Source organism: Homarus americanus, unplaced genomic scaffold (assembly GCF_018991925.1).
Source record: "Homarus americanus isolate GMGI-L3 unplaced genomic scaffold, GMGI_Hamer_2.0 scaffold1024, whole genome shotgun sequence".
NCBI classification, from domain to species: Eukaryota; Metazoa; Arthropoda; class Malacostraca; order Decapoda; family Nephropidae; genus Homarus; species Homarus americanus.
The window spans coordinates 6049375-6121463 of record NW_024715228.1 but is presented as its reverse complement, the minus strand read 5'-3'; the positions used below and the strand labels follow the sequence as shown (position 1 = coordinate 6121463).

At 44.8% G+C, this 72089-nt stretch overlaps 1 protein-coding gene across 1 annotated transcript; it reads right to left on the bottom strand.

Annotated features, from left to right (window-relative positions):
* Positions 1–26108: 26108 nt before the first annotated feature.
* On the bottom strand, positions 26109–41852 carry LOC121856348 (Krueppel-like factor 3). Its single transcript, XM_042351853.1, has 5 exons — positions 41724–41852; positions 41301–41493; positions 31407–31512; positions 28354–28709; positions 26109–28002 (listed from the first exon to the last, which is right to left on the bottom strand). The coding sequence occupies exons 1-5, from the start codon at positions 41748–41750 to the stop codon at positions 27830–27832; spliced, it is 855 nt and encodes a 284-aa protein (XP_042207787.1). The 5' UTR covers positions 41751–41852; the 3' UTR covers positions 26109–27829.
* Positions 41853–72089: the final 30237 nt, after the last annotated feature.

Genomic DNA, 72089 nt, shown 5'->3' with positions numbered 1-72089 from the left:
ATTATGTCACAAGTTCTCTGCATTTTAAGTGAGCTAAAATCACCTTAGGCATTCCATTGGTGGACCACAGCAGTGAGGTCACCACTAGTAGCCTACGTCAATGGTGGAGGAGACCACAAGAGCAATGACGTCATTGGTGAGACAGAAGCTCTTCAATTTATTGTACACCTCACAGTCAGTCCTTCCCTCACTCCTACACCTCACAGTGAGTCTTTCCCTCACTCCTACACATCACAGCGAGTCTTCCCTCACTCCTACACCTCACAGTGAGTCCTTACCTCACCCCTATACCTCACAGTGAGTCCTTCCCTCTTTCCTACATATCACAGTGAGTCCTTCCCTCACTCCTACACATCACAGCAAGTCCTTCCCTCACTCCTACACATCACAGCGAGTTCTTCCCTCACTCCTACACCTCACAGTGAGTCCTTCCCTCACTCCTACACATCACAGTGAGTTCTTCCCACACTCCTACACATCACAGTGAGTCCTTCCCACACTTCTACACATAGCAGCGAGGCCTTCCCTCACTCCTACACATCACAGTGAGTCCTTCCCACACTTCTACACATAACAGCGAAACCTTCCCTCACTCCTACGCATCACAGTAAGTCCTTCCCACACTCCTACACATAGCAGTGAGTCCTTCCCTCACTCCTACACATCATAGTGAGTCCTTTCCAGACTCCCACAAATCACAGTGAGTCCTTCTCAAAGTCCTATACATCACAATGAATCCTTCCCTCATACTACACAACGCTGCATGTCTTTCCTTCACTCCTACAGAACACAGTAAGTCATTTCCTCAATCCTACACAACACCTTGCACCCTACCCTCACTCCTACACACAACAAGTCCTTCCCTTATCCTACACAACATTGCATGTCCTTCCCTCACTCCTATAAAACACTGCAAATATTCCTCTCACTGCTTAGGTCAGTAAGTCCTCCTCTCACTCCTTAGTAGGTCAGTAGTCCTCCTCTCACTTCTTAGTAGGTGAGTAAGTCTTCCTCTCACTTCTTAGTAGGTGAGTAAGTCTTCCTCTCACTCCTTAGTAGGTCCGTAAATCCTCCTCTCACTCCTTAGTAGGTCAGTAAATCCAACTCTCACTAATTAGCAGGTCAGTAAGTCCTCCTCTCGTTCACTAGGAGGTCAGCAAGTCTTTCCCTCATTTACGAACATCACTACATGTCCTTCCCTAGGTCCTACACAACACTACAAGTCCTTCCCTCAATACTACACAATACTGCATGTCTTTCCCTCAGTCCTACAGTAATCAGTAGATAAACTTTCAATACACCGTTATAATCTATTTTAGCATTTATAAAGACTTGTCGAACCAACAGCAAATATTATACAATACAACTCCCTGTCATGTCGGGTAGACTGACCTATTTATGATATATTCATCTTTTTTCTATACACAGACATTAGGAGCATCAATTAACCCCCTCAGTCACTAGAACAGTAGCTCTCCAAGAGCCTCACACATCTCCAACTTGATATTCACAAGATAGCCACAAACAGCCTTTGGTAGTATCAGACTACCCCGAACAACCTTACATAGTCCTTAAATCCATTATACAACCACCTATGATCATCAGTGATGATTCAGCACACAGCCCTAATTAGCCAAACAGTCCGTGGCGGCGGCATATAAGCCCTGGGGGCCTCACATAGCCCCTAGGAGTGACATACTGCCTCAGAACATTTACAACATAATGTATACATATTTTTTTTTTTTTTTTTTACAATTTCAAAAGCTTGCCCACAAGAAATGCTCATTTGTTACAAGTTAGCTGCAAAGCTGTAATAATTACTTAATTTTACAGTAAAATCTGAAACTAACATCTTGTATTTCACTGCCAGGAAGAATAAAATATTTTGTTTTGCAAATGAAGACGAAACTAAAGTCCAAAATAATAAAGTTGAGCAAAATACTTCCTGACTGTCTAGTTACAAATAAACATAAAATATTACAACAGTGTATTGGAAATAATAAGCTTCGAAACGCCACAAGTCTATATGGCCACTCCTATACAAGTCCTTCCCTCACTCATACACAACACTACAAGTCATTCTCTCACTAATACACATTACAAGTCCTTCCCTCACTCCTACACCACACTACAAGTCCTTCCCTCACTCATACACCACACTACAAGTCCTTCTCTCGCCCCTAGACAATTCTGCAAGTCCTTCCCTCACTCCTACACAACACTGCAAGTCCTTCTCTCACTCCTACACAACACCACAAGTCCTTCTCTCGCCCCTACACAACACTACAAGTCCTTCCCTCACTCCTACACCACACTACAAGTCCTTCCCTCACTCATACACCACACTACAAGTCCTTCTCTCGCCCCTAGACAATTCTGCAAGTCCTTCCCTCACTCCTACACAACACTGCAAGTCCTTCTCTCACTCCTACACAACACCACAAGTCCTTCTCTCGCCCCTACACAACACTACAAGTCCTTCCCTCACTCATACACCACACTACAAGTCCTTATCTCACACCTACACCACACTACAAGTCTTTCCCTCTCTCCAACCACACTACAAGTCCTTCTCTCACTCCTACACAACATTGCAGGAGTTTCCCTCACTCCTTCACAACCCTGTAAGTCCTTCCCTCACTCATACATAACACTACAAGTCCTGCCCTCACTCCTACACAACACTGCAAGTCATTCCCTCACTCATACGCAACACTACAAACCCTTCACTCACTCCTACACCACACAACAAGTCCTTCCCTCACTGATACAAAACACTACAAGTCCTTCCCTCACTCCTACCCCACACTACAAGTCCTTCTCTCACTCATACACAACACTGCAAATTCTTCCCTAACTCCTACACAATACTACAAGTCCTTCCCTCACACCTACACCACAAGTCCTTCCCTCACTACTACACCACACTACAAGTTCTTCCCTCACTCTTACACCACACTACAAGTAGTTCTCTCACTCCTACACCACAAGTCCTTCCCTCACTCCTACAGCACACTACAAGCCCTTCCCTCACTAATACACAACACTACAAGTCCTTCTATCACTCATACACAACACTACAAGCCTCCCTTACTCCTACACCACACTACAAGTCCTTCCCTTACTCATACACAACACTAAAAGTCCTTCCGTCACTCCTACACAGCCCTGCAAGTCCTTCCCTCACTCCTACACAACCCTGCAAGTCCTTCCCTCATCTACACAACCCTGGAAGTCCTTCCCTCACTCCTACACAACCCTACATGTCCTTCCTTAACTCCTACACAACCCTGCAAGTCCTTCCCTCACTCCTACACAACCTTGCATGTCATTCCCTCACTCCTACACAACCCTGCAAGTCCTTCCCTCACTCCTACACAAACCTGCATGTCCTTCCTTAACTCCTAACCAACCCTGCAAGTCCTTCTTTCACTCCTACACAACCTTGTATGTCCTTACTTAACTCCTAACCAACCCTGCAAGTCCTTCTCTCAGTCCTATACACTGCAAGGTCTTCCCTCACTCCTACACAATACTAGAAGCCCTTCCCTCACTCCAACATAATAGTGCAAGTCCTTCCCTCACTCCTACACAATAATAGAAGCGCTTCCCTCACTCCTACACAATACTACAAAACCTTCTTTCACTCCTACACAATACTAGAAGTCCTTCCCTCACTCCTATACAAACCTACAAGTCCTTCTTTCACTCCTACAAAACACTGCAAGTCCTTCCCTCACTCCTACACAATACTAGAAGTCCTTTCCTCACTCCTGCACAACCCTGCAAGTCCTTCCCTCACTCCTACATAACACTTCATGTCCTTCCCTCACTCTTACACAACACCGCATACCCTTTCCTCACTCCTCCACAGCACCGCATATCCTTCCCTCACTCCTACATAATATTGCTTGTTCTTTCCTCACTCCTACAGTGCTACATTATCTCTACAGTAGTCAGTAGATAAGATTTCAACACACTGTTATAATCTGTTTTAATATTTATGTGGACGTATTTAACCAACACTTACATATATATACAATACAACTTCCTGTTATGTTTGGTAGACTGAGTTATTTAGAGAATGTTCGTCCGTTACTGTACTCCTGATCGTTTCCCTTGTCCATCTTGATGTTGCCTCGCCATCTGTACACCAAGTTAGGGTCCTCTTCCTCCCTGGAGTAGAATTTTCTGTTAATACCTGTGAAATTAAAATTTTATTAACCAAAAATAGTTTTTTTTGTATATATTGCAGGGCGACAAGAATTAAAATCACTCTTTCTTCATACTGTTATACCAGCACTCCTCTTTATCAAGAATTTACCACTAGCCAAGTCACAATTCACACGAGTGGTCACAACAACAAGCAGGGTAAACACTATAATGACTCTTATATTATCTCCACCAGGTTCTCAATAATAACCCTCAGATTAACTCAAAATATAGGTATCATGTTGAAGATGAACCATGAAATGCATAACTTAGCATTATAAAGTTAAGAGACCACAAACAAAGGTCAAGTAAAAGAACAATTTAAGTATATTACAGATGCCCACAGCCCAAATTATCCCAAACCTCAGCCTCAACATACACTAGAAAAGTACAAAAGTATACACCAATTGTACCACACCTCCACCACACACTATCACCAGCCAGGCTACGTCTACCTCCCTGCACTTTCCGTGACCCCCACAATGTGGATACCATGCCGCCATTTACCATATTATTTTACCTAACAAATGCACAACGTTAAACTGATTTACTTATTACATACTTTTTATAAATTAATCTATATAACATACAAGACAATGCTTACATACAAGAACATATATAAAATATAGTCCTACCTACTGAAGAAGCAGTGGAATTACCTCTCAATCAAATATATTCAGTGCCTTATAAAACTCCCTCCCCAAAGATAAAACACTTGTGTTTTATTTTCAGTTTGGTGAATGACAGAGCATTTGCTACGGAATTCTCTAACTCCTACACAACAAACCAAGTCCATCCCTCACTCCTACACAATACTACAAGTTCCTCCCTCACACCCACACAACATACCAAGTCCATCCCTCACTCCTACACAATGCTGGAAGTCCTTCCCTCACTCCCACACAACATACCAAGTCCATCCCTCACTCCTACACAATACTACAAGTCCATCCCTAACTCCTACACAATACTACAAGTCCTTCCCTCACTCCTGCACAATACGACAAGTCCTTCGCTCACTCTTAAACAATACTACAAGTCCTTCACTCACTCCTATACAAAATTTCAAGTCCTTCCCTCACTCCTACACATTACTGCAAGTCCTTCCCTCACTCCTACACAATACTACAAGTCCTTCCCTCACTTCTACACAGCTCAACAAGTCCATCCCTCACTTCTACACAACATACCAAGTCCATCCCTCACTCCTACACAACATAGCAAGTCCATCCCTTACTCCTAAACAACATACCAAGTCCTTCCCTCACTCCTACACAAAACTGTAAGTCCTTCCCTCACTCCTACACAAAACTACAAGTCCTTCCCTCACTCCTACACAATACTACAAGTCCTTCCCTCACTCCTACACAATACTACAAGTCCTTCACTCACTCCTACACAGTTCAACAAGTCCATTCCTCACTCCTACACAACATTCCAAGTCCTTCCCTCACTCCTACACAACATACCAAGTCCATCCCTCACTTCTACACAACATACCAAGTCCATAACTCACTCCTACAGAACATAGCAAGTCCATCCCCTCACTCCTACACAACATACCAAGTCGATTCCTCACTCCTACACAATACTACAAGTACATCCCTCACTCCAACACAATACTACAAGTCCTTCCCTCACTCCTACAAAACAGACCAAGTCCTTCCCACATTCCTACACAACATTCCAAGTTCATCCCTCACTCCTACACAACACACCAAGTCGAACCTTCACTCCTACACAACATACCAAGTCAATCCCTCACTCCTACACAATACTACAGGTCCTTCCCTCACTCCTACACAAAACTTCAAGTCTTTCCCTTAATCCTACACCACACTGCAAGTCCTTCCCTCACTCCTACACAATACTACAAGTCCTTCGATCACTCCTACACAATACTACAAGTCCTTCCCTCACTCCTACACAAAACTACTAGTCCTTCCCTCACTCCTACACAATACTACAAGTCCTTCGCTCACTCCTACACAAAACTACAAGTCCTTCCCTCACTCCTACACAAAACTTCAAGTCCTTCCCTTAATACTACACCACACTGCAAGTCCTTCCCTCACTCCTACACCACACTGCAAGTCCTTCCCTCACTCCTACCTGTCCTTCCCTCACTCCTACAGTCCTTCGCTCACTACACAAAACTACAAGTCCTTCCCTCACTCCTACACAAAACTTCAAGTCCTTCCCTTAATACTACACCACACTGCAAGTCCTTCCCTCACTCCTACACCACACTGCAAGTCCTTCCCTCACTCCTACACAATACTACAAGTCCTTCCCTCACTCCTACACAATACTACAAGTCCTTCCCTCACACGTACACAAAACTAAAAGTCCTTCCCTCACTCCTACACAAGACTGCAAGTCCTTCCCTCACTCCTAAATAAAACTACAGGTCCTTCCCTCACTGATACAAAACACTACAAGTCCTTCTCTCACTCATACACAACACTGTAAATTCTTCCCTAACTCGTACACAATACTACAAGTCCTTCCCTCACACCTACACCACAAGTCCTTCCCTCACTCCTACACAATACTACAAGTCCTTCCCTCACTCCTACACCACACTACAAGTACTTCCCTCACTAATACACAACACTACAAGTCATTCTATAACTCATACACAACACCACAAGTCCTTCCCTTACTCCTACACCACACTACAAGTTCTTCCCTCAACTACACAACCCTGCAAGTCCTTCCCTCACACCTACACAACCCTGCATGTCCTTCTATCACTCATACACAACACTACAAGTCCTTCCCTTACTCCTACACCACACTACAAGTCCTTCCCTTACTCATACACAACACTACAAGTCTTTCCGTCACTCCTACACAACCCTGGATGTCCTTCCCTCACTCCTACACAACCCTGCAAGTCCTTCCCTCATCTACACAATCCTGCTAGTCCTTCCCTCACTCCTACTCAACCCTGCATGTCCTTCCTTAACTCCTACACAACCATGCAAGTCCTTCCCTCAGTCCTACGCAACCTTGCATGTCATTCCCTCACTCCTACACAAACCCTGCAAGTCCTTCCCTCACTCCTACACAAACCTGCATGTCCTTCCTTAATTTCTAACCAACCCTGCAAGTCCTTCTCTCACTCCTATACACTGTAAGGTCTTCCCTCACTCCTACACAATACTAGAAATCCTTCCCTCATTTCTACACAACACTGCAAGAACTTCCCTCACTCTACACAACCCTGCAAGTCCTTTCCTCACTCCTATATACTGCAAGTCCTTCCCTCACTGCTACACAATCCTGCAAGTCTTTCCCTCCCTCCTACACAAATCTGCTAGTCCATCCTTCACTTCTACAAAAACCTGCAAGTTACTTCCATTACTCCTACAGAAACCTGCTAGTTACTTCCCTTATTCCTACAGAAACCTGCTAGTCTTACCTTCACTCCTACACAACCCTGCATGTCGTTCCCTCACTCCTACACAATAATAGAAGCAGTTCCCTTACTCCTACACAATACTACAAAACCTTCTTTCCCTCCTACACAATACTAGAAGTCCTTCCCTCTCTCCTACACAAATCTGCAAGTCCTTCTTTCACTCCTACACAACATTGCAAGTCCTTCCCTCACTCCTACACAATACTAGAAGTTCTTCCCTCACTTCTACACAAACCTGCACGTCCTTCCCTCACTCCTACATAAAGCTACAAGTCCTTCACTCACTCCTACAAAACATACCAAGTCCTTCCCACATTCCTACACAACATACCAAGTTCATCCCTCACTCCTACACAACATACCAAGTCCATCTCTCACTCCTACACAATACTACAAATCCTTCCCTCACTCCTACACAAAACTACATGTCCTTCCCTCACTCCTACATAAAACTACAGGTCCTTCCCTCACTCCTACACAATACTACAAGTCCTTCGCTCACTCCTACACAATACTACAATTCCTTCCCTCACTCCTACACAAAACTACAAGTCCTTCCCTCACTCCTACACAATACTGCAAGTCCTTCCCTCACTCCTACACAATACTACAAGTCCTTGCCTCACTCCACAATACTACAAATAGTTCCCTCACTCCTACACAATACTACAAGCCCTTCCCTCACTCCTACACCACACAACAAGTCCTTCCCTCACTGATACAAAATACTACAAGTCCTTCCCTCACACCTACACAAAACTACAAGTCCTTCCCTCACTCCTACACCAAACTACATGTCCTTCCCTCACTCCTACATAAAACTACAGGTCCTTCCCTCACTCATACGCAACACTGCAAATTCTTCCCTAACACATACACAATACTACAAGTCCTTCCCTCACACCTACACCACAAGTCCTTCCCTCACTCCTACACCACACTACAAGTTCTTCCCTCACTCTTACACCACACTACAAGTAGTTCTCTCACTCCTACACCACAAGTCCTTCCCTCACTCCTACACCACACTACAAGTACTTCCCTCACTAATACACAACACTACAAGTCCTTCCCTTACTCCTACACCACACTACAAGTCTTTCCCTTACTCATACACAACACTACAAGTCTTTCCGTCACTCCTACACAACCCTGCAAGTCCTTCCCTCACTCCTACACAACCCTGCAAGTCCTTCCCTCAACTACACAACCCTGCAAGTCCTTCCCTCACTCCTACGCAACCTTGCATGTCATTCCCTCACTCCTACACAACCCTGCAAGTCCTTCCCTCACTCCTACACAAACCTGCAAGTCCTTCCCTCACTCCTACACAAACCTGCTAGTCTTACCTTCACTCCTACACAACCCTGCAAGTCGTTCCCTCACTCCTACACAATACTAGAAGCCCTTCCCTCCTTCCTACACAATAATAGAAGCAATTCCCTCACTCCTACACAATACTACAAAACCTTCTTTCACTCCTACACAATACTAGAAGTCCCTCCCTCACTCCTACACAAACCTGCAAGTCCTTCTTTCACTCCTACACAACACTGCAAGTCCTTCCCTCACTCCTACACAATATTAGAAGTTCTTCTCTCACTTCTACACAAACCTGCACATCCTTTCCTTACTCCTACACATCAATTCATGTCTTTTCCTCACTCCTACACAACACCACATGTCCTTCCCTCACTCCTACATAATCCTGCAATTCTTTCCCTCACTCCTACACAAACCTGCTAGTCCTTCCTTCACTTCTACACAAACCTGCAAGTCCTTCCCTCACTCCTACATAACACTTCATGTCCTTCCCTCACTCTTACACAACATCGCATACCCTTTCCTCACTCCTCCACAGCACCGCATATCCTTCCCTCACTCTTACATAATATTGCTTGTTCTTTCCTCACTCTTACAGTGCTACAGTATCTCTACAGTAGTCAGCAGATAAGATTTCAACACACTGTTATAATCTGTTTTAACATTTATGTGGACGTATTTAACCAACACTTACATATATACAATACAACTTACTGTCATGTTTGGTAGACTGAGTTATTTAGAGAATGTTCGTCCTTTACTGTACTCTTGATCGTTTCTCTTGTCCATCTTGATGTTGCCTCGTCATCTGTACACCAAGTTAGGGTCCTCATCCTCCCTGGAGTAGAATTTTCTGTTAATACCTGTAAAATTAAAATTTTATTAACCAAAAATAGTTTTTTTTGTATATATTGCAGGGCGACAAGAATTAAAATCACTCTTTCTTCATACTGTTATGCCAGCACTCCTCTTTATCAAGAATTTGCCACTAGTCAAGTCACAAGTCACACGAGTGGTCACAACAACAAGCAGGGTAAACACTATAATGATTATTATATTATGTCCACCAGATTCTCAATAATAACCCTCAGATTAACTCAAAATATAGGTATCATGTTGAAGATGAATCATGAAATGCATAACTTAGCATTATAAAGTTAAGAGACCACAAACAAAGGTCAAGTAAAAGAACAATTTAATTAAAGTACAGATGACCACAGCCCAAATTATCCCGAACCTCAGCCTCAACATACACTAGAAAAGTACAAAAGTATACACCAATTGTACCACACCTCCACCACACACTATCACCAGCCAGGCTACGTCTACCTCCCTGCACTTTCCGTGACACCCACAATGTGGATACCATGCCGCCATTTACCATATTATTTTACCTAACAAATGCACAACGTTAAGCTGATTTACTTACTACATAATTTTTATAAATTAATCTATATAACATACTAGACAATGTTTACATACAGGAACATATATAAAATATAGTCCTACCTACTGAAGAAGCAGTGTAATTACCTCTCAATCAAATATATTCAGTGCCTTATAAAACTCCCTCCCCAAAGATAAAACACTTGTGTTTTATTTTCAGTTTGGTGAATGACAGAGCATTTGCTACGAAATTCTCTAACTCCTACACAACAAACCAAGTCCATCCCTCACTCCTACACAATACTACAAGTTCCTCCCTCACACCCACACAACATACCAAGTCCATCCCTCACTCCTACACAATACTACAAGTTCCTCCCTCACACCCACACAACATACCAAGTCCATCCCTCACTCCTACACAATACTGGAAGTCCTTCCCTCACTCCCACACAACATACCAAGTCCATCCCTCACTCTTACACAATACTAAAAGTCCATCCCTAACTCCTACACAATACTACAAGTCCTTTTCTCACTCCTACACAACTTACTAAGTACATCCCTCATTCCCACAGTCTGGTGAATGACAGAGCATTTGCTACGAAATTCTCTCACTCATACACAACATACAAAGCCCATCCTTCACTCCTACACAATACTGCAAGTCCTTCCCTCACTCCCACACAACATACCAAGTCCATCACTCACTCCTAAATAAATACTACAAGTCCATCCCTAACTCCTACACAATACTACAAGCCCTTCTCTCACTCCTACACAATACTACAAGTCCTTCCCTCACTCCTACTTAAACCTACAAGTCATTCCCTCACTCCTACACAAAACTACAAGTCCTTCCCTCAATCCAACACAATACTACAAGTCCTTCCCCCACTCCTACACAATACTACAAGTCCTTCCCTCACTCCTCCACAAAACTACAAGTCCTTCCCTCACTCCTACTTAAACCTGCAAGTCCTTCCCTCACTCCTACACAATACTACAAGTCCTTCCCTCAATCCAACACAATACTACAAGTCCTTCCCTCACTGCTCCACAAAACTACAAGTCTTTCCCTCACTCCTACACAATACTGCTAGTCCTTCCCTCACTCCTACACAAAACTACAAGTCCTTCCCTCACTCTTACACAAAACTACAAGTCCTTCCCTCACTCCTACACAATACTGCAAGTCCTTCCCTCACTCCTACACAATGCTACAAGTCTTTCTCTTACTCCGACACCGCACTGCAAGTCCTTCCCTCACTCCTACAAAATACTACAAGTCCTTCCCTCACTCCTACACAAAACTACAAGTCCTTCCCTCACTCCTACACAACACTGCAAGTTCTTCCCTCACTCCTACACAATACTACAAGTCCTTCCCTCACTCCTACACAGTTCAACAAGTCCATCCCTCACTCCTACACAACATACCAAGTCCTTCCCTCACTCCTACACAAAACTACAAGTCCATCCCTCTCTTCTACACAACATACCAAGTCCATCCCTCACTCCTACACAACATAGCAAGTCCATTCCTCACTCCTACACAATACTACAAGTCCTTCCCTCACTCCTACACAAAACTACAAGTCCTTCCCTCACTCCTACACAACACTGCAAGTCCTTCCCTCATTCCTACACAATACTACAAGCCCTTCCCTCACTCCTACACCACACTGCAAGTCCTTCCCTCACTCCTACACAATACTACAAGTCGTTCCCTCACTCCTACACAATACTACAAGTCCTTCCCTCACTCCTACACAAAACTACAAGTCCTTTCCTCACTCGTACACAATACTGCAAGTCCTTCCCTCACTCCTACACAATACTACAAGTCTTTCCCTTACTCATACACCACACTGCAAGTCCTTCTCTCAATCCGACACAATAATACAAGTCCTTCCCCCACTCCTACACAAAACTTCAAGTCCTTCCCTTACTCTTACACCACACAACAAGTCCTTCCCTCACTCCTACCCCACACTACAAGTACTTCCCTAACTCCTACACCACACAGCAAGTCCTTCCCTCACTCCTACACCACACTACAAGTTCTTCCCTCACTAATACACAACACTACAAGTCCTTCTATCACTCATACACAACACTACAAGTCCTTTCCTTACTGCTACACCACACTTCAAGTCCTTCCCTCACTCCTACACCACACTACAAGTCCTTCTATCACTCATACACAACACTACAAGTCCTTCCCTTACTCATACACAACACTACAAGTCCTTCCCTCAACTACACAACCCTGCAAATCCTTCCCTCACTCCTACACAACCCTGCAAGTCCTTCCCTCACACTTACACAAACCTGCATGTCCTTCCTTAACTCCTAACCAATCCTGCAAGTCATTCTTTCACTCCTACACAACCCTGCAAGTCCTTCCCTCACTCCTACACAACCTTGCATGTCATTCCCTCACTCTTACACAACCCTGCAAGTCCTTCCTTAGCTCCTACACAAACCTGCATGTCCTTCCTTAACTCCTAACCAAACCTTCATGTCCTTCTTTCACTCCTACACAACCCTGCAAGTCCTTCCTCACTCCTACACAACCTTGCGTGTCATTCCCTCACTCCTACACAACCCTGTAAGTCCTTCCCTCACTCCTACACAATAATACAAGTCCTTCCCCCACTCCTACACAATACTACAAGTCCTTCCCTCACTCCTCCACAAAACTACAAGTCCTTCCCTCACTCCTACACAATACTGCTAGTCCTTTCCTCACTCCTACACAAAACTACAAGTCCTTCCCTCACTCCTACACAAAACTACAAGTCCTTCCCTCACTCCTACACAATACTACAAGTCTTTCTCTTATTCCTACACCACACTGCAAGTCCTTCTCTCACTCCTACAAAATACTACAAGTCCTTCCCTCATTCCTACACAAAACTACAAGTCCTTTCCTCACTCCTACACAATACTGCAAGTCCTTCCCTCACTCCTACACAATACTACAAGCCCTTCCCTCACTCCTACACAAAACTACAAGTCTTTCTCTCACTCCTACACAATACTACAAGTCGTTCCAGCACTCTTACACAATACGACAAGTCCTTCCCTCACTCCTACACAAAACTACAAGCCCTTCCCTCATTCCTACACAAAACTACAAATCCTTCCCTCACTGCTACACTAAACTTCAAGTCCTTCCCTTGCTCCTACACCACACTGCAAATCCTTCCCTCACTCATATGCAACACTACAAATCCTTCCCTCATTTCTACACCACACAACAAGTCCTTTCCTCACTGATACAAAATACTACAAGTCCTTCCCTCACTCCTGCCCCACACTACAAGTCCTTCTCTCACTCATACACAACAATGCAAATGCTTCCCTAACTCCTCCACAATACTACAAGTCCTTCCCTCACACCTACACCACAAGTCCTTCCCTCACTCCTACACCACACTACAAGTTCTTCCCTCACTCTTACACCACACTACAAGTAGTTCTCTCACTCCTACACCCCAAGTCCTTCCCTCACACTTACACCACACTACAAGTCCTTCCCTCACTCCTACACCACACTACAAGTCCTTCCCTCACTAATACACAACACTACAAGTCCTTCTACCACTCATACACAACACTACAAGTCCTTCCCTTCCTCCAACACAAAACTACAAGTCCTTCCCTCACTCCTACACATTACTGCAAGTCCCTCCCTCACTCCTACACAACATACCAAGTCCTTTCATCACTTCTACACAACATATCAAGTCCATCCCTCACTCCTACACAACATACTAAGTCCATCCCTCACTCCTGCACAAAATACCAAGTCCTTCCCTCACTCCTACACAACATACCAAGTCCATCCCTCACTCCTACACAACATACTAAGTCCATCCCTCACTCCTACACCATATACCAAGTCCATCCCTCACTGCTACACGATACTACAAGTCCATCCCTCACTCCTACACATTTTTACAAGTCCTTCCCTCCCTCCTACAAAACATACCAAGTCAGTCCCTCACTCTTACACAACATACCAAGTCCCTCCCTTACTCCCACACAACATACCAAGTCCTTCCCTCACTCCTACACAACATACCAAGTCCATCCCTCACTTCTAAACAACACACCAAATCCTTCCCTCACTCCTACACAACATACCAACTCCATCCCTCACTCCTAAACAACACACCAAATCCTTCCCTCACTCCTTACACAACATACCAAGTCCATCACTCACTCCTAAACAACATACCAAGTCCTTCCCTGACTCCTACACAATACTGCAAGTCCTTCCCTCACTCCTACACAATACTACAATTCCTTCCCTCACTCCAACACAAAACTACAAGTCCATCCCTCACTCCTACACATTTCTACAAGTCCCTCCCCCACTCCTACAAAACGTACCAAGTCCCTCCCTCACTCTTACACAACATACCAAGTGGTTCCCTCACTCCTACACAACATACCAAGTCCTTCCCTAACTCCTACACAACATACCAAGTCCTTCCCTGCAGAGTTAATCACCATCTATTAAGTCTCTGATTCTTGTTTTTCACTCGGCTTCTGAACTGTAATAAATTATGGTCACTGTAAACTACAATTCTCTGGTAGGTGTTGCCAAGATATATGTTAAACTTTTCCAGTGCCATAAGCAGAGCCACAGCTTCTTTCTCTGTAGTAGAGTAATTCCATTGCACCAGCCCCAACATCACTGGTAAAACATAAATTTTACTTACGAACCATTCAATATCCCGTCTCTGCCTCAATCCATCTGGCAGTCAAACCCGAGGCCTCCATCATCCACAACAGGTACTTTGCCAGTGAGCCACCATACTGTGTTGAATAGTATATACACCAGTGTCAACATTAGATTGGGTCAAAAAGGGAATACATATTTTAAATTGCAATTTAAAATTTGTAATAGTCTAGAAAAGTTGCTCCTATATAAAGTTTATCAAACTCCAACATATGGTATTAGTCTTGTATTATTACAGTAAAAGATGGCACCAATTTGCAGCCCTTAATTAATACTAAGTAGATCTATCCATACTATTAATACTGAAATGTGCTCCTTAACTTGGGTTACTTGATCAACAAACACCTTTCCCTCAATACCACTATTTTGTTCTTTTTTCCATCAGTATATAATACAGTTATCTCTTATTTTTCCTCTTCAGCGTACAACAGTTTACATTACCCATCATCATCTCTGACGTTTGTCTCGAGATGGTGGTTACTGCCCACCATCCGTGCCTCGACACTCGCCTATCTTATTTTTATAAGTCGCGCATTTTCATCTATATGAAGACGCCAATTCATGATATAAGTGTTCACAAATTATGTTTGATGTATATTGTTCACTTCTTTGATAACTGCCCTGTTCACACGGCATGAGAGATGAAGCGCTGGTCAGATGAAAGGTCGAATGAAATTGACCTTTTGGACTGGCCATCTAAATCTCCACGTCCATATTCAATAAGTTTCTTTCAGTTAAACAATACAACTTTTCCTTTACCCAATAGAATAATAATTTTGTATTTTAGTGAAGCATTTAATATCACAAATATAATATTGTATAGGGCCATTGCTTGTGTTAAGAGATTACCATGACTGTTTGTGAGTGCTACCCAGACCTCAACCCTATAGAGACCATTTGGACCCAGATAGTGAACGCGTGGGAACCTGAAGACAAACTAAACACTGGTCCCGACTCCTCCTACACACCCAGGACGAGTGTGAGCAGTTTGTGAGGAACCAACCACCTATATAACCTTGTGTCTCAGTCCCAAGAAGGCTCCAGGGGGCTATATAAAAGGGAGGCCATTGGACAGGCTATTGATATTCTGTATGACCTGTGTTGGTAAATATTAAAAGTAAATGTGATTTCCACCCTCGTATTTTTCTATATTTATCCTCATAGCTACGTTATTATAAATGTCTAATTACTGGTGATTAAAACCTGAACACCAACTTAAAAAAATTATAAATATAGAAATGGATGGTACATTATAATAATGTATTAGCTCGTCAGACAGACCGTAATACTTATATTAATGTGGGCTACAAACATTATGCTTATATAATTACATTACCCACGGTTAAAATACAAAACGCCTGGGCAATATTTCTATAATGTGGGTTAGTTTTTATAAGACACAACTGAAGTGATTGTGATTGTGGCGATAGTGTAGTGATTTTGGAGATGATGAAGATTGTGGTGATGGTGAAATGGTGATGGTGGTGAAGCGATTGTGGCGAAGTAATTTTGGTGATGGTTAAGTAATTGTGGTGATGAAGTGATTGTGGTGATGGTGAAGTGATTGTGGCATAATGATTATGATGAAGTGATTGTGGTGAAGTACTTCAGTATTTAAGTGGGTGAAAGGAGTCAATGGAGGAGATATAGATAGAGTTCTTAAAATATCCGAGCAGGATAGGACTCGAAGCAACGGAATTAAATTGGATAAGTTTAGGAGGAGATGGGAAGGAACTGGTTCACAAATAGGGTGGTGGACGAGTGGAACAAGCTTAGCAACTTTGTAGTAAGTGTTGGAACACTGGAAAGTTTTAAAAGAAGGCTAGATAGATTCACGGATGATAGAGAGTGGTAGTAACTCTCGACAGGAGCTGCCATGCACAGGCCAACCGGCCTATTGCAGACTCCTTATTTTCTTATGGTGCCAAACAAAGATCTTTATTTGGTATATTACGATAAATTTACTTTTATGAGAAAATCTACAAAATGGCGTAAACGAACCGAAATAACCACTAATTTGTACCCACTGACACTGCTGGTAGTCAAGGCGGGCGAGGGAGAGGGCTCAGGGGTGGTAATGTATGGCGTTTGTGGTAATGTGTGTGGTGTGTGTGTGTGGTGATGATGATGATGATGATGATGATGATGATGATGATGATGATGATAAATAATGAATGATGACGATAATGATGGCGTATATGTGACGACGATAATGAATGATTATAAATAATGAATGATGATAATGATGGTGATGATGATGATTGATGCTGCTGAATGATCCCCAGTTATTATAAGACAATTCATCATCACTACACACACACTTGGTTTGATTTACAGGGGTGAGTTTAGGTTAGGTTTTACTTCACCCCACATTATGGCTTCGTCCCCGTGCAATAATAACCTACCTCAGATTTCCTCATTTACTATTTATGAATGTTCAGTCATACTAATTCCCTCAGTGGCAAACCTCTGGATGAAAGGCTAAATATAAAATGATAATACACGCGTAGTTGCTAGTGGCGTGGTTGCTAGTGGCCTAGTTACCAGGGGCGTATCCAAGGCTGAGTATTTTTGTTTACCATATATAAGAACACCTGATATCGGGACACAAACCATCTGGGTAGTTAGTTTATCCAATGTTGGTGCAGGCGAAAACCGGAAATCGTGCTACGTCAGAAATACATTTAAACCAGAGGCGATTCGAACCCTGGACTTGTAAGACAGAAATACGCACATTGCGATATACAACCCAAGATCCAAGTGAACCCCTGCTGTTGGTTCGTCTCCTTGTCCCTGTCTGGATTTTCAACCTGAAGTGATTGCCCTCGGTGGACCGCTCCCGAAATCCCACGTGAACCCTGTTATTCTCTGCAAATACCACCTTTCCAGGATCGCCCACTGGTCCCCAGGTAGGGTCGTCCTCTACACTGATGGTTCTGTTGACCCCGCTACAGGTCGGGCCGGGGCTGGTGTCTACATCTCCCGTCCTGATGCCCCTGAGCCTATCAAACTGTCTCTCAGAGTTTCTGACGGGGCATCCTCCACTCAGGCGGAACTAATAGCCCTCCTTGCTGCCCTTCTCGCTGAGGAAGAAGCACATGGTTTCTGCCCCTTGCTTGTCTGCTGCGATTCCAGGTCTGCTCTCGACGGGATTGCATTTGGATCAGGGGAAAATAAGGACCTCATCCTCCGAATACGAGGGTTAACATCCACACTTCAGGATGCAGGCCGTCCTGTGACATTCCTATGGATACCTAGTCATGTCGCTATCTTGGGGAATGAGGCAGCAGATGGCCTTGCCAAGACTGACTGCAACAAGGCCACACCTGACTACGTTGTTCCTCGAGCACTTTTACAGCTTAGGACCCAAATTCGCCGCAAACAGAGAGAAGCTCGGGAAGCAGCCATCCCCCTGGACTCCCCGCCCACCTGGTACGATGTCCTCCGTAAACGTCTATGGGAAAGGGTCGCGGAAAAGGGACGTGATTGCTGCCCGTATCATCATTGGGTATGACTTTGCTTGGGAGATTGGTGTCCCCGCATCCCCTGAGCAACGCTCTTGTGCATTATGCAGAAGACCCGACAGCCGCACCCTTGTCCACTACCTCCAAAGACGTCCCCACACACAACGCTTCCGTGACGCCTACTTTACCACCACTCCACGACCCCCTGACGGAGACACGATGATCCTCCCCATACTGGCCAGATGTTATGTAAATAACATTGATTATGTGTTAAAGGAATATCCTTCCTTCCTTAGGCTTTGGTAAGCCCCTTTATAATATTTATACTGTATATACTTGTGACACTTGCCAGATGCTTCTGGTGTTATTGTACAGGGGTACCTAGTGACGGCACTAGGATCCCGCTTCCTCTATCAAGGAATAAACAATTGAAATTGAATTGAATTGATCCAAGTGATGTGCTAGGTATTTACACTATCAAGGGCAAATAATTATATTGGAGATGTTGGTTAGTGATCCCATTACATAATTTACTTCAGCAATAGCAGCATATGGGCCCCGGTGACGATACCTACCACTCTTACCCTAACAAAAACCTCAACTGAACAAGGTGTTTAACATGACATAGCCAGGCCGATAACCCTCATGTATGTATGTATGTATGATTTTTACTCAATAAATTCATACAAAATTAAGGTCCCAGTACAGGTGGATAAGTACCCCGCACTGCAACAACAATGTACCGATACTAATTCTAGGATTTTATTCATATATCCACATATTAGCTTAGGTTAATAGCCATCTTAATAGCAGTATTATATGTCTATCCACATGCTAACTTTAGTTAATAGCCATCTTAATAGCAGTATTATCTGTCTATACCACATGCTAACTTTGGTTAATAGCCATCTTAATAGCAGTGTTATCTGTCTATCCACATACTAGCTTAGGTTAATGGCCATCTTAATAGCAGTATTTTCTGTCCGAGCCACGGCATCCACAACTCCTGTACACACGGCGGAAAGCTACACTACCGCCTCCTCCTCCGTGGACCCCACAGTACAACACAACTTGTTATCACCTTACCTTCACTCAACTGCTAATAACCACAACGTAGAGTCCTGGAAGTCCTCACGACGCCACAAACACGAGGTAATCCACAAACAGCAAACGTAAAACATGGGAATAGCGATCAAATACTGTATGACCACACACACACATGTTACCACCACTACTGCCGTACCTCTAATGATCACTGGCGAGTGGCGAACCCGAGGTGCTTCGATTCATTAATTCATTGGTTCGCTTTACTGATTCATATGAAAATAGTCGACTGGACGGCGGAAAGAACACCATACACGATTGGTCCGTCATCTATAATCTCATTAATTTTCTTAAATCAATTCTATCCATCATTTGCTAAAATAAAACTGATAATTATTAACGAAAGATAGTCATGAGTTTCGAAGCTTCGTCAATGATCCGCTCTTACGTCACTAAACTAGTCCACAACCAACCAAGGAGTTGGCTTCCACGGTTAGCATAAGCGTAATACTTCCATTACTATTTTTATTATTATTACTGTTATAATCATTAATACTATTATTATTATTATTATAAATATTATTATTATTATTATAATTATTATTATTATTATTATTATTATTATTATTATTATTATTATTATTATTATTATTATTATTATTATTATTATTATTATTATTATTATTACATTTTTCGCTCTCCAGGTCCAGATGTGGGTCAGTGACCTGTACCCGGGTGGGCAAAATAAGGATGGGTACTGGCACCAACTCTCTTTTCCATTTTATTGGCTGCCTTCCTTACTCGTGCCAGTGCCAATTTAACCGGCATGATGGACACCCAGTACTGGAAGAAGGGACTTTCCATCATAAGACGACTCCAGGCAGGAACAAAGGTGTTTGTTGCTTCCGTTACTGAACGTCAGTATGCAGACGACCTCACCCTCGTCGCTCACACTGAACGCGACCTACAGGAGATCCTGAACACCTTCGCAAATGCGTATGCACACATCAGCCTTGAGGTGAGTGTATGTAAGACTTAGATTCTCTTTCAGCCTGCCCCTGGTTCAACCACTCCTCCACCATCCATCCAGGTTAACAGTACTACCTTCTCTAATGTTACCCATTTTCAGCATCTCGGCTCCCACCTGTCCATCACTGCAGACATCGATGAAGAGATTCAACATTGGATCAGATGCTCATCTCAAGCTTTTGGCAGACTCCGTACCCGTATATTCAGCTGTAGGGAGCTGAAACTACAACACTGCACGTATATCGAGCAGTGGTCCTCCCCACCCTACTATATGGCAGTGAGACATGGGTCACATACAGGAGGCTCCTCAAACGCAAAATTGAAAACTTTCACCAACGTAGTCTACGTTCCATCCTCCGAGTTCGCTGGGAAGACAAGAGAACAAATGCCAGTATTCTCGGTGCCTTACAGTGATCTAACGAATGATAAACGTAACCCTGGTGGGCGGTTGAAAATGTATAAGGATAGTCTTTAGACAAACCAGAAAAAGTGCCAAATCGACTCCCTCACCTGGGAGACGATTACTCCATAACGTAACACTAGGAGGAGCACCACATAAAAAAGTGTCAATACTTTCGAGTTAGCCAGACTGCATACTGAGGCAGACAAGCGCCAGCGCCGGAAAGACGCTGATGCCGCCCCTCCACAGGTGCAACATCTGTGGACGGCCCTGCCGGTCCTGTTTAGGCCTTTCGAGTCACCTCAGAGCTCACTAACGAAGGTGACATACCTAGTAACTCAAATCATTGTATCATAGCTAGATGATCGTCATATTCGACTCGGAGTGACAGCAAAGTAGTAGTAGTAGTAGTGATGTGTGTGCGCGTGGGTGCGTGCGTGTGTACGTGTGTACGTGTGTGGGTGCGTGTGCGTGTGACGGTTATTGGTGAGGTGGTTTAACTAACATCTACAATCAATTTCATATAACAATTTTTTTCTAACATATTTTCTATAAATTTATTTGTGTTTACTTTTATTTTCATTATTTTGTTTTTACTATTAAGAAGGAGATGAAGTCTATACAGAGTATTTACTAATTGCTAAAACGTGTCGTAGTCCTTCTCTGTGAAGTGACAGTCACCTGAGCCAGTCCCTGTCCCGGTAACCAGGATAAACTGCTCGAGCAAACCTGGGAGTCCTCTTGTTCAGTTTTCAAATTCATCACACAGTCCTATAGATGACACTTCTCACAGCCCGAGTTAAAGAAACAAGAAAAAAAAAACACGGCGCCTAATTTAGTTGCCGGGAGTCTTCCGACAGGTGGACCTGATCACGCCTGGCTACTTTGTGTGTTACAGGGAATTTGTGTAACTAGTGATTTTGCGTAATCCCTAAAATTCATGGGGATTTCAGAAAATCTCTGGTTTGAAGGGCGGGGGATTTCAGGTAATCCCTAGATATTTTAGGGATTACGTGAAATCACTGGTTACACAAAATCCCCATATAACGTGCAAGTCACGAACGTGAGAGCATTTAAAAATTCATACGCTATTTTTTCTCAAAACTATACCTCTCGTCCCTCGAGTTATCTAGTGAGTCATGCCCACCGTTCTTTGTTAACAGAATAGTATAACTCCTTTTTTACCACTACACAAAACTCCACTCCAGTAACTATTGCCCGATGCTGATTTTTCCTCGGCCTCCTGTCACGGGTGAAGCTGCATGTCGGTGGAGTGTGTTGCTACCTTTCACCTGCCAGTCTTTTAACAACAAGCAAAGTGGGTGCGATCTTTTTGCATTATTTTCGTTTTCTTTCTCACCTTATTCCGGTAGAGGCTGAGGTTCTCTTCAGTTTCTTTTCACTCGCTTGGCTTTTTTGTTTCACTATTTCCTTTGTAATTTTGGTTGTCGGTGTGATATTGCAGTATCTAGATTTATGTAAGTGAATATGTATTCTACTTTTCAAGTGCTATAATTCTACAGACATTCATGAATCTTAATCTGAATTAAGTTTTGGTGTTATTCTGTTTCTCTTTTGTTTTAACACCGCTGGCTGTTCTGCCGTCAGGTTGGGTGTCAGTTTGTATCTTTTCAATGTTGATAACTTTTCAGATTGTCATTTTCATGTCACAATATTCCTGGATGACCTGTAAGAAAATCTGAACAATCTTGATGCCATTTTTTGCGTCTTCTGCCAATGTTTGTTTCTCTCGGTCACTTAACTCTCATGGAGCTTCAACGAGACTTTTCCCTGTTGACCAATTGACACTGGCCTAACAACCTAATACTTCTTTACCACTCCTGTCTCGGAAATAAACTGGTGCCCTGAACTGCAGCTTCGAATCCCACCTATTGTTTATAAAAGTATTTCAGTTATCACAAACTTTGATTTTGCCTAAACTGGCTGTACAAGAACCAAAGCTGTTGATTCATTAACCAAGTGTATATAAATGTTGTTACTTCCTACACCAGCAACTCTTATCGTCAGACAGTCACTCAGTAACGGATAAAGCTTTTTTAGACTACAGTAAATTAGACATAATATTACTAAAATTTAACGCACCAATAGTTAGCTAGCTATACATGACTGTTTGATAAATTCATATACAAACAAACAAAATTTCATTGTTACTCATTATAGCACTACATGAGGTGACCTGAGCGTGCTATTAATATTACCTTTAATAGCATTCCGTAACAGTTGATTTTTTTCTTTTAATCCTGGTATCGTTTGTCATTAGTTTCAAGAGATTCTAAATATAAAATTACATAATCGCGTGTCACAGTCATCCGGGTTACCATAAAAACCAGATCATTTGTTTTTAACCTCAGAGTCTCAGGTGCCACCCGATTTTCTGGAATGATATGTTGTTAGACGCCCATATTAAATTGCATAATTAATTAATGACAATGCAAACCTTAATAAGAGAAGACTGCTACTAAACTTAACAGGTTGATGTTAAGTAGTTGGTATTTATACATTGTACACATTTTTTGTTCTTTAGATCAAATGGATACATGTTAAACTAGGCATCCTCGTGGCCAGGGTGAAGTTTATGGTCAGGTGACGCTCTTTTATTGTTCGTCTTATCGCCTTGTCATCTGCACTCGTTCTTTGGTATTGCTTATGTTGACGTGTCATCATCTATACACGTTCTTTTTATTACTTATGTTGGTATGTCAACTGTTACGGGATCAGTTTGTGGGTTTGGAGCTGCTGTTTGGCCAGATTATTGATGTAAAGTTTGCTTCTGAAAGATTAAAATGACCCTGGAAAAGAAGTGCTTCGTAGTAACTCTGGACGGATGTGGTGCAGGTGTTGACGGAAGGACACACACACACACACTCACGCACACACATGCAGACACAAACACGCATGCAAACATGACACGCATACACACACCATACATACAAGCACGCACGCGTGCACACGCACACACACACATATTCTTCCTTCTGAAACTAAAACATTATTATAGGTCATGTTAGTTATCACCATAAGACAAAAGGGGATCATTTAGTATGTAAGAAAAACCCACATAGGTGACGTCAACAATACACTTTATTTACAAGACTACGAAAAGTTTCCACAATATTTACAACATTATTTACAAGAATATACATTCCTCAAACAGGAAGTTACTTCATCATTTATATATTATAAAGAATTCATAACATCTATATCTGAATTACACGATTAAACACACTTTATTTTTTTTGTCTACATTAATGTTATTCAAACTTAACATAAGAATCGGATGTTACACAAGACTGGAATGGTAAGTAAGGAATGCCCTCAGTGAAAAAAGTAATAAAACATCCAGGAATTAAGAGAGGAATGTCTCATCATTAAAATCCTTATAGCGTACAATAATAAAAAGACAGAATTGTCATCGCGGGAGACGCTGGCGGCCTTCCTGAGCTTTGGGTGAAGTTATGGTACGTGTGTGTGTGTGTGTGTGTTAGCGTGTGCTGAGTGTGATTGTGTGTATTATTTATGTATTGGAAGACACATTTGTATGTTTCATAGTGCTCTGTGTATGTGTGTGTGTGTGTGTGTGTGTGTGTGTTTTAGAAATAAGACAGGCTTATGTTTTAGTTCTTACACAGCACATTTAGGTGGAGAGGGGGGGGGGGGTGTTATAGATCATTTTTGCACTATATCAATCAGGTTGCGAAAAAAATTAAAAAACCCTGTCAAGACTAAAGTGAAATTTACGAGTCAATTACAATTCAATTCAGCTTGTGGCTAACAAGTGACAATCTTGTTCAAAACCGAAAATAATTGTAATAAAAAAAATTACTGTTAATAATGATGCAGCGTTTGTCAAATAAATATTATAGGGAAGGAATTACTACTGTTCATTTATTACTAACGTGTTACTCTAATTTGGTAAGCAAGTATATTTTTTTATTCGCAAGGGCATTTTGTTGACTCATATATAACCTTGTCTGACTACTTTTATTCTATCACATCAATTTGTTGGATATTAAAAGGAAACTCAAAATATTATTGTACCATCCTTGACCAAAAGTTCACAAGGGCTTGTTACGTCCCCTTAAGGAGACAGGGCAGGTGCGTGCGGTTATTGTCTCATATTGAACCATCAGTACTCTCTCTAACGACACTTTTAAAATGTTTGTTTTTTTGTTTTTGTTTTTTCGTCTCTCTCTCTCTGTGTAGCTATTACCATTCTGACTCTACTGTGGGGTAACTATCCCAGTAAACGGCTATTGCTTTCACATTTGTTGTCTCTCTGAGGAACAGCCCGCCGCGTCCATCCGACAGCTCCCACACCAAACAACTTGCACAAGCAACTACTGCTACGACCGACGACCTCCAACTCCGTAAATAAAAATATTCCAGAAAATTGTTGTACCAAACAAACACCATCATTATCATAAAATAACGTTCAATTCTTAAAGCTTACGTAGTCAAACTCTCCCCCGGGGAATTAAAAAAAATTGTTTTTTTTTGTTACACATCCAACACCTAGAACTAGAAAAGCTGACAACATTCGACACTCTCAACATCCACACACACAAATACACACATACAAACACACACATACATACACACACATACACACTCACACACTAACTAACCCTCCAGTGGTCGGCAACAACACAGAATCTAGGAAATTAAAAAGAGTTAAAGCTCTATCTCGTGGTGGCGGTCGGTCAGTCAAACACCACATGGGGTTGTACCTGACAGCTGTGCAGGGGAGTAGGAGACGTAAAATAGGACTGGATGAGAGAAGGATGGGAAAGAAGAGGAGGTGAGAAGAGTGGGATAAAGAAGGAAGGGGGAGAGGGAGGAAAAGAGGATACGAGAGAGAAGGGAGAAGATGGTAGTCATGGAGAGAGAGAAAGGGAGGGGGGTAGGAGTTGAGAAGAAGGGGAGTGAAAATGAGAAAGAGGGAGTTAGGGGAGAGTGAGGAAAAGAAGGAGATGAGGTTGGGAGAGAGAGTGAAAGACAGTAGATGATCAGTCGTTAGAAGGTTATGACCTAACTAACCATGAGGGGAGATGGCACCAAGGATCATAAGGGTTATTATATGACCTTAAAAAAGGGAAAAGGTTAACCAGCACCGTTTTGCCTCATAGCAGGAATGAATTGACGTTTAGAGACGGAGGAAGAGGGAGTTGGGAACAAAGACAAATGCATGGAGGCAGAAAGGAGAAGAACACTTGTGGAGGAACAGCTGGCCAGTGAAGAGAGAGAGAAAGGAAATGGGTATACACAGTGCTTAGCCCAAATCTGACCAGACCCGCCACCAGTGTATGGAGAAGCAGTCGGATGTACACAGTCAGTCCGTACAGAGGTTTTTATGCCGTAAAAACAGAACTTTCTGGCTAGTATTTTGTACTATACATATGTAAAAGCCCCTACTGGGCGTAATTCAGACAAACGCGGAAATAAGTACAGTGAGAGAAATCACAGTTCTTTTGATTCTACATACATCCTGGAGACTGCGTATCCTACATATATCGAGCAAAGGCTTCAGCACTGATGCCCCGTAGTCCAATGGTCCCTAACCGTGAACTCGGCGGAGGCATCCAACCGTGCACACTGGGCGAGGTAATGGGTTACCTGGGAAAAGTAAAACGCTCACTTGATTATAAATAATACAGATAAAAGTCTTTATATCATGAAAAATAGTCTTCTGAGACAATCACGCGAACCGATGATACATTTGAGCACTTAAAAAGTTCCATATCATTTCCTGAAGGGTGTGAGTGTGCAGCGGTGGGTGCCCCCGGCCGAGGCTATCTTGGGCTGTCAGCTCAGCAATGGAAGATCTCGTAAGTTAACACTGTTTCCATCACAAGGAAGTTGGAAGACTACTACATGCACTGTTATCTATTTGTGCTTAGAAATAGTATCACTTCTTGAATTTTTTTTCAAGCGTAAAAGATTTAAATTACCTCATCTTGTGTAAAGTTGAGACAAATATAATAATCTTGCGCCAAATATTGAGGCTAATCAGCATTAGTTATAAAATCCAATCATGACGAATGACTTGGGAGCACATGATTCTCCTGAAATGAAAATACATTCTATGGTAAGTCACAAGGCATCTGGAAGACAGCGGTTCAGTGTATAATGTCGGTAAATATTGTCTGCATGAAGCACTCGTCACCTCCTGGGGACTGGTCGGGTAATCCTGGATTTTTCTATATTCCGGTTTTTCTTTAGTGACCATTGTGCACAATTCTTCTTGGCTTTAAACATTGGAATGTTCTTATAAAGTTTATTTTGTCCTTACTATCACACACTATCACTAGTGATAACACAGAGTTACTGTTCATACACCGAGGCGATAGTTTTTTATTTAGCTTTTAGTCGACACAAACTATACAGGGGGTCAAACATCACCACCTTTTTTTCCATGTGATCGTCTTGGTCCCCCCTAAAAACAGCGGGAGGACAATTGGGACCTGCGTAGTACTAAAAAGCTCTAAAAAGACCGTCTTGAGAGGGGCTTGGAGGCCGGCAGCCCAGACTAATGTAAGTCTCTACTCCCGTTTTGGCTTAACCTCCAGCCACTGGAGTTCTCACCGTGAGGACAAGAGGTGTGTGTGAAACAGAGGCGCTCTTGGCACAAACTTCTCTATTTACCTCAGCACCCCAGCCAGTAGAGGGGCGTAACTGAGAAGAGAAACACCTGACACCATCCTCACATCAGCTGTGAGTACAAATGGAGATCAAAACTTGGGGACAGTCATCACAATCCCCTGCTCTCTTCAGTGCCTCTTCATGTGGAGGGAGAGGTGGTCAGATCGTGAGAAGGACCGCTGACACAGCTGACATTTGAAGGGTTTCTGGCCCGTGTGTTTGCGGTAGTGGCGTGTCAGCTCGTCAGACCTCGCGAACCTCCACATACAGCCATCCCACGTACACTGGTAGGGCTTCTCCCCTACAAGACAAGAAACAGTTTGTGTTACATTATCGTCAAGATAAATTTGGAGTACCTACGTCTTGCCATAACTATTGGTTTTGGGGCGTGAAAGTTGTCAGGTGTGGTAGGGTATGGCAATGAAAATCAAGGTGTGGGACTACTGTTTAGTATTTTTTTACAAATAAATGAAGAAATAGAATACATATTTTCTACCGTATTACATATTTTCTATCGTCATGAACTTCAAGTAGGATATATATCTGAAACTATTGTATATTATATTTTTCATAATATCTGTCAATATTACAATAATAGAGGTTGAAGTAATTATCTTCATAAGACAAAATAACGAGACAAAGTTGGACTCACCTGTGTGTGTTCGTTTGTGTGCCTTGAGGTGAGAACTCTTGGTGTAAACTTTCTCACAACCCTCAAAGTCACATTTGTGAACCTTCCGCCGCCTGAGAGCGTCTGTGTAGTCAGCAGGTGGGGGAGGAGGCCGCCCAGGAGGCCGCGCCCCCGCCGGAGGAGATGGGGGGGACGAAGACGATGACGACGAGGAAGAAATGAGTGAATGTGAAGATGGTGAGAGGAGTGAGGCGGCAGCAGCGACGGCAGCTGAAGAAGAGATGGACACAGATACCCCCGAGGAGGCGAGATGGGCGGCGGGAGGGCAGGGTGGTGGTGACGGACTCTGGCTCAGTGACCGCTTCGCACACAAGGCTCTGCAACATGAAAAATAATTGTTTATTTGGACATCCTAAATAAAAACCACGTCATCTACCATACCAAGTTAATTGAATTAACTGCCTCTGTCACAGCTGAGGAAGTGTTATTACTCCATGACAGTGTAAAAGAGACTCTTAACCCTTTCACATCGAGAGGTTAACCTAAGCTGAATAAAATTGTCTGGCGGTAGCCAAAATAAAATAGCAAGTGCTTGAAACGTGATGAAAGGGTTAAAACCTTAAGTGTAAAAATATAAGATAGTAATCGATCCTCCCTCCTCATCCATTACCAGGACACAAATATGTCGACTAAGAAACAATGATGAGGTTTTAGCAATGATCATGTTCCCCTCGTGGCCAGACCTGCACTAACACCCACCCTCCTTTGCACGTCACGTTAGAGCAACTTAGATATGAGATATGAGACATGTGACATGAGAAACGAGAGGTTGTTCATGCATATTAATGAGGCCGCGATGAAAGCACTGCCATCACTTAGTAATTACTCTAGTTTAGTGATGGATTACTCGCTGTTGACTCGGGCACATGTCTTGCATCACCACAAAGGCCAGCTGTTAGCTGTCACGGCCAGCCGCTGACGTAATGAACGATGGGTGACTCCCTAGTGACGCGTTGAAATCTCTACAAAAATGTGCTCATTACACCCACTCGCAGATCATTAACAGCTAAGCTTCAGCGCATCCGTGTACGTAAAACACACTAACTTAGACAAGGTGTTAAGGAAACTACACAGTATCAGGAGTTAATAATATTGATTCCCTTGAACCCCCCCAAGACTCATCGCTGTTTACTCTCTCATCCATTGGGCGGCACTTTTACAATGTATACAGCTGCTCAGTCGTGGCAGTACACTCTGAAAATAGCAGACTGAACACGCGACCTTGCTCTGGTCGTGCCGCTGGTCATTATAAATAAACTCCATCTAAATTTTGAAATTATTCTTGTACCTGGGGTGAACTGACCCAGTTTTCAAGTTTATGATTTTTATTAGCTTTTTATCTGCTGTTGTTTCCATCTCTCTTTCTCTATATTCCCAGACGTATAGTTTCTTAATATTTCAACATTTTCCATCGAGGATTTATCGTTTCACATTACATATACATCATTTCATTAAACTTATTCTGCCGTGTCTCTTACTAATCTATCACACTGCTCACTCTTAGGTCTCAGTGTTGCTTCTTATATCGCTACTTGTATCCCTCTGCTGCCGTCCAGAAGAGAACAAACAAACTCTCAAGTCCAATCATTACTGTGTTCGTCTGTGCTTGTAAGGTTTCCAGGGACGTGGATCAGGTGTTGGCCACAGGAGTTATTTTGGTGGCGGTGGAATGATGGTCAAGGACACAAGATTAACTGTTTACTTGATGTAACTTATAGGTCGTCCAGCTCTGAGGGTGAAGGTTCTTTTCTAATATTTAAGTCGTTTTCTTATTGATTTTAAGTCTCATCAATCATGCCGAGCTGTTCACTAATTTTGGCATCATTAATATTTTTTGGGGGGTTTGTACAGTTAAGACAAAATTCGCTGATTTATTGTAATGGGATCCTACTTAAGGGTCGTGTAGGTAAGGGAGACTGGAATTGTAACATCTAATTAATTGAAGATTTTTATTTGTATTAGTGTCTTTTTATCACCTTAAACCACCTATATATAATAACCCATGAGAAGATGTCAGATACTGTCAAGTGTCCAGTGAATTTTGAGCACAACTGTACCTGATGGGGTAGGTGGGTAGTCCTTGATTACATAAGGGAGTTACAATCCTGCCTTGCCAGCAGTTCCCAAAGTGTGGGCTGGCGTTAGGAAGGACATCCAGCCATAAAACTTTGCTTCAGCATGCTTGATGGCAACCAGGTCACCAAAGCTGTGTCCATCCCCTGATCTCCGGTGGGTTTTCGGTGGTGAGCAGTGCGTGTAGCCCCGTCATCCAGACCTCTGTACCTCACCCGGTGTGTGTAGCCTCGTCATCCAGACCTCTGTACCTCACCCAGTGTGTGTAGCCCTGTCATCCAGACCTCTATACCTCACCCAGTGTGTGTGTAGCCCCCGTCATTCAGACCTCTGTACCTCACCCAGTGTGTGTGTAGCCTCGTCATCCAGACCTCTGTACCTCACCGTGTGTAGCCCCGTCATCCAGACCTCTGTACCTCACCCGGTGTGTGTAGCCTCGTCATCCAGACCTCTGTACCTCACCCAGTGTGTGTAGCCCCGTTATCCAGACCTCTGTACCTCACCCAGTGTGTGTGCAGCCCCGTCATCCAGACCTCTGTACCTCACCCAGTGTGTGTAGCCCCGTCATCCAGACCTCTGTACCTCACCCAGTGTGTGTAGCCCCGTCATCCAGACCTCTGTATCTCACCCAGTGTGTGTAGCCCCGTCATCCAGACCTCTGTACCTCACCCAGTGTGTGTAGCCCCATCATCCAGACCTCTGTACCTCACCCTCTCGATCACCATTTAATTGTCTTTAACTTAACCCATTCACTCTTCACTTACCCTTCGACTTCGCCCACTCAACCCACGTCAGGCTCAACCCTTTCACTACTCTCTCCCGGCACCTTTATGCTTGGCTCACTGTCTATGGTCACTACATATGGTCCTGCCCCATTCTGCCTGGTCCTGCCTAGCCCTGAAGCCCCTTCCCGAACAAGAGAAAGAGGCAGCATTACTCACAGTGAAGCCTCCCGGATCTTGCGTATAGAGAGGAGAGTGGTGGAGCCAGTCCTCAGCGCCTCCAGACTCATGCCGAAGGGGTCAGAACTGGGAGGCGAGTCACTCTCTGCGGGGAAAAACAAGAACCTGGTTAACATGTGCTGTCAGTAGATGAGGGAGAGGAGGGAGAGGAAGGAGAGGAGGGAATGAGAGCAGGGAGGGAGAGAGATGGGGAAGGATGGAGTTGGGGAGGGAGGGGAAAGTGGAAAGAGAGGGAGGGGGAGGTGGAAAAGGAGGGAAGGGGAGGTGGACAGGGAGGGAGGGGGAGGTGGACAGGGAGGAGGGGAGGTGGAAAGGGAGGGAGGGGAGGGAAAGGAGGGAGGGGGAGGTGGAAAGGGAGGGAAGGGGAGGTGGAAAAGGAGGGAGGGGGAGGTGTAGAGGAAGGGAGAAAGGATGAAATACAGTTAAAGAGTAATAATAATAAAAAAATATCCAAACTGAACTCAAAACTTGGTGAGATGGTGGAGATTTTGGGAGTTAGGAAAACATATAAGAAAAATTCATAGAAATATTCTCTCGTATCAAGTAAACTTATTAAACAGGGAAGAGAAGAACGTTAAAATAAATTTATTACAAGAATTCCTTTGTCAGAATTGAGTCATTATTTATATACTCATGTTAAAAACTTGCCACCTGTGAATATTGTAAAAATTCACATGAAAAATTTTAGGAACTCGCTTTACGACTCTTCGGTTATGAGTGCTGATGTGACTACCTCGTGTGACACAGGTGAACACGTCACCACCTTGCTAGTGTGTTCGTATTGTAAAGTTTATTTGATAATGCTGAAATTCCCATAAACGATGGCAGTAAAAAAAAATACAACAATGAATCCAGTTACGTAACTAGAGGAAACTGGAGAGCCATCACCGCTTGCTTAAATAACAAGTCACTAAGGTACTAAAGTGTAATAAACGTGGTTTAAGCTGCGGATTCCTGGCAGAGCGAGCTGGGCTGCACCAGACAATGGTCACTTTACGAGATGCAGTAAAGTCGTCGTGTGATCCATATCGTCGGGGCGCCCACACCACCCAGGCCCTCCCTACCCCTGCCACGCCATCCTCGACCCTCAGCTCACTTATCATAGGGCCCAACACTAACAAATACCTGACACTGGGAGGTAGTAATGCCTTGTAATTGCTTGAATTAGCGTTTATCACCTCGTTGGCAGGTGGTGCAATACGGGTACCGGGAGAACGAAGGACCATCACTAAAGTTCTCATGTCAACCCTGAGAGATAAATTCAATATTTACTCCTGGTGACAGATTCGTTTTAATTAATGCACACGCGACGCAACCCAACAGGGTCTTACAAAATACTGCAATTCCTAACTAAGACAATTCAGACAACTTGACCTACTTGTAGTAACGTTAATGTACTAGCTGATGCAATAAGGTACTTCCCTCTACACCAGGTCCACTACATATCGCCTTGTAGATAAAACTAGTTTAAGAGTATATATATTATGCAGGCGTTATTATTATTATTATTATTATTATTATTATTATTATTATTATTATTATTATTATTATTATTATTATAATTATTATTATTGCTGCTGCTCAAACGAATTCCGTGTGGCGGCCTCGTCTTCCCCCGGGAACATCTTCATCAGATGGACTCGAACAATTACAAGTGGCCACTTAATACGCGACATTACCATCACAATCAGTGGCAGCATCGAGAGCCCCTCAGCGACGCCATACGTCACCCAAGCTAACTGTCTTATCTAGCGAGGAGACCACTGCTACTGGGGGGCCTCGTCGCTACGTCACCCCTCCGCCCTTACCCACTCTATCCTTATCCTGGGATAATAACACCTCCCGTCGCTCTTCTGCACATCATTTCGGCTTCTCTTTCTTTGGGGGGGGTATGCGCGGAGAGATAGTGAGATATCCTCCCCCTCCTCTTCTTTCCTTCCGTTTCCTACTTAAGTAGCAGTTTCATAATTCGTCAGATTTGTACGTAACATTAAGGACCCTTTGTTTACACGCAGGTCACCACAATGTGATGAGTTTTGTCGTAGTACTGTGCAGAGGGTCAAGTGAATCCTGTGTTGACGGTGGAGACAAATAAGAGGCATTGTGATGAAGTCTACGGGGACACTTAGCCCTGTGTTGCACATCATACTATTACTATACGGGTGGTAATGTAAGACCAGGACTTTTGTTAGTGTGGGGAGAATTGTGTTAGGCGGTGTTAGGTGGTGCTGGGAGGGCTAGAAGGTGTTGTAGGGAGTGAACGATGATAGAGAGTGACGCTGGAGAAAGCTGATCGATACTTATTTAGTGGAGGATGATGGGAAGGGATGGTGGAAGGGGTAACAGAGTTCAAGTTCAGGAATCCACAGTAGAGATACAAGGAGAAGAACCCCTAAAAGAGAGGGCAGAGGCAAGGTGACCAGTGATTCTAGACTACTGAGTCACACAACCATCGTGAAGTAATTGAACTTTGGAAGAGAATACAAGATGGCAGGAGCAAGGTTTCATGCACGACCACATCATCACTACCTACTGCAGGTTAACAAAAATACAAATATTAAGAGTAAGAACACACCACGAACGGCCAGCAACTTTCTGGCGAAGAGACAGCGGCTCTCCTTGCCAGGGCGGCCGGGAGAGAAATTAAAATAAATTAGTGGAGGAGGAGGACGTGACAGGGCCGCCGTGGAGCGTAGGAGGAATTGTAGGTGGGAAGATGGCCAGGACACGACCTACCTGTCTCCCGGCACCGACACTAACTCCCTCCCTCTGACCCCACCACCTTGCATCACCCGCCCCTTTCGCATTTCTCTTCCCATCCTTGCAAGCTTACATTACCCCCCTCCCCCTCTATCCCTGGCACCCTGCATCACCCATAGTCCTCAAAGTTTAGTTACAGTTCATCATCTCTTCGGGTCCTTATTCTCAAACATTCGTATGTTTTGAGTTATCCCTCAGCATCTAAGGATGAGAGGACGCGCATCGTTACCGTAACCATGTTGGTGATTCATAACGCCATTTTGACCACCTTCTTTGTGTCGTAGATTGCTGGACAGCAGGGAATGGCAGACTATTACAGTGGCAGGATTAGTAATCCAGAATACGAATATCATAATCTAGCCTACAATGCCGCTATAGACTATAAAAAAATTTTGAACAGTATAACAGAGAACCAGTCTCACATCTCCACTTAGAAGAATATGGAACGGCTGAACCTCGTGAGACCCCGTGCGTGAGGCTGTGTAGGTCTCTCCGTGCTAGTGACCAGCGGGGTCCAGCGGTCGTGCCTACGTCGTTAGCAGCTGTTTATTCTCCGTCTTGTTGCTCTTCTTCTTAAGTCACTCACACCATAGGGCTCCAGTTTGTAAACTTCAGGTTACGGTGAAACACCAATTAAGATCCAGTTAGTTACTGAGGTCTGTGAGGGTAGTGCAAGACAGCAACATTATGGGGGCTGGTCCAGTCGGCACTGGATAAAATGATAAATCCCCTTCCTCCCTCCTACTCTCCCTCATCATCAGTATTAATCACCTGTGAAAAGACTACCTGCTGAACGATCTACCTGTCAAAAGACTTACCTACTGCCGATGACCAAGAAACCAGTCTTAGCCTCAACAAGAAAGTACTAACTAAAACACCTCCTCCTCGAGACCCTCTGCTGCTGGATCACACAACCAGTTGTCTGTCGCTGCCTGGCTTTGACCAGTGATTTACGATGTGCTAACACAAAAACATAAAAATAAAAATCTTGCAGGTGTCTTATACTCGCTTTTTATTCTCAACGGCGCGTAAAAAAGTGTGTTGTCGTAACGAAGTATTACACACACACACACACACACACACACACACACACACACACACAGTAAAACTCCGTCTATTTAACCCTCGCCGTAACAATCGTCTGTTTACATCAGCAGTAAGGAAGTGAAAATCATATGGTGAATTACACTTCAACATAACGAATCCTACACAGGTCCCAGTGTTCCTCCCAAGCCACCCGCGTGTTTCCGAGGTTATTGAAACACGATAACATTTGGTTGTTCAACTGTCTCGTATCTCCTCCCCAGCTCACCTACCCTCCCCATTTTCCTTACCCTCCTCAGCTTACCTACCCTTCCCAGCTTACCTTTATAATACATAATTATATTGTAATTGAGTTAATAAGTTCGTGTATTATGGAGTATTTGTTTAAGAAAGCATAAAATCATGAGATTTAAATTATTAGATGAAACCCTCTTCATATTTCGGACGCAGGCAATTAACAACACTGAATGTGTGTAACTGTGTTTGTATAAGCATATTGGGCGAATGTTGATGACTATTGCTCTACAAAGAGCATTCTCAAATAACATCTAAAATAGCATCAAAATAATATAAAGTTACAGACGTAAAAACTTATGAACTTTGGAAAGGTCTTGACATTTTTGTACCATTTCTCTCAGATATTTTTTGCTGTACTCTGTTTTCTCAAGGACTATTGACAAGTACAGTAAAAACCTGTCAAGGTTCTAGAGCTGGAACCAAGATGTCCGAGTTTATTGGATCTGGCAAAAAGCTTCTTCCCAGTGAGTTTCCGACTCTGAGGTCTACACTTCGACATGATCTTCACTTCCAAAAGATGAAGCTTTTGGTGCAAGATATAGTAGACCGTCGTAATTACAATGTAAAAGCCATAGCTCTGGATCAATGGTCCAGGGCCAATGCTGATATCAAATAACCAGTTATCATCAGCAAGCAGTAAAATGAGGCCAAATTTATCAATGTGTGTGTTCTGCGGCATGGAGCAACAGCAACAACACGAGTAAAGGAGCTACCTTGGTGTAGCGGACAAACACACCTGTTTTCTTTGAAGTGCCTCACGTAGACGCGAGAAGCGTTCGCAAGAGCGACCGGCTCGCGTTGTTGCTTCATGCAGCAGGACGATGACACACATGAGACATAGCCAAAGCTCACTCCTCTTGGGTGGTGGAAGGATGTGGTAGATTGGTAGGGTTTACCAAGGTCTGCTCCCCAGACAACTTCCCGTTTTCTATGATAAAAAACTTTGTTCTCTATGTTCCCAATCCTGTTTTCTATAATCAAAACTTCCTGTCTTGTATGATGAAAATTTCCAATTTTCTATGATAATTTTCCGTTTCTATGATGAAAATTCCCCATGTGTGTGTAATAATAATAAGCCTGAGGCGATGATACACCTACCCTACAGACCACATTGCCTTAACGGTGATTCACTTGTTAAGATGCATATATAGTTTTATTTACTCCCATAAAATATGATATACCATTAAACGATCTACTTGTATTGTCAACATTTTATTTTTATCCTCCAAGTACAGTATAGGATAACACTGGTGTGGAGCAGGTCTGGCAGGTATACCCATATGTCTCATTATATCGAGTATATCCCCGCTTGGCTCCTCCCAGATGCCCACCATAAGAGTCTCTTCCTTGAGTCTTAACAAACTGGATCGCAGGTGGGACGGGAAATACTAACCATGTGAGCCTTAACTATTCCAGTCCTGGCCACTTGTCGATTCAGTAGCCGTCCAGCAAACTGATCGACAAATTGGTGGTCGCTCATAAGATGGCCTATTAACCGGATGAAACACGCTTGTCTGGTAGTTGCTTCCCGTCCACCGCTACGGTATAATGCTGTAGCAGCTTCTAAACTTCTCAATCGTTTTCTATGATCTCGTTATTAAATCTGATAAAAGGTAAATGGCTCCTGGTACAAAGCCTCGCTATTGATCCCATGGTAATCCAATTTGTGTTTAAGTGGAGCGTTGCGGGTGATGGAATACTATTTAGGCTAAAGGACTGCAGCCGCCAACACACCTACCCTGCATATTAATATATACTAGATGAGCCAATTATCACCATACTCCTCCTGACGTTAATGTATGGACGTATGAACTGTAGAAAGACGGCACGCCATTACCACCCCACCACACCCCAATCCACTACCATCACTCCCATCGGCTCCCATCACAACCATATCACACCAACCATTTCTACCAGCACCTATTACCACCACACAAACCATTCCAAACCCCACTCCATCACCCCTTATTATGAAAAATAACAACCTCACCCTATCACCACAGTCGTTATACAGTACCACCATCACCCAATACTCGAGGGATGGATTGCATAATTTATTTCCATCTTCTGAATTGGATCAGCTAAAGAGTAAACAATTTGTGGTGATAATAAATTCCTTATAAATCCTAGTTAACGCACTAATGCTTCTCTTGGGCACAGACCGTGGTAATACGAGAGGGTAGGTAAGGGGGGGTGAAGAGAAGGGGGGAGGGGGGTGAATTGGAGGAAATGTGAATGAAGAAGAGGAGGAAGCAGGGAGTTAATAGATAAGGGTGGAGCGAATGGAAGAGAAGGGTGGGAAGTGGGTGGAGGTGAGGTGGAAGGAGGAGGATAAAGGTAAGATGAAAGTAGGGGGAAGAAACGATTGAAGGAGGAAGAGTAAATGGAAGAGGAGGAGGAGGGTGTGGAAGCAATACTGGGTTAGTCGAGGTCAACATATTACTTATAATGAACTTCCAGTGGGTGATGCGTGGGATGGGTGAATCATTGGGGTGGGTGATGCATGGGATGGGTGAATCATTGGGGGTGATGCGTGATGGTGAATCATTGGGGTGGGTGATGGATGGGTGAATTGGATGGGATGGGTGAATCATTGGGGTGGGTGATACATTGGGGCGGGTGATGCATTGGGGTGGGTGATGTGGGATGGGTGATGCGGGATGGGTGAATCATTGGGTGGGTGATGCATAGGATGGTGAATCATTGGGGTGGGTGATGCGTGGGATGGGTGAATCATTGGGGTGGGTGATGCATGGATGGGTGAATCATTGGGGTGGGTGATGCATGGGATGGGTGAATCATTGGGGTGGGTGATGCGTGGGATGGGTGAATCATTGGGGTGGGTGATGCATGGGATGGGTGACTCATTGGGGTGGGTGATGCAAGGGATGGGTGAATCATTGGGTGGGTGATGCATTGGGGCGGGTGATGCATTGGGGTGATGTGGGATGGGTGATGCGTGGATGGGTGAATCATTGGGGTGGGTGATGCATGGGATGGGTGAATGGGGGTGATGTGGGATGGTGAATCATTGGGGTGGGTGATGCGGTGAATGCATGGGATGGGTGAATCATTGGGGTGGGTGATGCATGGGATGGGTGAATCATTGGGGTGGGTGATGCATGGGATGGGTGAATCATTGGGGTGGGTGATGCGTGGATGGGTGAATCATTGGGGTGGGTGATGCATGGGATGGGTGAATCATTGGGTGGGTGAATGGATGGGTGAATCATTGGGGTGGGTGATGCGTGGATGGGTGAATCATTGGGGTGGGTGATGCATGGGATGGGTGAATCATGATGGGTGGGGTGGGCAGATGCGTGGGATGGGTGAATCATTGGGGTGGGTGATGCATGGGATGGGTGAATTTGGGGTGGGTGATGCGTGGGATGGGTCATTGGGGTGGGTGATGCATGGGATGGGTGAATGGGGTGATGTGGATGGGTGGGGCGGATGAATCATTGGGGTGGGTGATGCATGGGTGAATCATTGGGGGGGTGATGCGGGATGGGTGAATCATTGGGGTGGGTGATGCATGGGATGGGTGAATCATTGGGGCGGGTGATGCATGGATGGGTGAATCATTGGGGCGGAATACTGGGGCTGGTATCACACTGCTGTTGCCCTTCAACTAATCTTACAAACAGCCCTTGGCCCTGAACACCCACTAACATCTCATTAGCCTTATTTCACGGCTTTTGACGAGTATTACTGGCGTGTCGTAACTGCTGGATCGCTCTTAATTATCTCCCATTACAAACATAAATAAACAATTGGTGTAGTGGCTTCGCTTCCCTTCCCTCCCTTACTTCCTTCCTCCCTTCCTTCCTTCCTCCCTTCCTTCCTCCCTCCCTCCCTCCCTCCCTCCCTCCCTACCCTATCCTCACTCACTCCTTTCCCTCCCTACCCTACCCTATCATTTCTTCCTTCCTTCCCTTCCTACGTCCCTCACCTCCAAGACACTGCGCAATCCACACCAATGAAACTGCACATCCGATGATTTCTCCCGAGACGCCTCGAAAAACATGTGGGTAAGGTGCTAATAGTATATCACAGAGGCAGCGTTCATTAGTGCCTATTACACTCTTTAATGATAATGCCTAGTGCTCGATCCACCCTCCTCCTCCTCCTCGCCTGCGGTGCCTCATCCAGCTACACCATCATTTAAATCAACTGGTAAATTACAGTAGCTACGGGCGAGTTCATTAGGGACTGATAACAATGTATTCGTTCGGGTGTTTTGGAATTTTTTAATGACTCTCTCTCTCTCTCTCTCTCTCTCTCAAGACCAAGAACATTTAAAAACCTCCTTTTCCACTCATATACACATGGGTCATGAATTAGGCAAAATCAATAACGACGTGTGTGTGTGTGTGTGTGTGTGTGTGTGTGTGTGTGTGTGTGTGTGTGTGTGTGTGTGTGTGTGTGTGTGTGTGTGTGTGTGTGTGTGTGTGTGTGCAGATAGACCAGAGTTAGTTCATTACTTGGGAGAGACTCGTCCTGTTTCATAACTTTAAAGAGATAACGAGAGATTAATTCTCCGCTTTATATTACATATTACCTCGTACATCATTCTCCAACTTTTGAAAGATCCGACACAGATTAAATATTTACCTGGAGATACTGATAAAGACTCGTGTGTGTTTTTTAAGATGGTGTACTAAGGTTTGTTCTCCCGCAATATTTAGGACGTCTGAGTTACGAAATATTTTCTAGTGGCGAAGAGGACCTTGAAGAGCCGATATAAATATTATGATCGTGTGTGTGTGTGTGTGTGTGTGTGTGCAGAGGCTGAATAAAACACACACGTACTTGAAATCCCAGCTTATATTCTGTTGCACATTGTAAGAATTAACGGGAAAATCATTAATGGAAAAGATTCTAAGTTGAGAGGAGAAATTGTCCAAGAAATGGGTAGTTGCTGTGATTAGTGTGTGTGTGTGTGTGTGTGTGTGTGTGTGTGTGTGTGTGTGTGTGTGTGTGTGTGTGTGTGTGTGTGTGTGTGTGAGATAAAGAGAAAGAGAAAGAGAATAATGTAAGCAGATGACAAATGGAACCAGAAAAGTGAAGCCCACAGCTGCCACGTAAAACAACTCCTGCCTCGAACTTTGCCCCGAGAGCATTAAGAACGAGGTTAAAAGGTCGCCGCTGCCAGAAAGAGAAGACGCAGCCCATTTCGACATCACTATTACGAAAGACTCTCTGAGAACAGCGTAAGAGACCAGGGAATGGGCATTGAAGGTTAAAGAAGTTTACAGTGTACCTACTAAGAGGGCATTGGTGACTACTAAGAGGGTGGGTGACTTACTGTCGGGCGACGGTGTCTACCGGGAGGGGCGGCGCCTGCTGATGGGGAGGGCGGCGTCTTAAGACAACAAGGGTACGTGGAATTACTTGGTGACGGGGGATGACTACTGATGTGGGCAGCATGTGGCCGGTGACGAGACTACTGACGAGGGACGAGGGGCTTAATGATAACCGGAATGGGTGGGGGTGAGACGGGTAGACGTGACGTAGAAAATGAGAGGAGGGAGGGAAGTTTAGAAGGAGGGAGAAAGAAGTCGAGAGAGAAGATGGAGGGGTAATGCTCCTCTTACAAGCACCAACGTTACACCTGACGACTCTACCATTGGTAAACCTACTATCAATCTAATAAACTTCGAAAAAAGTAAAAACAAGGAGGAAAACCATCTATCATCTGTCTTAAAACTGTAAGTAAAACACCCAGCAAGGCATCTTGGTATCCGGACAGGTTAAGTAGGTCTTACTCACCATGTTTGAGGGAGAGGTCGACGCCGAGGGACTGTAGGGCGAAGGAAGGGAAGGTTGGCACTTTAAGGACGACCCCAGTGTTGTGATCCTTCAGCCCCTTCAAGGGTGTATGTCCGTCGTTTCCCTTCCCCATCGTCTTGGTTGTCCTCACACTTAGGTCTACTGGCTCTACCTGCTCCGGGGGCACCTCCGCCTGTAGCCAAGAGAGAGGGGGGGAGGCGATCAGTACATGAAATAAAGATTACAAAATATCTAAATACAGGATACCTAAAAGTGATAAATAGAATATATTTCACATGCTTAATACTGTAGTCCTTAAGTTAGAAAATGTTCAGCCTTTTTTAGCTGCATTATAACAAGACAAGAGCAGGAAATAAAACAATAACGTTAAGATGATCCTTGAAGGTGGAGTGGCTGCCTCACCTCCTTGGACGTCATGTTAGGATGCATGGCTGGACGCTTGACTGGGGCCGGCACCTTGAGCAGCACGGGGGGCACGCTCCCCCCCTCCTCGCTCACGCCCACACGCTGGAAGAAAACAACACATTGTTAGTTTTACCTCGTAAATTCTTCCACACAACAAACATTGAAGTTAGATTTACAACACAGAATAAATTAGGATGTGCACCTCCCCTACACACTAGTCCACCCTCGTAACTCTCCCTGACCAACACTATACACGACTGCAATTTTTCAGGCTTACCTCGGACTCTACATGATAGATTATCTGGTGAAATTCTGGCTCTTTTTATCTCTGGTGGACCTTGTCATGCACAATAGTGAGGCGGCCTTGTACGACAGCGGAACAAAGAGCCACACATCCCTATGGCCGCGGGTGATGCTCACAGCCCCAGCCTCTATTCTCCTAGGTATCTGCCTAAGGACACACCCCTCATACACCATTGTTACCTCGACGGCCACACTCTTGAGTGTATTATGAGTAGGACTAGTGCATTTTTACAGCTGGCCATTATGAATACTGGGAGAAAATGGACAAGGATACGATGATGTCATGCAGTGCATCGTCATGGGATGAGCCACAAGGAAGAGAAGGATTATGAAGTAATACTTGTCCTTCCTCCCCCTCCTACACCACCCTACCTTCATATCCTCTTCCAAATCTACCCTCTCTTTTCCCCAATCCCAGATATCACCTCCCAACCTAAGCTCCCTTACTCCCCCACCCAATACCACCTCCCATCTCAGGGAGCTGGGCAATGTGGAGGTGGTGGCGGCCAAGTCACCTGGAGGGAGGAAGGCGTCCATACCAGCGTGATCAGGGTACATAATTGTTATGTGCTTTTTGCAACACTTGACCCGGAGGCGCAGTGGTGCTGGACTAGAGTGGTGTTCAGGGAGTGGGCTCAAGTTTCCAAAAATTGGACTAGGTGGAAAGGATGGATAAATTAGGCCGATAAGTGGTGTAGCCCATGGACTGGATCGTTCCACTTATATCCATCAATTCGACCCTCAGCTTGCTCAATCACTGTGGTTGTGAAGTGTTGGTTTCCTCAGTCGTTCGCACTCAAGCACAGCAATAAACGTAAAAAGTATGTACGTAATTTACATACAGTTACATCCATATTTATTCATTGATTAAAACCAACAAACACAAAATAGATTAATGTCCACGCCAATCTTGAGTTGATACCATTAGATTATGATGTGTTGTAGACTTCTGTTCAGCAGTTAAACACACACATACACACAGAGTGTTGAACAGTGATGAACAGTGTTTAAGCCAGTGAATTCAGCACTAGACAGTACCAGCGAGAGCCGCGACACACCAGTGAGATAAGCACCCCTGGGAACAACAGTGGGCCGGCTTTACACCTGACTACGAGATAACACAACACCACTGAGCAGAGAGTGAGGTACTGTGACACCACCCCCACCACACCACCCGGTGTCCCATGACTACGTGCGGTCCTTCATATCAACACCTACGGACGAGTTACTGCACCACGTGAACACCACACCACCCGGTGTCTCCACGACCCCGTGAGGTCCTTCATATCAACACCCACGGACGAGTTACGGCACCACGTGGCCTACGTGACCTCACACAGCATGGCCATCAGCTGCAAACTATAATAATTTGTATGTTCAATTCATGTTTCTTCTCCTTTCAGTAATGAAAGCTTTTGTTAAACGACCCACCCACCCATGTCCTTTTAAGTAATAAGTCATTATTATTTAATGTATATTTTCAGCCTTCGGGCTACAGAACTTTTTCAATAAACTGTTAATTATTATTATTACACACCTCCTCCCCCCCACCCCACACACACGTCCTCCGCCTTCCCCTCGATCTAGGTGGTCCTTCAATATCCTGGTGGTCCTGTGCCCTTTAAGTGAGACTTCTGGCCGTGTTGTATCTCCTCGACCCCTGACTCCCATTCTTAACTCGTCTTTACTGGGGTCAATTTCCTGTTCTGTCCCTTTTGTTCCCTTTCGATCTTATTCTTTTTTCCCACGTAGAGCGAACTGAGAGAGAGAGAGAGAGAGAGAGAGAGAGAGAGAGAGAGAGAGAGAGAGAGAGAGAGAGAGAGAGAGAGAGAGAGAGAGAGAGAGAGAGAGAGATGTGTGTGTGATGGAACAGTGATGGAAGAGGACCGGGAGTGAACGGGACAAGCCAGAAACTGCTTTAGATAAGGAAAATTTAAGAGGAGGGAGAGGGAAAGGAGACAGGTAGACAGCGAGAGACAAAGAGGGACAATAAGAGACATAAACAGCAAGAAACAGAGAGAAAAAGAGAGCTACTCAAGAGACACCCAAAGGTATGAGAGGCCACAAAATCCTTAAAAGTAAAAGAGAATCAAACAAAGGTAAGACAGGAAGGAGGAGAGAATAATGAGTGAATGCAGGAAATAGGGAAAGAGAAGGAATAAACAAGAGGTAGAGAAGAAAAGAGAGAATACAGTAAACACGATGTAAACTAACACAGGAGAGTAGAACATAAGTTAAAATGGGATGATGATGAAAAATAAATATAAAAATGAGTCACTTTTTACTCAAGAAATTAATAAAAAAATATCAGCCACTTTGCTTTACCCTCCGTACCATCACCCTTGGTCTTGACACCCTCCCCACCATCAACACCCTTGGTCTTGACACCCTCCCCATCATCATCACTCATGGTCTTGACACCCTCCCCACCATCAACACCCTTGGTCTTGGCACCCTCCCCACCATCATCACCCTTGGTCTTGACACCCTCCCCATCATCATCACTCATGGTCTTGACACCCACACCAACACCCTTGGTCTTGACACCCTCCCCATCATCATCACGCATGGCCCTGACACCTCCCCCACCATCATCACCCTTGGTTCTGGACACCTCCCCATCATCATCACCCTTGGTCTTGAGCACCCTCCCCATCATCATCACCCTTGGTCTTGACACCTCCCCATCATCATCACCCTTGGTCTTGACACCTCCCCATCATCACCCTTGGTCTTGACACCTCCCCATCATCATCACCCTTGGTCTTGACACCCTCCCCACCATCATCACCCTTGGTCTTGACACCTCCCCCATCATCATCACCCCTGGTCTTGACACCTCCCCCCATCATCACCCTTGGTCTTGACACCTCACCTCATTCCACACCTGGTCTTGACACTCCCATCATCATCACCGGTCTTGACACCTCCCCCATCATCACCCTTGGTCTTGACACCCTCCCACCATCATCACCCTGGTCTTGACACCTCCCCATTACCATCACCCTTGGTCTTGACACTCCTCCCACCATCAACACCCTTATCTTGACACCTCCCCCACCATCACCCTGGACACCTCCCACCATCAACACCCTTGGTCTAGACACCTCCCCACCATCAACACCCTTGGTCTTGACACTCCCCCACCATCAACACCCTTGGTCTTGACACCCTCCCCACCATCACCCATCTTCTACCATCAAGACACACGAAACTCTCTCCTCTTACCTAATGATATACAGAAACAATCGTTAATATATTCATGGTAAAGCAGAAGAGAAAACTAAATGTAATTACTGTACGTTCTGTTTCGGAAAATATGGAATTCAGGTGGTCTGGCCACGCTGTGGGTTGGGGTACGTGGAGGGGGGGGGGATGCATGCCCCTTGTGACCCAGACCCCGCCCTGCCCTGCCCTGACCTAGGTCACCACCCAGTCTAATTATTCCTTCACATTATTCTTGCTAATTATGCTTCCACCGCACCGAGTTTTTCGAAAAATTGGGAATAATAATCTCTGAGTTCGCTTATTGTGCAAGAGTCTTGTCTCACAACTGTTGTCAGAAGATGTACTCTGGTGATTAAGAATTTACACATGGTCGGTGATGGTGTTGAAAGAGTTATATATAATTTTGTTTCCATTGGTTGTAAATTTCAATTGATGATTAAAAGCACACTTCCAAATGGGTCACGTTGCTTAATGGATCATATATAAATTTGTATTAAAACTTCTTATACACCCAAGTGTAGTTGAAAAATAATAAAATGAAGATTAATGAAAAAAATATATATATACGGTCATCAAAAAAGAACACCCAGATATTATATGATTATATATGAAAACTGGAGAGGCTTTTCTGATGACCCTGTGTATTACCTCCAACATTATATTATATTGTCTATTTTGGCAATGTAAAGTAGGTCATTTATACAGTGTGAGTGTGGGTGTGTGTGTAGGGAGTGAGTTCCTACAATGAGAGGCGATCACCCCATATACTCTCTCCCTCCCCTCTCCCCCCATTCCCTCCCTTCCTCCCTCCAGATTCCATCACCCTGTAATTACAACATACCAAGGCAGATTTTTGAGCGAGGGATTCCTTCACAGTTGAGTTCCTCGTGATTGTGTTTCTTGTTAATATTTCCCACCCCTCAAAACGTAATCTGTCCAGTGTTCTTGTTATTGTTTCTTAATATTGTAATTATTTATTGTCTATAAATATTTTTCTTATTTACTTTTACTTTTATATATCTTTATTTCATTTTATTTATTGCTTTAATAATCTTTTTTTCCTTTATTCGCCTGGTGACCGGTAAACCTCGTTGTGTGGTGTACCAGGACAACAATGTACTGTACCAACACTTAAAAGGAGACAACCTAACAAAAAGAGCCATTTTATGCTAATACCTGTAGTTAATAACACCGTTTAGTGACATTTTACAGGTGTCATCAACCAACAGTGGCTTAGGTGTGTGAGGTAGAGATGACGGAGAGACTGGAACATTGTAAAGGCAGAGAAGCCCCACCTGAGACACGGTGTACAGTAGAGTGAGTTTGGAAAATTAACGTTGTTCGTGGTTATGTGGCAGAGAGGATTAGCATAATCTTCTATGGTTCTATTGGGGAAAGTTATCAGATCTTGGTGATGGAGGAGAGGAGGTGGGTGAGGGAGGGAATATTACCTAATGAGGGAGAGATGTCAGGCAGTAATAGGGCAGTGGCATACCCAGGTGATGGATACAGGTGAGATGGAATTTGTGAGGGCAAGAGGGAGTGAGTCTAACCCCGATAATGGAGGGTGTGAGGGCAGCTAGTATACCCCAGGTAAAGGAAGAACTAACAGTATACTCGGGTGTGGGCGCTGCGGGCCACGGACATGGGCGTGTGGGCGTGACTCGTCTGCTCGGCGCGGCCCACAACGACAGCATAATCGCATAGGCAAGTTTAACAGCTGAATAACCAACTATTAATTACGTATACATTATTCATCACACCCGAAAGTAACTCCGGAGGCTCTCTCTCTCTCTCTCTCTCTCTCTCTCCTTCTTCTTCTTCTTCTTAAGAAAGTAGGCTAACCCTGTTCCCCTCAAAACAGGATTCGGTTACTTGTATCGTAATCTCGCCACAACCATCGGAAAATTACGATGTTCGAGTGAAGGATGTGAAGCCTAAATAATGTCGTAATCTTCCTCCTCCTCGTGAAATACAAAGTCTGGTACCAGTTCGTCACGTACACGACCAAGACGACACCTTCAGGAGGTCGGTGAGACCACCCACCTGCAGGAGGAGGAGACCACCCACTTTTACTAGGGCGGGAACACCTTCGGGAATGAAAGAGTAAATCTTCAGAATGTCGAGAATGTCTTCAGGAGATCGGGAATATCTTTGTGTATAAGAACACCTTCAGGGTGGAACGAGCATTGAGGAGACACGCGCACCTTATTAACAATTATGCTGTCACTGTTTAGGATAACTTGAGGTGAAGCACACAAGGATGGTCAATGTCGATGAAAACACCGTACACATGTACAGGTATGTGCTAATTATGGTAAGAAAACCACAAGTATGTAGATTGCGAAAACAGACTCCATCATATATATATATATATATATATATATATATATATATATATATATATATATATATATATATATATATATATATATATATATATATATATATATATATATATATATATATATATATATATACTGTATATATGTGTGTGTGTGTGTGTGTGTTCGTGAAAATGAGAAAATTATCAAACATTCTGATGACGTAAGAATGAAAAATGTGCTGGCTGTATGTCGTTAATGGTTTTGGAAGTTTCCAGCAAGTAGGCAGCGACAGGTGCTGAAGTGAGTGACTTCGGAAGGTGGGCGCCGCAGACCGCAAGCTATGACAAATTTGGCCGTCGCCTTCTCCATGGATGAGTTTCTTAAGGACGAACCCAGCATGATCCATAACGGGAGTGTGGGCCTTGGGTGTCCTGCCTCACCTCCTCCACCATGGCCCATCTCGTCCCGTCTGAGGGATCACGGCCTTCCCGTTGTAATGTGGGGGATCCGGACAAGTGTTTGGGTACGAACGTGTGGTTTCCCCTTTCCGTATTGAAGAAGGAAGCTAATATGAAGCTTACATGTGTCCTGGATAATGACTACTTTAGCCTGTTCACATTACAACTGGAGTAACACACCACCCACGACCTTCACTGTGACGGGATGATTTATTAATACTATGGATTCACGACAAAAAAAATTCGGTTTGTGATTTATTTACGTCCTGGGATGTATGCAGAGGTGTTAAGGGATAGTTTGTGTGGTGGTGTGACGTCAGGGGTGGCGAGGATGACGGCGACCTTCCCAGGAGCGTGTGCGCATCCTGCAGAGCATCCTGCTGCCACTGATTGATCTGGCCCCTGGCCCTCCTCGCCTGCCGTCGCCAGTACTCCCGGTGCTGGTGGTGCTGCTGCTGGTGGTCCTCCTCCTGCAGCACTCTCGGTGCTGAACTCCTGTCTCCACAGTGCTAGTGATGAAGTGATTGTGGTGGTAGTGGTGATGGTGGTGGTTCTGCTGGTTATAGTTTGGGTGGTGGTGTCGTCGACCCGACTGACAGTTGTGTGTCGGGTTTATTTTTACTGTTTTACCGGTAACAAATCCATGTTTTCTGTTCATGATGTAAACTAACAAATGGTGTGTGTGTGTGTGTGTGTGTGTGTGTGTGTGTGTGTGTGTGTGTGTGTGTTCGTGTATGTGTTCGTGCGTGCGTGTGGAGGAAGATGGACGGGAGGTCGACGGAGGCATATATTAACAATCAGGTGGCCGACACACGTCACTGGCTGGGCGGGTTCACCACCAGTAAGGGCGGGCGGGGCACCCGGTAATAGCCTTGCCTCCAGGATTTGATACACAGCACCTGAATTCAGTGACCTATTTTGTGTACTTTTTTTCTACAGACCTGCGTTAAGAGATGGCTGCTCTATGTAAATAATATTATATATAGAGTGTGACAGACACATGTTGAACTGAACTGTGTTTCTTTCAGTAGAGTTTTAATAGTATATAACGCCCTATTGCATGTCTTGTGTGTATATGTATGGAGATCACCCAGCAATAAGTTAAAACTAATCAAAAGCACAATACCTCAGGCCTTTAACTACAAAACCGTCCGGTTCGTGTATACTGACACCCTCCTTAACGTAAGCAGATTAAAGTTATTAAATAGAAAGAAGTTCAGTTGGAAAAATTTCAACGACAGTAACAATCATTCAATAAATTGTATCACAGGACAAATAAGTTACACTATCAACCCGGTCCAACTTAACGGGATGATCGTACAAGTTAGCCAGGGCTTCTGCCAGCACCCGGCCCCTCCTTCATACGAGAAAAAAACAAACACACGGCCAAGGTATTAGTGGAATAGTGTTGCCGAGCAGTGTAATCGGATCAGAGGACGGTCGACCCTTTTTTTTCTGCCGGCTGAGTGACGGGTCTGTTTGTTGCCACTAATCAAACTTGTTAGCGCAACCTGATACCACTTCACTCCTATATGGGAGCCTCGCCCTCCCTCCTTCCGTCACCACTCCCATATGATTTTATCCTTATATATCGTTACACATTTATTTGTCCATAGCGAATGAACAGTAGAGGTTGTATGTGGCAGCGAACCTCGGCGAGAGCGGCCCACACCTACTACCCTCAACAAGTCCGGCACACTCTGGTGAACACTATGGGACCTTCTCCCCTCCGCCACACGCTTGTTTATCGTTGCTAATTAACGACAGATAGATACAGAAGGAGCAAGGCAAAGGTTACAGCACCTTGGTACTGACGGCACCAGCATACTAATGCGCCATCACCAGCCGCCACTTCACTCAGGTCACTCGTCAGCTGTAACCACCTCACCTCGGGGTCACAGGCACAGCCATTGGAAACTCTTGGGATGTATTAATCCAAATTTCAGCCAAGACTCGCATCTGGCTCACTTCTGACCTTGGCATGTTAGCCTCCCGACACCTTGACACTTCACCACTATGTTATTTTCTTTGTTGTCATTACACATAATGACATTGATCATCTCTTAAATCACTATCCTGTTAACGATGACGATGACAGTAACTGTGACCGCAACTGAAATAAAATAAAAGATGCGAAAGAGAAGTAAATCTTGTGATCGGGTGAAGGAGTTACTTACGCACCGAGTAAGAGAATGTATTAAGTAAAATTGTTGGATCCGGTTCAGTGATGTCAACGACCACTATTCCCTTCCCACAGCGTTGTCACACCTGCAGACCAAACCCAAGATATAAATGTCCACCCCTTATTAAATTGCATAGAGTTATATATAATCCCCCCCCCCACCCCCCCACCCACACACACGCCAGACTTGATATACGAGTACATAAAAAAAATCACGACTTTGGACAAATTCATCTTGGGACTACAATAAAACTAGAGAGCTCTAGAAAAATCTCCGTCCGCCCGTCCTTAAGTAGCTGCCGAGGATCAATTTGCTACACTTTCTACCTAAGTGATTGTGACCACCACGACCAGGTACTGTTGGCTGACCCCGTGACCTGACTACGAAACGACCATGCCCACGAACACGATGTCTCTAACCCATCCACCCACTCACCTGTCCACACATTTCACCGTCTCCCACTCAGAATGTCTCTTAAACCGTTTCTCTCCCACTCATTTACCACGTCCTTCATACGCTCCTCCTCCCACCCACCCACCCACACACCCACAACGTCCTTCATCCAGTACTGTTGGCTTACCACATAAACATTCAAGTCAGGTGGCTTTAAAAAAACATTCGCTTGGTATTAGTGTTTGTTTATAACACATTCGTAGTGTTTAGTGGTAGATGGTGGGAACCACTTGCGATGGTAGATGAGTGGAGGTAGATACTAGGGACACGTTTATGTGCTAAGAAATGAATCAGGAGGTAGATAAGTATGCAGGTAGATGCTGGAAACACCTTTATACGCTGAATGATGAGACAGAGTAATATAAGAAGGTGATGATATCAAACCCTGGCCCTGTGCTCACTCTACCAAAGGGGATGGAAGACTGGTGATGTATTGGCAATTACATTTTATTATATAAGCGATAAATCTCTCTGCTTCTCCTCCCTTAAGACGAGCTGGATGGACAGGGATCTTTACCTACTGATAGTAACAACAACAACCCCCACAATCACCAGTATCACTTACCGTTACTACCACCACCAGTACCACCACAACTACTAGCATCACTACTACCACCACCAGTACCACCATCACCACCATCTTTTTGCCCTATAACCCCCCCCATATCGTATTATCACCAAGATCACCTAACCTAATAAATCACCACCTAGCACAAGGATCCTAGGGGCTGGCACCACCTAGCGTGCGCGCGCACACACACACACACACACTTCTCAACCTGTCTATACACTGTCATTCGCCTTCCATCACCATAGTAGTAGCAGTAGTTTATTGACAAAAGTATAAATACATGGTAAATATATACAAGGAATTCAAAATACATTTGATCAACTAAATATTTTAAATCAAAACATACACACTCACTCGCCCTCCCCGTCTATACCTCAACACCCTTCATTGCCCACCAAACACTCGCCACACACCACGTGAAGCAGGACGTGAAGTTATAAACATCTGCCATCAACAAATACGATTCCTTCCACTCAAGGCTAGTCCAGTGACTACTCTGTACACTCCTTCCTCCCCGCACACAAGAGTCTTTGAGCCTCGGCCGCCACGCACCATCTGTACGTCAATGGAAACTTGAAATGTGAACTCCCTGAAGTGACATTGATTCTAAGATAAATCAACCCCACGGCCCTACACATCATTGCCTACGTTGGGATATTAGTGATGTGTGGACATGTACACAAGCGTCTCCACATTTCTTCCGCGTAGACACAAGGCCTTGCTATATCATCTGCACGTAAGACACACACACACACACACACACACACACACACACACACACAGAAGCTTCGCCATGTCACCTTCATATTGCCTCCCTCACATAAAGCCTCATCACATACCCTTCACCTGGACACATAGGAGCTTCGCTGCCATCAACAACAGGATAAAAGAAACATCAAAGGCACCAGCAGACAGATATTCCAGTAGCCAGGAGCCTGTGGTCTATTACTTGGTAGTCTGGCTCACCTCCAGCAGGAGGGATCCCTCTTCGGGTGCCGTTTCTTTGGGGGGGGGGGGAGTCAGCCCACGACCCCGCACCTCGCCATTACCTGCAACTAATTGAGCTAATCTCCGTTATTGATGGTTCGGGTATGTAGATGACCACCCGGCCTGATGAACGAGGAGGGGGGGAGAGAAAGATGGGCAGGCGACGCGAGGATGCACGATTCCAGGGTGGGTTATGGAAGGTACCTGACGTCAGGATGGGGGTGATGGGGTAGCTATGGGGAGAAAGGAGAGATGTAGGGGGAGGTGTGGGAATTGAGTGTAATTCTGTTCAAAGGGATGTGACGAAGAGAAGAAGTAAAAAGGAAGTAAAAGTGGTAAGAACTGGTAATTGGAGATAAAGGATGTGACGCAGAGAGAAAAAGAGAGAGAGGGGGAGGGGAGAGAGGAGAGAAGGAGGAGGGATGGTACTGTGTAGTCAGAAAAGGTCCGACGCTGCAACTAATGATGCAGAACCAAACTTGTCGAACAAACACACAACGTAAGACGATGACATAAATTACTAGATGCCTCCACCAAATACAACATAAACAAGAATTATTCCTCTCTCCTACCATCACCAGCCCCCCCACACCATGACGGTGCAGCCACATAAGGACGTCCCTCACGAGTAACCACCTTCACCACCATGAGTAACCACTTCCATGACCATGAGTAACCATCACCACCATGAGTAACCATCTTCACCAGCCTACTATGATACACACACAGCCCCACAAGGTTAAGTGACGGAGGGAGAAGTTGTGTTGTATATATATATATATATATATATATATATATATATATATATATATATATATATATATATATATATATATATATATATATATATATATATATATATATATATATATATATTCCCGAGAGGGCTAGTTTATTGGGCACCCTCTTGTCATCCTGTGCAAGGTGAAGCACAAAAGCGTTTCAGCGCCCATCTGGGAAGTATGCGGAGTTCCTTTTATGACTCATGCATTAATGGCGTAAAAGCCTGAAGGGTCATGGGTTTTGTCAGCAAGTTACATAAAGTGACAAAATGATGAGTGTGTGGGGGAAAATTCCCGGTACAATTTATCTGTTTATGGCAAAGCGTGGCAGGTCCCTAGTGCCAGGCCTGTCTCTAGGAGGAGGGATATCTGGTCAAGGAGGGAAGAGGTGTTGGTAACAGGGTCATCAGTGGTTTGTAGGTAAGAAAGTCAGGAGCTACCCCGGGAGTTTGGGTAGGGCCCAACACAGCTGGTGGTGTTGTGTTGGTGATGGTAGTGGTGGTGGTGGTGGTGTGATGGTAGTGGTGGTGTGTTGGTAGCGGTGGTGTTGGTGTGGTGATTTTGGTGTGGTGGTGATGTTGGTGTGGTAGTGATGTTGGTGTGGTGGTGATGTTTGTTGTATGGTGATGTTGATTCCACAGGCCTAATATATACAGTATATTACCCTTAACAGTGAAAAAACACATGAAAACAAACACACACACACACACACACACACACACACACACACAAAACACCATCTGGGAGGGAGTTACTACACTACGAGTCTGCTGTTCAACACCTACATTAATCTGTATGTTCACTGTATGTTCCTTTACCTTTCTCTAATGAAGGCTTTTGTTAAACTACCAATGTATGTAATAAGTCATTTATGTCCAATGTATATTTTCGGCCTTCGGGCTGCAGAACTTTTTCAATAAACCATTAATTATTATTATTATTATTATTTAAACTTACCCATACAGTAGGTTTTAACGGAGCTGCCATCACTGTGTCGGTAGTGAAGTGAGGCGATGCGGGGAAGTGGTAGTCATGACAACAATCAACCATCACACCCTCAACGTCAACAGATCTTCCTAACCTTAATGGGTGTTCTATAGGAAGGTGAGAGACGCTACAACACAAGGGAGAAACTACTTAAAATCACAACACCACAACACATCGTTGTCCCAAAGTGGTTGCCCCCCCCCCCTCCCTCAGAGTACATGATAGTTCCCAGAAATGAATCCTTACTTAATATTTTGGTTACGATAACGGGGCCAGAGGAACAAATACATCACCTGGCAACACCCTCAGCAGCTCATGACGTGAAGGTTACCAATTCCTGAGTTTTTGACGAGTTAATGTGTGATGCCCCTCAGAAAAAACAATACGTTAATCAGCTGAAGTCAAGTACACAGGTATATTCCTTCAGTCAATAATTCACCTGTTTCTTGAAGTATCACTTGTAAGTTGGAAGAGGAAGAGGAGAAAATACAGATGATAAAGATAGATACACAGAAGAGACAAACGAGAGAGGCAAAGACTGGAACCCGGATGTTGTGAAGCACCATCGTCCAGTGCTGGTGAGGGAGGGAGGGAAGGAAGGACCAAGTGGGGGGGGTAAGGGGTGGAGGAGGAGGGAAGGATATGACCGAGAGAGAGAGAGAGAGAGAGAGAGAGAGAGAGAGAGAGAGAGAGAGATAATAGATAGGGACAAGAAAGAAAAAAAATAATTTGCCAGAATTCCACGGTGCTAATTACACAACAACAGTAATATCGACATAGCTTAAGTCTTTTGCGTCCCTTGAAAGACATCCTAACAAATACATTTAAATCAAGAACACGATCAAATACCATAAACTAACATCTCCATTACAGCAGCTAACAAAGTATATCAACAAGTCTATCATTGTAACTTCATTGTAACTCCTATCACGCTATTTAATTACACCAAATAACGCGTTGAAACTCACAACGCTTTCAATTACAACTTTAATTCATTTTTTCACGTTTTTTAATTGTCGTTAAGAGTATACAGTCAGAAAAATAAAACAAGATAATGAAGAATGAAGAGATAGAGAAGGTTAATAGTCAGGGAGCCTAAGAAAGAAGAGAGGAGGAGGAAGGCGACATGAAGGTGTTGGCTGGGAGGGAGAGGGGGAGACGTGGCTGGTGGTGGTGAGGTTGCTGGGGTGGTACTGGGGGGGTGGTGACTGGGGGTGGTAAGAAGGGTACTGGGGAGGATGGTAGTGAGTTTGCTGGGGGTGATACAAGGTGGTACTGGGTGAGTGCTGAGAAGGGTGCTGAGGAGGATACTGGGGAGGGGGTGTGGGAGACAGCACCGTGGTCATAGAGGAGGGGAGGCGGTAAAGATCAAGTGGCACGAGAGCTAGAGAGGATCCTTGAGGGTAAAAGGTCAGCAGTAAAGCGTCAGCAGCAGTAGTAGAGCGTCAGCAGCAGGGAATGGGGGGATCAGCAAGGAAATGAGGGTGTTCCCTTGGTGAGACACAAGCAGGTGGCAGCCTTTTCGTTCAAGCAGAGGCTGAGTCAAGCAGTGGGCAGCATGTACGTTCAAGCAATAGATAATTTGTACGCACAAGCAATAGATAGCCTGCACGTACAAGCAGTAGACAATCTGCATGTATAAGCAATAGATAACCTGTACGTACAAACAATAGATAACCTGTACGTACAAGCGATAACCTGTACGTACAAGCAGGAACTGAATATGCTTGCAAGTCGCTCGAGGTTACTTCTAATGAACACACGTACAAACGGACGCAAAAAAAATAATTATATACAAAAAACACATCCGGCTCTGCTGTTAAAGACGATCTGTTACGTAGCCAAGGCACGTTAAGGCGATAGTTTAACCATTAATGATTGGTGTAAGTGATTCGGTCAAGTCATGTAAGTTTTTATTAAGTAATTTTTGACGACGGATATAAGTATTTGCACCCATAAGTATACAATCATATATATATATATATATATATATATATATATATATATATATATATATATATATATATATATATATATATATATATATATATATATATATATATATATATATATATATATATATATCAGTAACTCGTGTATAAATGAGCTAATTAATCTATAATTTTGCAAGTACAGTATTTTCATCTCCAGTTATACACCTAATTCTATCAATTTTTAAGTATTAAATTTCTAAGTAACTCCAACTACTTTATCCATCTACAATAAAAACAAGTAACACATAAGTAACACCATCCACGAGTAAGACACACACACACTTAGTATGGCGGATGTACACGAGTGAGTCACCCTCCCCTCTCTCCCTCCTCTGGACCGATAATTGCCTTTGTCATAGGTTTAGGATAATTGTAGTGGTAATAAGTAACGTGATGCTGGTGGTGTATGTGAAGTGAGGAGGAACACACACACACACACACACACACACACATTCTCAAAGTCCAACTCTCATTCCTCTCTCCATCTTTTTGAGAGAGAGAGAGAGAGAGAGAGAGAGAGAGAGAGAGTAAAATAATAAGACATATTTTCAAAGTATTCTTGTCACAATGTGAGGTATGATGCAATAAACATAAGATGCAGAATACCGCAAGGAGCAGCATACTGAGATGGAGAGGAAGGAAGGAGAGAGGGAGAGGGAGAGAGGGTTGATCTCCCCAAGTCATCAGGACGCGGGCTGAGGATGGTCGGGCGGCGACCAAAGTTTCCAGTGTTAGAGAGAACTTCTGGTAATTAATTGGGTTTTCCTGATGTTGTTAGCGTGAGGGGAAGGAGGGAGGGAACAGGAGATGAGAGGAACGGAGGAGGGGAGTGATGGGATGGAAGGGGAGGGGAGATGACAGGGGAGGGCTGAGAGAGGAGGGATAGGGAGGGGTGATAGGGAGGGGTTGGAGATTGAGCCAGGGGCGGTAATGAGACGGGTGGCAGTCAACAGGCGTGCTTCACCCAATTGCTAGTTACTGTCGTGATTCCCAGATTTCATTAGCTTATATGGGCCACTCGCCATTACCGTATTACCAAAGTCTTTGTTAATCGTGGTCCTATAGCGCTTTCATATGCACAAAAACATCCATTATTGCATTAGACACTGATTACTTTTCCCAGCAATGGTTCTCGGGACTGGGGTGTTGAAATGGTTGTCTTGCGTCCATTAGTATTCTCTCCCTTTGCATCTGTCCACCAAGCGACTTCAATAATTCAATGCTCAAACTATCGACAAGACATTTTAGATCACGAGATTAATCCGATTCAACTCGGACCAAACGTGTGAATGAAAGGACGATAACTCTATGAGCACACGTGAACGGTCCACCTGTAGCTGCGGAAATCACTGCCAAGAGTAAACACAATCTCTGGCCCTGACCATGTGAAAGAGCGCGGGGAGGAGCGGCCCGCCCCGACCTTGCAAGCCAAGTGGGTTACCATTAGCATCTTGAGCCGACCAGTGAGAGAGGAGAGTATTAGCGTCTCTCAATGTCCCCTCGCGGTTCTCTGGAGTTCCCGTTGTAGCTGTTCGCCTTAACAACAGCTACCAAAACTCTGTGACACAGATCACGGGAGGAAGGTCCGTCTCTTACCATACACCCGGTACACAAGCTGGTCTGGATGCATCAGTACTGCACAACGAAGCACCAGCTCACGTACACAATAACCGATGTCTCCCGCGTCTCTTCCCGTTGGCATGAACACTATGACTACCTGGGCCCCTTAATTTGCATATGTAAAGAGGGGTGATACATGGTTGCCTTATACATATGCAAACATAAAACGAGTATGCACGATCAGCCTACATATATTTTCAAAATTATGGTAACTGAACTACGTATTCATGACATCATGCATGGTGTCATATATTTATCAGACCGTATATAGCTGCGCCCAGCCAGCCACCACATAAGTTACCTTCACTTCCTTCTGGTTAACAAATGCAAGGTTTCAAGTTTCTTGCGAAATGTATATTTATTCCAGCAACTTTACATACGAGCACCCCCGAACATGTGTCATTTATGTCGACTGAACACGATCGCTTTAACCTACACTCGATAATTTTCACTGAACCGCACACCATTTATGAGACGAAATTGAGATTCATACTTTCTAAGAATATAATTCTTGGCCAAGGTCTCGAACCCTGCTGCAAACACACACACATATAACCAGTGGTGGGCAAACTACTAACAATTTATAATCGAGTAAAAGTATAATTACTGTCGAAAAAAAGAATTGAGTAAAATTAATAATAATTGACGTCTAAAAGTAATTAAAAGTAGAAAGTACTTATCTTGATTTATTGCCTTTCATTTTTTTCCCACCCACAAACAAACATATTAAATCAAGAGGTTTCGTTACTAATAGAAAAAATACGAATTACTGAACAGCTTTTGAGACATTATTTGAGGTAAAGTTGTGGAGAAGAATCAGAGTTAAAAAGAAAAAAATGGAAACTACATATATGGAGATAAAAGTCTCTTAACCATCCAATTAGAATGGACTTTTTTCAGCAGTTAAGAGAAGAGTCTAGCCAATTATACATGCCTAATACCCCTTTCAGCTTTTAAACGGAGAAAAGGTAAACAAGTAAATAATTAATTGGAGTTGGGCTGAGGACGGCTCCAGTGTGTCGACGTAAACAAATGAGTGATTCTTCGGCGGCATCCATCAACATTAACTCAGCAAACAGCCTCTATATTATCCTGTCGAGAGGGAATCAACAGCAATTCCCGCTCTTAGTACTCACCTGGACCTGTTATAGTCAGATGCAAAATTAGCGTTTTGTGTGGAGGAAGGAAGACGAATCACAACTCAAACGATGCCCGAGACTCTGTGGGCAAACCTTATTGTTGTGGAGGTACTGTAGGAGGGGGGGGGGGGGACTCCGGCCTCCCTTGCCCTCTCAGTGCATCCACCGACCTCCTCAACAGATTTTTATAATTTTTCTTTGTCTGGTCATAATGAGTTCCGCGGAATGGCTAATGACGCCCACTACGCCCCGGAATATGAATGAAGTGATAAAAGCAATCACGCTAAGTGTTCCAGACCAATCATGGCCCGGCAGGAGGGAAATTCTCGCGGGAAAGGTTGAAAGTTTCACACATGAGAGAAAGGAATGTTATAAAATGATCCTCTGTATTCCTGTAACATCCTGCTGAGGGTAACGGGATATGCAGATTTTTATACTGTTATTATTGTTATTATTATTGTTATTATTATTATTATTATTATTATTATTATTATTATTATTATTATTATTATTATTATTATTATTTTTAAAATCCTGGCTTCAGCATTTCTTCAACCAATGTTTTTCATGTAAATATAATATTTTTTCTTCACTGCTGTTTCTTTTGTCCGTAAAGGTCCAAGACTTCCCCGCCTGAGTTTCATTATGATAATGTCTTAATTTTCTCGGTCTGTCCGGTGGTCCAGTGTCTCAACAAGTACTGGCCAACCTGAGTAGCGATTTTATTTTTTCGTATTAGTAAATAATTCAATCGTGATCATCGATAGAAGTTCATTTTTGTCGAGTCTCTTGCAGTTCAGTCTTCCGGCAAATATCATTATTACCGACATTTCTTGTTACATTCCTTCTTCCTATTCTTTATCTTCTACGGCTCTATCGTTTTACTATTATTTATTCTTTATCGACGACACTCTCTCTCTCTCTCTCTCTCTCTCTCTCTCTCTCTCTCTCTCCTACCATAGCCCAATCCTGTGACGAGTCGAGGGAACATCGCCACCGCTTGTCTTCACGCCCTCACCCGCTGTGTTAACAAGCTATGATCTACCATTAGCTTGAAGACCTTAATAATAATCATCTCCGATAACAAGAGTCACTGGTCCATGTTATCATCTCCACCACCATCACCAGTCATTGCCACCATCCCTACCTACAACCATAACATCCTCATTACTACCATCACTACCATTACCATTAGTGACATCGTAACCATCGTCATTAACGTCGGTATAATGACCAATTTGTCTGTCATCCTTCCTCCTCTCCCTCCCTCCCGCCCCATCCCTCTTTAGCTATACGTCCCTCCACCTCCCTACATTTACTGTCTGTACACCCCATTAGCCTATTTTGACCGTAGTGTAACTCTCTCTCTCTCAGCCGTGAACTCCGGCGGTCAGGCCCTGAGCGGCTGACCAGTGAAATGGAAGAAACGACTCTGAGATAATAAATAGGTAGCGGTTGCATTAAGGATGGAAATGAGGGAGTATAGGGGAGGGACGCAGGCATTACCGCAATAATTATACGCTGTTAAGACACTCCCCGTGTAGGCCGAGGTCCTTCCCTCTCTCTCCTCGTACACGCCCTCCTCCACACCCACCACAACTACCACCATTGCCAGTAACCTTACCACCAACCACTATCACTATCTTTACCACCACACCACCACCATCATTATCACCAGCTTGTTATGCCGAGGTCTCTCTCTCTCTCACCCATTATCACCACCACCATTGCTACACCCAACATCACTACCACAACTGCCACCATTACCAGTAACCTCACCATCATCAAACATCACTATCACCACCATCCTCATCAACTTACTATACCGATGTCTCTTCTTCTCTTGTTCTTCCTCCTAGTCCACGCCCTCCTCAGCCCCCACCACTAACACCAACAACATCATCCCTACAACCACTACTTCTGTTACTTATTACACTACACTCATCATCCCTACCACCCTCCTCGTCTTCAACCTTACACAAACCACCACCACCATATCACAACCACTCCTCCTCACTGTCTATTACTGGTAGACTGAACCACAATGTCGTAAACACTTCCCAGTTATCAATATTTTGGACCAATATACCCTTGTTATAATGTACAGTACCGTAAACACTATCACCATCACTACAGGTACTTAGATACGAGCTCTTTATACACGGTGCTCACATGATCCTTTCAAGTGAGCTAATTCGGTGTATTCATCTCCTTTCTGCCATGTCCAAACTCAGCTCCTTCACAAATTCCCACTGAAAACAGAGTGAGACGAAACCATTTTAACCGAGTCAATCTGTGAGATAGGTGATGCCGTGGACTGGCTCATGGGCTGACTCTTCATGTATAGTTACGGTCTCGGAGGTTCCAGCGGTAGGTATAGGGAGAGATGGTTACCCGTACAGTACTTCCCGTTTCTCCACGTTACCCAAAACACTAACATTACAGTGAGATGTTAGGCACTAAAGTGAGGGGAGGCAGCGCTCCTGGTCTAGCCTGGTTGACTCGCTTGTGTTTCAGACTCGCGGTGCTCATTCTGCGTGAAACCTAATGTAGGGAAATTACGGGTGTGTGCTTATGTATTCAGTGGTAGGCTTCCTCCTCAAGATTAATGGAGGAACACGATGGGAGCAGAGGGAGCGGTATGGCGACTGTTTGGTGTAAGAATGACACACACACACACACATACACACACACATTAAACCAAAATCTTCAACTTAAACACCGTAATGCAAACACGTGAGTGGGTATTGCACATCTCACTCCAGGTGGCTCTTCCGGCCTGGAGGTAAAATACAGCTGCGAAGTGAAAGTAAATAAGTCGTAAGAGGAGGAACAAACTACACGTCAATTAGTATGATAAAGAAGTATGGGTCTCTTCCTGCAGTGTGAGAACCGTGCACACTCACTTGGCCTCTCCTCACCTCCCATACTGTACCGTTTAGTGTCTCCCTCACCAAACAGTGTGTCTGTCTCTACGTTCGTTAGTTTTGTTTTCGAAGCGTAGCCCAAAATTGCTTCAGATTTCTTCGAAAAAGTCAAATGTCTTAGTAATAGTCAGTTGTGTTATTCAGAATCTTTGTGATTAAGACGTGACTCCATGATAAAGATGATCGTGCTGTTTTATTATTATTATTATTATTATTATTATTATTATTATTATTATTATTATTATTATTATTATCATTATCATTATTATTATTACCATTATTATTAATTCTTTTCAAATTATTGTCATTAATATTCTTACTTTGTCATTAGTATCATTTTATTCACAAAATCAATTCAAATGCCAAGTACACATAAAGACACTCAATATACTGTAAAAAGCAACAACTAAATCAACGAGGTTTTTAGCGAGACAGTTAGACTAGACATACCGCCGTCTTACATCGTCCCATATTCTTTAGAGGGCCACTGAAGACCTTGTATTTGTATAAAGTCAACCAGTGTCGTGGGTGGAACGGCGGTCGGTGATTACAGTGAGGCAAGTGAACCACGAGGCTAGGCTGGGCTTGGCTGGGCTAGGCTGGGCGACACACACCTATCCGTCCTCTCTTTCCTCCCAGTTACTATTTCTTTCTATACTCTCACTTCCCTCTTTCCCATTCTTCCCTTTTCCTCTACTTGATTGGTTCCGTCTCTCTCTCCTCCCTTCTCTCTCACAGCTCCTCCCTCCCATACCTTGTAATTATCAAGAGGCCACACTGGAGCGTTGACCTATACGGCTGGCTGAGTTAGAAAGGTCGGGGTGAGCGTCGGTCAAGGTGCAGTACTGGGTCTTATTGTGTGTGCGCGTGAGCGCGCACGTGTGTCACCTTACAGCTGCCATCATGACCTCCTCAGCAATTATTGTTCAATGACGTTCCTTTTTTATCTCTCTCTCTCTCTCTCTCTCTCTCTCTCTCTCTCAAACCCTACACTTCCATTCGTACGCACGTTACTGACTTACTTAACAACGGCGTGATCAAGGTGTACGCAATCTGTCAGCTGTTCAGGTGCGTTACAATTAGCTTAATGATGAGTACATTCTCTATTGTTTGTGGTATATCTTGAGCACCTTTCCGCTGCCTAAGGCTACACAGATGCTCTCGTGACTCCTGACTCATTCTCTCCAAGTGGTGGGTGTGTTTTCCTCAGGTAATACTTATGTCATTAATCTGAAGTTTACGTCTCTAATCTTCGCAGATATTTAGCGAAGGCATGTTAGTTGTTATTTTTACACACACACACACACACACACACACACACATACTACATCCCTGACCTCCGGAGGGTCAAGACCTATTCAGGCGCTGCTCCTGTGAGCCGCCCTTGGCCGCCCCCCTTGGCCGCTGGCCCCTTGTTCGGCCCATTCCCCAAGTCCCTCTCCCCGACCCATGCTCACCACATATTCATAAGTGACAATTTCGTTTCGGAAAGAAGTGGGACCAGTGTTGAACAGTGATGAACAATGTTCAAGCCAGTGAATTCAGCACTAGACAGTACCAGTGAGAACACCACCCAGTAGTGTGGGGTACCGTGACACCACCCGGTGTCCCCATGACTACGTGAGGTCCTTCATATCAACACCCGAGGACGAGTTACTGCACCACGTGAACACCACACTCCTTGGTGTCTCCATGACCAGCCCAGGCCGGGGCCATCAACTGTAAACTATAATAATTTGTATGTTCAATCATTGTTCCTTCTCCTTTCAGTAATGAAAGCTTTTGTTAATCGACCCACCCATCCCATGTCTTTGTATGTAATAAGTCATTTTTTTCCAATGTATATTTTCAGCCTTCGGGCTGCCGACTTTTTCAATAAACCGTTAATTATTATTATTATTATTTAAACGCGCGCATTGTGGACATGTTCGTCCTTAGTCTTAATAAATTTCTTAACAGCTCTTACACCACTTGCCCCACCCCTAATCATCCCTACCCCTTTCCCCACCCTTACCCCCTACCCCACCACTGCCCCGAATCCACCTTAGCTCCGACCACACTTCTGGCCCGACCCCACCACCTCCGCCCCCGATTCCACTCCCCTCTCTGCTTTGCCTATGTTTTGCCCCGTCTCCCGCCCGGTGACCCGCTCCAGGCCTAACTGATAGAGGTACAGATGAGTATGGAAGGGAGAGTGAGTGGATAATAGTGAACGTTGTCTGTTAGTCTTACCTCTCCGACCGGCAGATGATGTATCGTAATTGTAGGAAAGGTGGAGGGGAGGACCGGCTGAGCGCAACACAGGCCGGATACAAGCACAACCTCGAGTGATGGTAATGTAGGGGAGATGATTCGTGTAGTTTCAAGAGCCGGATAGAAGTACATTCTCGGGGCGATGACGTAAGGTGGTGGTGAGAGTTAGTTAAAGGAGACAGACAAACACATACTAGGGGTGGTTAAGATGGTCAGCGAACGCATCACCCGGCATGTCCTCTAAATTTACCCCTTCACTCCTGGACGCCACTTTTAATAACTTATTTGGCTAACGACAGACGGGGGTTAACTAGTCAACAAAGATGTATACCTCACAAGTCGCCACTCAATAAAAGAAAATGTATAAACTCGAGGACACCAACCACGGGCAGTGAACCTTAAAATTTAATTCCTTTACACTCGACGTGAAAACATAAAAAAAAATAAGCGATAAACAAAACACGACAAGTATAATCATCATCATTAATTTTATAAACCCATATACGGCAGGTAGCGGTACTCCAAATTAAAGTCATCGTAAAAAAACCAAAGAATAAAGAGCCATTAGGAGAGAATGGGGGTGGGGGAGGCGGCGGTCCACCTGCACATAAGCACAACACCTCCCTCACCCCGGCCACAGGTAATGAGCCGCAGATCCTGGAAACACTAGGAATCTGAGCTGTGTCTGGGCGGCGGCCAGTGGGGCGTGGGGCGTCAGACTCCAGTGGTTCCAGGAGGTATTGAAGGCGGAGGAGGGAGGGGAAGGGAGGTACGAGGGGATATAAGAGAGGGAGAAAGATGAGAAAAGAAGAGGGACCAAGAACAACAGGTGGGTAGCCAAATATAGGAGATGCGTCCTTCTCCTCCTTAACCCTGTCCTTGCCAGCCTCACACCCTCCTCCTTGCTTACACTATCAGGATTCTAAAGGTTAAAATATTAAACTTCAAAACATTATTTCTCGCCTATTTCAGCAGACTCTCCCAACTACTACACATCTTGTCAACAATACACACATAAAACATCAAACATAGGAGTTACATCATCATTATCATCCATCTTCTTGCTTAGTTCATGTTTCTCACCAAGTTCAACTCTTCTTCTCTAATCACGTCATTCTCTCTGTATTCAATAAACACAGCTGTAGATGTATGACACACACACACACACACACACACACACACACACACACACACACACACACACACACACACACACACACACACACACACACACACACACACACACACACACACACACACACACACACACACACACACACACACACACACACACACACACACACACACACACACACACACCCCCCCTAACATGCTAACATCCCCAGCTTAATATTCTTCTCTCTCACAAGGTGCAAGTTAACCTGGCTAGTACACTGAGCACGGTGTCGGTAATGTCACTATGTATGCTGCAGCTAACTCTTGTGTATGTCTCCCTTTACTAGTGTCTGAGGGAAGTAAAGTTTACAAGTCATTCAATTCTAGCAGTTATCATTATATACTATCATTATAACAATCATCTTTACCTAGATAACCTCTATTTCCAGAAGCCTTAACAACCTTAACTACCCAGATAAACTCCAACAATATTCCAGTCTGTCATCATCCCAATCATCATTATCTCCACTAATTTCATCTAAATTACCAAGTTCTTGTCATTCTGTAACACCTTTTTCGCCTGCCTCTTCCTTCCCCCCCTCTCTCTCTCCACCATCTACCGAGTCCTCTACTTATTTAATGTTTTACTACTATGCTAAGTGCAGTAGTTGTGACCTGGTGGGGTGGGTCCGACACGGTGAGTGGGAGGTGCTCCTTAAGGGGAGGAGGATGGTGATGGTGGAAAGTGACGATGGAACGGAGAGGATGTGCTGATAAATAATGGTTATGAGGGACCGTGGTGGTGGTGAGTTAGGGAAAGACCTGATAATGGTGGATTAGATGAGGATGTGGCAAGGACCTGGTTGTGGTTAGGGAAGTTCCTGGTGGTGGAGAGGGCAAGAGATACCTAGTGGGAAAGTAACACAGGCGGGACGTGGGGTGGGGTGGGATGGGTGACGGAGGAGCTGGTACTTGGGAGGAGGATGGATCTGATAGGATAAGACCTGTTGGTAAGAGTCGAGGAGGTTAGACAAGTGGGTGTGGCAGGGACGTGGTACGGGGAAGTGGTGTTGGGATATGAGACTGGACTAGAAGGGTTGGAGGACCTTGATGGGGCAGGAGAAAAAGGAAGACCGTGGTGTAATAACTGGAAGGTCCTCATCAGATAACAGTTGGAGAATTATTGTTATGGAGGTTGGGGTAGGAGGAGAGCGAGGACGATCGTGGTGGTGGAGGAGGAGGGCCGTGGAGGGTCATGAGAGGCCAGGAGAGGAGGACGACGGCAGAGCACTTCATCATGCTCACACCGGCCGCCCATAAAGCCCCGGTCGTGCAGAGCGCCATGATAACGCGCGATGTAATACCAGATACTGCTCAAATATGGCGGCCCAATGAGGCGCCCCTGCCAGCTCCGATAACACCCGACCCATTCACCCACGATAACACCTCATCATGGCAAGATAACACCCAAGCACTGCCCCACCCCAGTCAGGATAACACGAGAGGTCCCACCGAAATCCCGACACCACACGTTAAAACGAGCTTGTGAGAACAGTATATGCCATCCTACTCTGGCAGGACACACGGCACACCCAGCCATAATAACAGAGAACCCCACCCCCCCACCCTCACATGATAACAGCTATTATGATAACAACTATTAGGGAGGCAGTGTAGGTGCCCGGCAAGACACATCTGTGGTCTCGTCACTTGTACAAAATGACCGTCATAGCTGCCTGACAACGTAGTAAGATTGAGTGATTGTGTGTTGGCGGTGGTGGTCGTGGTTGGACCTCGGCTAAGACTGACAGCTAACAACCTAAATTTTAACTGATTCTGTTGTTATTGTTGACAGTTAAGTCGACGTGTAAAAGCGCTATAAGTTTTTTTTATGAATTTACCTGTGTTAGGAAGGACGTTATTACCTCGTGATTAGTGTATTTCCTCAGTGTTGTGCAGGAATTTCCGCAGAGAAAGTTTGACTCCGCAGACTGTTGTTATTCGTATCCAGACCGCCGCCCTATCTGCCGCATCAGGTATGAGATTGCCACAGTGATTAATTAACTCTCACACACCTACAAACTTTACCTGGATTACACCAAAATTTTCTTCTCTTGGTAGTCTACTGACGATAAATAATTATTTATAAATTTTTCATACTAAACAACCCATTTTATACGACCAGATGAGTAAGTTACTGTGTAAGTATTGGGAGCCAAGTAAAGTATCGCTCTCTTCATCAGCACAATATGACGGGTCACTCATGTCATCGCCATAATAAGCAGAGTTGACAGCTCTCAAAAGGTTGCTTGTTAAAAACAATGCGGGCAGAACCTTGAAAGTTTTCAGAGTTGAGCGATTTCACCAACTTTATATGGCGACGGTACAACACAACAACACTCGACTGATGTCTGTGTTGTGTATTGCATTATTCAAGTGTCCAAAAATTTGGGGCCTTTACTAAGTGCCAACTGAGGCATCGACCACCACAAATAGGACACACCAAATACGTTTTGTACATGAAGGACGAAAACAGGATGTACAAAGTTTCTTTTAACACCTTTGAATCATATTCACAAAATCAAGAAAATATACATTTTTGTCATTCATTTAAAAGTGCCCACTCAAGTGTTTTACACATTAAACATTTAAACAAGCACAGTTGATATTAACGTGTGGGAGTGTGCACTTCCGGCGGTGGGTGGCGCCCGTGAGGTCCATGAGAGGCGTGGGCGGTGTTGTTGGGCGTGGGTGGGTGGGGCCTCCACGCCGACCTGGATACGCCCCTCTGGGTCTTGTGGGGCCGGCTGGGACAATGGGGTGCGGCGGGTGTGGCCGAGGAGGGCGGTGAATTGATGTATAGTTTTTACGGCAGAATCGGATAATGATAATAGCGCATTGTGTTTATGTAAAAAGAGCCATACCTGTGACACACCCGACCTAAGACTATTTACAGCCACTCAGAAAAAAGTCTGGTGTGAGGGATTATTTACACACACACACACACATACTACACTACCTGGTCGTTTTCTTGCACTTCCTTATCCTCCTCTCTGGTTTATTTACACAAGTGACATCCTCTAATAAGACTTTTTTCCACCTTGTTTAAATTTACATTACATCCTGAATCATTTCCCCCTTATGATTAAAACATACATCAGGTAACTTAACAAGCAAGCTAATTTTAAATCCTACCTAAGTTTATTTACACATTCTCGCTGCACACCTAACGGAGGTGTTAATTTACATATAACAGTACTGGATCAGAGTATTTATTGGGTTTGTTTACAAAGGTTAAGGTCTAAGAGCAACGCTAGTTCAAAGGTGATAATTATGTACACCATATCCAAAGGCCATGTATGAATAGCCACCACCACCACCATCAACACCACTCTGTATCTGTGTTCTTCTGGCTAAATAAACTGTTTCAATAACAATATCAATATGCCACCATCACCAACCACCACCACCATCCACTATCAACAACCATCATCAATCACAACCATCATCAATCACCACCATCATCAACCACCACCACCATCAACCACCACCAACCACCACTACCACCAGCTCACAGTAGAGAAGCGCCCAGTCAGATGATGCACGAGGCGTCAGTAGGCGTGCGTGCTGTGGCAACTTGTGGTGTGGTTAAAGTGGTGACCGCAGCCCACTAGGTGATGATGTGGCGAGGAGGGACACACTGCCTGGTTGTGGGGAGGGAGGTGATCATACTGCCTGGTGGTGGGGAGGGAGGGGGGTCACACTGCCTGGTGGTGGGGAGGGAGGTGATCATACTGCCTGGTGGTGCGGAGGGGGTCACACTACCTGGTGGTGGGAGGGGGTCCCACTACCTGGTGGTGGGAGGGGCTCACACTGCCTGGTGGTGGGGAGGGAGGTGATCATACTGCCTGGTGGTGGGAGGGAGGTGATCATACTGCCTGGTGGTGCGGAGGGGTCACACTGCCTGGTTGTGGGAGGGAGGTGATCATACTGCCTGGTGGTGGGAGGGACTGGTGGTGGGAGGTCACACTCACCTGGTGGTGGGGAGGGGTCACACTGCCTGGTGGTGGGGAGGAGGTGACACTGCCTGGTGGTGGGGAGGGGCCCCACTGACCTGGTGGTGGGAGGAGGTGACACCTGCCTGGTGGTGGGAGGGGCACACTGCCTGGTGGTGGGGAGGGGGGCACCTGCCTGGTGGTGGGGGAGGAGGTGATCATACTGTCTGTGGTGGGAGGGGGTCACACTACCTGGTGGTGGGAGGGAGGTGATCATACGCCTGGTGGTGGGGAGGGGGTCACACTACCTGGTGGTGGGGAGGGGGCCACTGCCTGGTGGTGGGGAGGAGGTGATCATACTGCCTGGTGGTGGGAGGGGTCACAGTACCTGGTGGTGGGGAGGAGGTGATCATACTGCCTGGTGGTGGGAGGGGTCACACTACCTGGTGGTGGGGAGGGGGTCACACTGCCTGGTAAGCAGGAGAGGGAGGTGATCATACTGCCTGGTGGTGGGGAGGTCACACTACATGGTGGGTGGGGGAGGAGGTGATCATACTGCCTGGTGGTGGGGAGGGGGTCACACTACCTGGTGGTGGGGAGGGGGTCACACTACCTGGTGGTGGGGAGTGGGTCACACTGCCTGGTGGTGGGGAGGGGAGGTAATCATACTGCCTGGTGGTGGGTAGGGGTCACACTACCTGGTGGTGGGGAGGGATCACACTACCTGGTGGTGGGAGGGAGGTGATCATACTGCCTGGTGGTGGGGGAGGGAGTCACACTACCTGGTGGTGGGGGAGGGGGTCACACTTACCTGGTGGTGGGAGGGGCACACACTGCCTGGTGGTGGGGGAGGTGATCATACTGCCTGGTGTTGGGGAGGGAGGGGTCACACTGCCTGGGTGGTGGGGAGGGAGGTGATCATACTGCCTGGTGGTGGGGAGGGGGTCATACTGCCTGGTGGTGGGGAGGAGGTGATCATACTGCCTGGTGTGGGGAGGGGGGTCACACTACCTGGTGGGGGAGGGAGGTGATCATACTGCCTGGTGGTGGGAGGGACTCTGCTGCCTGGTGGTGGGAGGGGGGGGTGGAGGAGGTGATCATACTGCCTGGTGGTGAGGGGGGGTCACACTGCCTGGTGGGTGGGGAGGGAGGTGATCATACTGCCTGTGTGGGGAGGAGGGGGTCACACTGCCTGGTGGTGGGGAGGAGGTGATCATACTGCCTGGTGGTGGGTGGGTGGGGAGGGAGGTCATACTGCCTGGTGGTGGGGAGGAGGTGATCATACTGCCTGGTGGTGGGGGAGGGAGGAGGGTGGTGGGGAGGGAGGGAGGGGGTCACACTGCCTGGTGGTGGGGAGGGATCATACTGCCTGGTGGTGGCGAGGGGTCATACTGCCTGGTGGTGGGAGGAGGGGGCTCACACTGCCTGGTGGAGGGAGGTCACACTGCCTGGTATTTGAAGGAGGGTCCACACTGCCTTGTATTGGAGAGAGGGGTCACACTACCTGGTGGTGGGGGAGGGAGGGGTCACACTCACACTGCTGGTGGTGGCCGGAGGGGTCACACTACCTGTTGGTGGGGAGGAGGTCACACTGCCTGGTGGTGGGGGAGGGAGGGGTCACAATTCCTGGTGGTGATGGTGGGGAGGCGGTCACACTGCCTGGTGGTGGGGAGGAGGGGCACACTGCCTGGTGGTGGGGAGGAGGTTACACTTACTGGTGGTGGGAGGAGGATCATACTGCCTGGTGGTGGGGGAGGAGGGTCACACTGCCTGGTATTGGGGAGGGATCATACTGCCTGGTGGTGGGGAGGGAAGGTCACACTGCCTTGTATTGGGGGAGGGAGGGGTCACACTGCCTGTTGGGGAGGGGGTCACACTGCCTGGTGGTGGGGAGGGGTCACACTGCCTGGTGGTGGGAGGGAAGGGTCACACAGTCACACTGCCTGGTGGTGGCTGTCGGGCGGAGGGGTCAGACACTGGTTGTGGGAGGGAGGGTCACCACTGCCTGGTGGTGGGGAGGGGGTCACACTGCCTGGTGGTGGGGAGGGGGTCACACTGCCTAGTAGTGGGGAGGGGGTCACACTGCTTGTTGGTGGGGACATACGATCACTCCCCTTCATCCCCACCTCCCCAATCTGTTACCTTCGCCTGGCTACGCCCACTACTGGCACCCGATACTGTTAACCAGACTTACCCTGCTCCCTCCCATCTCCCTCCCCTACTACCTCCCCCTCTCTCGACATCACCCTCCACACTCCTTCCCACACACACACACACACACACACACACACACACACACAGTAATCTAAAGTTTTAAAGTCATATGTATCGGAAATTATCATGTAAATATATAAGTTAATTACCATTGCAATAAACATATTTGCCAACTAGACATAATCCTGACAGCTCTGTCCTCTTGTTCAACCTTAATACTGTACAACCCATCTTGTACTGCTCCCCCAATATACTTATGTTTTTCAATTCCACTGTAATTTATGTATATATAAATAAATATAAAAAATAAACTAAAAAATAATAATAAATAAAATTAATAAATATTGAAGTGATAACCGTGGTAATATTATGAGATGTTCTTATTGCCATCATGCTATTGTACTATTCCAGATGATACTAATTGTTACATAATACTTCCTTGAGATAAATGTATAGTATATATCAGGTGCCTACAAGAGAGCTCAGGTTCTCAACTGGCTCAGCCATGTTAATATTGTTATTATTATCCACTCTGTATCTGTGTTCTTCTGGCTAAATAAACTGTTTCAATTTAATTCAATCATTCATTGTTTTTGTCCTCTTAATTTACAATTCTTACGTAAGTTTAACTTAAATCCCATAAGGTTGACGACCCTTTACAGGCAGTGGGGATACAACACACTAAATACTAAGCCTCACACACGAAGCCTACACTCTAGGATTTTCTCACCAGAGGGACAAGTAAACATAGACACAACTAGGTCGTCTGGGGATACCCCGGGCGTGAACTAGCGACATTTAGGACAGGAGGTGGGCGTTGTATCCG

What these genes read in the sequence shown, in the direction of transcription:
- LOC121856348 (XM_042351853.1), bottom strand. Translation starts at nt 41,750, where the DNA reads ATGCATCCTAACATGACGTCCAAGGAG. An exon ending in CGACCTCTCCCTCAAACATG is followed by an intron (nt 31,513 to 41,300) that starts GTGAGTAAGACC and finishes TTTTCCCCGCAG; the next exon opens with AGAGTGACTCGCCTCCCAGT. An exon ending in ACACAAACGAACACACACAG is followed by an intron (nt 28,003 to 28,353) that starts GTGAGTCCAACT and finishes CTTGTCTTGTAG; the next exon opens with GGGAGAAGCCCTACCAGTGT.